General features: G+C 34.7%; 3 protein-coding genes and 3 pseudogenes across 7 annotated transcripts in view; 4 read left to right on the top strand and 2 right to left on the bottom strand.

Annotated features, from left to right (window-relative positions):
* Window positions 1–29294: 29294 nt before the first annotated feature.
* Window positions 29295–30829, top strand: LOC124838870 (early nodulin-like protein 9; annotated as a pseudogene). Its single transcript, XR_015779838.1, has 2 exons — window positions 29295–29812; window positions 30212–30829. The product of XR_015779838.1 is annotated as an early nodulin-like protein 9 (transcript).
* An 11484-nt stretch (window positions 30830–42313) lies between these two features.
* Window positions 42314–43033, top strand: LOC148198291 (uncharacterized; annotated as a pseudogene).
* A 2106-nt stretch (window positions 43034–45139) lies between these two features.
* On the top strand, window positions 45140–49403 carry LOC124846269 (G-type lectin S-receptor-like serine/threonine-protein kinase LECRK3). Its single transcript, XM_088115245.1, has 3 exons — window positions 45140–45331; window positions 45435–46113; window positions 46983–49403. The coding sequence occupies exons 1-3, from the start codon at window positions 45274–45276 to the stop codon at window positions 49291–49293; spliced, it is 3048 nt and encodes a 1015-aa protein (XP_087971371.1). The 5' UTR covers window positions 45140–45273; the 3' UTR covers window positions 49294–49403.
* A 6158-nt stretch (window positions 49404–55561) lies between these two features.
* On the bottom strand, window positions 55562–56248 carry LOC148198290 (secreted RxLR effector protein 161 pseudogene; annotated as a pseudogene).
* Window positions 56249–65332: 9084 nt separating this feature from the next.
* LOC124827987 (Phosphoribosyltransferase family protein) lies at window positions 65333–70122 on the top strand. Its single transcript, XM_047301181.2, has 7 exons — window positions 65333–65692; window positions 67785–68100; window positions 68814–68909; window positions 69038–69106; window positions 69185–69313; window positions 69563–69659; window positions 69755–70122. Exons 1-7 carry the CDS (start codon window positions 65571–65573, stop codon window positions 69886–69888), a joined length of 963 nt encoding a protein of 320 aa, XP_047157137.1. The 5' UTR covers window positions 65333–65570; the 3' UTR covers window positions 69889–70122.
* An 814-nt stretch (window positions 70123–70936) lies between these two features.
* Window positions 70937–72089, bottom strand: part of LOC124827964 (protein MEI2-like 2) — a 9623-nt gene continuing 8470 nt past the window's right edge. For all 4 annotated transcript variants that reach the window (XM_088115966.1, XM_088115968.1, XM_047301158.2 and 1 more), the window contains one exon: window positions 70937–71577. In XM_088115966.1, the coding sequence (XP_087972092.1) occupies window positions 71467–71577 (111 nt within the window). In that variant the 3' untranslated portion in view covers window positions 70937–71466. The remainder of the gene's footprint in view (window positions 71578–72089) is intronic.

The following is a 72089-nucleotide window of genomic DNA, read 5'->3' as shown; positions in this document are numbered from 1 at the left end:
GCCTTAGGTTTGATCATAGTAGGAATTGCATGTTAGAGTAGAGTAGAAAAAGCTTTTTTCAATTCGCGTTTCACCCAGCCAAGTTCGTCGCGCTCGACGAACGCGCTAATGTAGCTCCAGATTGTTTGCTTTCGTTTGAGTTCATTTCTTATCCGTTTTGTGTGTCATTTTTTTTAACAGTTTCTTCTGTATGTCTACTTAAATTTCCAGCTTTTACTTCGTTTCAATTCTTTCATTTACTATACGCAATTAATTCTTTTTCAACCAGTGTTCATCCAGTACTTACTGTTGCTAGACTTTTAATCTGTTTTGCATTGTTTGCTTGTTGTTTGATGTGTTTTGCTTGCTGAATTTCGTCTCTGGCTCGTTATACAACATCCACACACTCTAAAGGATGCTCTAGAAGACTCAAGTCTGTACATTGAAGTGATTCACGTGGCTGTCCAGAATCTTTCACACATATTCTTGCCCAAGCAACACAAATGCTCTTGGAAGTCTTCAACAAGTAGGTGTTGTCTTTCCTTTTGTTTACCTGTTCCAACTTATATTCCTTGTCTTGGTTGGATTGCATGTGTCTTTTCTTTCTTGTTAGCTTTGTTTTGAGTCATATGTTTGTTCCTCTTTAGGAGTTTTCTAGCAAACATTTCTAAAATTGCATAGCTAAGAGTATTATTACATCTCCATGCTTGTATGCTGAATTGAGTTTGATCACCATAGGATTTAAATGTGTGAACTTTGCTTATATGTTTTGTATCAGTAAAGGCATTCATCAATTCTAATTGTCCTTTTAATCAAACACACTTGCATCTTTAAATATTGCTTGGCCGAGACATAACCTTTGCATACTGCACATACAAAAAAATTTTGCAACTATCCAAGCTATTTGAATTTGTGTGACCTTTGGCCAAGACTTCCTTGTTGTTTCCAGTGTGTTTGATCATTCAATTAAAGCCTCTTTTATCATCAAAACATACAGAATATATAGGTTTGAAGTTTGCCAAATTATTTCCATCATTTCTAGATCTTACTCTTCATATATGCATAGTATGTTGAGGTGCTTTGCTTCTTAGTTGTGCCAATTTTTTTTTGCTGTTGTCTTGATCAATTGTGCCACTATTTTGACTCCTTTTTCCTTGCTGTTTTGTCTCCTATTAGTCTCTCGATTGCTACCATTTTTCTGTGCCAAGTTTATTGCTTTTATAGGTTCTGTTTTGCCACTTTTGTCTTGCAGTTTTCTTCATTTTTGGCCTCTTGAAGTGTATGTTGTCTTGGTTTGGATTGTACATCTTTCCACTTGCTTTTGTCCTTGAAGTGGTGCTCTAAAATTCTGACTTGAGAGACACCTTACTATTTTACAAGAAGAGTGCATGTGAGTGGAGTGATCTTGCCTTGTTTTACTACAAGAAACCGTGAGCTTTGAGCCAAATTCTTGCTGTTGTTTGGAGTGTTTTACTTCAATTTTTTTGCTGCTATTTAACGTGTTTCTATTGTTAGTGTTGCTACTGTTTGCTCTTTAAAAATATCTGCAGGTTCAAGACAATCTTCTTCCAATGGAGGTAGCCATCAAGGAAGTGCTTCTAGCAAGTTGGACTTCGTGAAGGCTCTTCAACAAATGCAACATCAACTTGATTCCCTTAGGAGAAGGATGGATAAGGAAGAGAAAGCAAAAGGGAAGCAACCTCATGGTTTTGGTCATACCAAGAAGAAGCAAGAAGATAGAACCGTGAACGTATACCTTCCCTTGCCCAAGTTGAACTTGCCACCCTCCAAAGGAGAAGAAGACCCTAACATTTGCTTAGATTGGATAGCTAATGTAGATAATATTTTTGCTTTATATAGCTTAGATAATTCTTGGCGTGTAAAGTTAGCTTGTTTAGCTTTAGAGGGATACACCAAACAATGGCTAAATAGGAGATACTTAACCATGGCCTCACCCGCGAGTACATAAGAACATTTTAAGGACATTATTATCCAGCACTTCATACCTCATCTCCATTTAAGGGAACTCTTGCTTAAGTTCCAACGACTTAAGCAAGGTAGACAAAGTGTGGAGGAGTATGCTCGCGAGCTCGAAGTGCTCATACATCGTACTAACACTAAAGAAAATGATCATGCAAAAATAGTTAGATTTATTAGTGGACTAAATAGAAACATCCAAGATGTTGTGAAACTCCATGATGATGAGACTTTAGATGTAGTGGTTCATAAGGCCATGAAAGTCGAGAAGAAACTCTTGCAAAAAGAAGCTTTTCACAAAAAAATTTCAAACTCTTCAAAAGATGTTTTCTACAAATCTTCATCATCAAAGGATAAAGCCAAGGATGTTTCTAAGGAGCCCACTAACAAATCTTGTCCTCGTTATCTTTCTAACCATTCCTCTTCCCAACCTACATCCCCTTCTAGACCAAGTCACATTAAATGTTTTAAATGCTTAGGACATGGTCATATAGCATTTACCTGCCCCAATAAAAAGGCAACATGCATTGAGGGGGAAGCCATTGTCACTAATGAGTCTACCTCTTCCTTACCTTCACCAACTTATAACTCTTTTTCCTTATCAAGTGATTCAAAAGAGAAGGTCATGCTTAATTGTTTAAATGAGGACCTACAAGATAGAAAAGAGGAGAGAGTAAAAGAGGAAAATGAGAGGAAAGAAAGCAATGACAGCATAAAAGAAGAATATGAGAGAAAAGAAAGAGAGGAGAGATCAAAGAAAGAAAAAGAAAAACTTGTGAGAGGAAAGGAGCAGACACAAGTTTTATACAAAGTCCTACTGAAGGCACCTTCCCCTCCCATCATTCAAATGGATCCAAGCCATGACAAGGGAGTTTTTCAATCCTTCCACTTTTCTCCAATTATTAAGCTTTCTTCTTTTCCTAAAACCTTTTGTGAAAATATTCCACCTTTCTCATGTCTTATTACCACTTCTTCACACACCATTTCCAATCCACATCTCGAGTTAATGTACTCTTTTTTTTACACTTAACTCAAGTCAAAAATAAAAGTTTTCCTAAAGAAGGATTTTTAGTTTTCCCTAAGAAAACAAATCCAATTTCAAAGACCCATTATATCAATATTTCTTTTATATATACATTGATTGGTCAACATAAATTCATTCACAAAATGTTTGATGATTTTTGCAGTTTGACATTTAATCTAGGAGGAGTTCCTTTGGTTTATACATGAAATAAGTCACTAATCTCTCTTTATAAACCCTTTAAGAATGGAAGATTTAAGAGATGTGGGACTAAGATTCCTTGGAGACGCTGCTAAAGCACTATAAGTCCCACATCCCTTAAAACTTGCCACTTAATCCATCATAGAGGTTGTATAAGAAGCCTAGGGGTCCCCTTTTGTACACACCTTTGATTGAATGAATATAAGGGTGATTTGCTCATTTGCTTATCTTCTTTGAGATAGAATTTTGTCTCTAAGTCATCTTTTGGGTCTTATCTTGTGAGAAGCAAGTGGCGATCCAACCTTGGCACTTATCTTGGATCATTTCAAGTGGCGTGTCCTCAAGTTCATAAGTTCTCTCTTCCTTATCTCTTCCATTTTAAATCTTTTCAATTTCCATTTCTTAATTGTCATTTGAACATTTCTCTCTAAGCATGCTATTCCATATCATTTCCATTAAACTTAGATGGATTATGACGTAGGTAGTCATTCATACTAGCACGGTACCTAGGAACATGTCCTGCCTGCTGTCCCTCTAGTGTGTGCATCATTTGCTCGAGAGCGTGAGCAATATCCTCAGCGGTATTGATAGGGGATTATGGTCTGAGACCTCTTCTTACACACACAACAATAACATTTATTCAATTACTTCATTTCAACAGTGATACACATACACATGCAATTCACACATATATACACATATGCATGTAATTCTCACAAACATACACATGCAATTCAAACAGTTAAACCTGAAATTCACACAGTCACACAAAAAAGCTAGACGAGCTCACTCCCCAAAAGCCCCAAATTGTTTTTCGAAACCAGGCTCTAATAGGAAAATGTATCGGCCCAAATTTCAGGGTGCCACGGGTTATTATAAAATCCAGTAATTTTCATAACTTTCTTATAGCGTGGAAACGTTTTTTCAAAATCCTCAACATTTAAACTTGCATCACATATTAGTTTCAAAGTACTTTGGAGTCCAATCCTCACACAGGTTAATTTCAAGATCCAACATTTAGATAAACATCCTGCTCAGTATCATAATCACCAGTTAACATCATGCATCTATTTCACAATATTTGTGAGCAACCACCTGTATATCAGTATCTCATACATCATCTCAACATCAATCAATATAATAAAGCATCATAAATCAATACTCATCACACACAACATATCATCATCAAACCATTGCATCACAGATAAGTTTTAAGCCAAGTACATCATAACCTATTCTACATAACATAAAGACGAACATAAATTAAAAGCATAAGTTTAGAAAGATGGGTTGCCTCCTAATAAGCGCTTCTTTAACGTCATTAGCTTGACCCAATAAAGCTCAAGTTTGATTTTCAATGTTGATGTGCTTCTTCCTTTCATGACACCAACATAATCTCAGCATCTTTCTTGTCACCAACTTGACTCTCCTAGAGTAAGGAGCCTCAATCTCAAGAACTCCATTTGCCTTTATATCCTTGATAACCCAAAACTTGTTCTTGAATTTCAATGGTTTGCCAAGGTAGGGTTCATTATTTTCCATCACAGAGTCAAGGTGAACGAGTTTTTCTTCCTTATCTCCATCATCTTCCTTCAGCCTTGGAAAGCAACAACTATGATTCCTCTTGACCGTCTTGGCAACTTTATCAGGTAGACTAGTCAATGATAGAACTTCGTCTTTAGCTTTAGGACTAGTCTTTGTTACTTGTATTGGCTGCCCAGCTTCAAAGACATTAAAAGTCACCTCTTCATCTTGATCTTTCAACGTTATAACTCCATCATCCACATGAATGACAACCTTAGCTGTCTTCATGAATGGCCTTCCAAGGATGAGCGGTATCTCTACATTTTCCTCCATCTCCATGACTACAAAGTCCACCAGAAATTTGAGTTTATCAATTTTCACCACCACATCTTCTACCATACCATAAGGATGCTTAATGGACCTGTTTGCCATTTGCAAGATTGCATTTTTAGGTTTGTGATGAAAATTTATGAACATCGAAAAACGACACCAAAAACTTGTTTATCCCTAGGCAAGTGTGACCGAATCGTATCAAGTAATAAACTCGGTAAGACCAAGTATCGTTCTCCCAAAGGACTCACGGCCTAGTTAGTTATATGATTTCTTGATTATTTAAGACTTGAGAACAAATTGTTATAAGTTTCAAATGCAAAAGACAAAAAGTAAACATGTATGCATGTGATGATCAATGGGAAAGAAGAACACAAACACTGAACGAATTATATGGATGAGTATGTTGTTGGGGTAATCAATTTCATCTTATCCACTTTCATATATTTTAGGAATTCATCATTCTTTTCATCAATGTTAATGCCACTCTCTAAATTACCTTAAACCCGATGTCTCGGCGAAGAAAGCCTATCCTTAATTATGAGTTCATACAATTCCTAGCATCCCTAATAATTAATTTGAAGCACAGAAGCTTAAAGGCAACCAACCCTCATATTCCAATGTCTAGGTTTATACTACTGTTGGGAGAGTTTCCCCGGATCTAGATTTCCCCGTATGTGTCCATATCGACAAAACCAATAATCATGACATCGAATGAGTTAAACAATGCATGCTTTGAGCAAATGAAAAACCCTAACTAATGATGAAAGAAAGCATGTATCATAAATATGATGTTTAAACCAAAAATTCCATATATGAGAGCTTCAAAAGATTACATTGATTCCCCAACAATAAGAAGAGTTTAGTTCACCATATTCATGATGAAACTAGATGAAATACAATGAAAGAGTGAAAGATAGAACCCTAGAAAGTTGAGTAGGTAGCCTTAGCATCCAAGATCTTCCTCCAAGGGGTGGAAAGGTGTGTGTTTGCTTCGTACTCTGCCAAAGATACAAACCCTAGGAAGTCCTAAAGCTTATATACTATTATAAAAATTACAAAAAAGTAGGCCCAAGCCCAAAATAATGGCGCTTAGCGGTAAACTACCGCTCAGCGGTAAGTGCGTGTGTTGAATTCTTCCCCTCAGCTGCACTGTCACCCCTCAACGGAGCCAACGGGTGTTCATTAGTGTCGCTCAGCGGTAAAATGGCGCTGAGCGGTACTTTAGCTTCTCTTCTTTTGCACTTTTTGAGTTCTTTTCTGATTCCATCTCTATCCTTCTTCACTTCTTTCATCAAATTCACCTTAAAACCTGCATAAAAACACTGAAATCAAGCATAAACCTGTCCAACTCTCTTATTTCCAAAAATATAAACAAAAGCATGATTCCAAGCTAGTTTCTAAGTGTTAAAGGTTGCTTTTAATATCAATTTTAAGCATGAAAATAACAAATTTTCAACTGTTATCAGTTTGACCTCTAGACCACCAATCTTCTTAAGCATAAATAAGGGCGTTAGATTTATACTAGCTCCTAAGTCAAGTAGATCCTTCCCTATATCATGATTCCCAATGGTGCAAGGGATGGTGAAACTCCCTGGATCTTTGAATTTGGGAGGTAGCGTCTTCTGCAATATGGCACTACAATTACCCTACACTTCAACTGTTTCCTCATATAGATATTTCTTCTTTTTGAGGAATTGCTTCATGTGCTTCTCATAAGCAGGGATTTGCTGCAGTGCTTCGGTCAAGGGCATAATAATCTCCAATTGCTTGAAGATCTCCATGAAACGCCCATATTGCTTCTTTTTTCAATCTTTGAACAACTTTTTGGATAAGAAAGGGTCTTCTCAATGTTTTTTTCTTTTTTTCTCTCTTTTCTCTCTTTTTCTTTTTCCTTCCCCTCATCTTTCTCTTTTCTTGCCCTTTCCTTTCTTTCTTCATTCTCTTCTTCTACTTCACTCAACTTAGCTTTTTCTTTTCTCTCAACTTTTCTCATCTAACATCTTGCCACTTCTAGTCATAATGGCATTGCACTCCTCCTTAGGATTAATTGCAATATTAGCCCCAAAACTCCTGTCAAACATTTCCTCCAACTTTTTACCCACTTGACCAACTTGTATCTCAGAGTTTCTAATGACAGTTTCAGTGGTCTTCTAAGTAGAGACAGACACTTGGATGAATTGTTGAAGGGTGTCTTCCAGTTTTGTCATCCTTTCAGATAAAGAGGATTGTGGTTGTCATTGCTGCTGTGATTGTCTATTAAATTGCTCAGCTTGCCCTTGACCCATGCTTGGGTAAGGTTTCCACCCTTGGTTGAAATTACTTGGTTGGTCCTGATTACCCATATAATTTAATTTTTCTTGGGTATTAGCTTGCATGGCACATTGTCCATTCACATTATCTCCACCACATAGCTCACAAAGTTGATGTTGAGCTTGAGAGACACGCTACAACTCCTTTGGTAGTTGAGACATTTTCCTTATCAAGGTCTCTAATTGTTGAGTCATCATCTTGTTTTGAGCCAACAGAGCATCTTGAGATTGTAATTGAAGAACTCCTTTCTGTTGAAATTAAGCTCTTTCGTTCTGCATCTCATTATCATTAGTAGCCATGTTTTCAATCAACTCATACGCTTCCTTTGGAGTCTTGCATATAATATTACCTCCAGTTGAGGCATCTAGCATCAATTTAGTATATGAGCTAAGTCCTCCAAGGAATAGAATCACTAATGTGGTTTCATCAAAGCACGGTGTGACCGTCTTTCTCAGCAAGCTTTTGTATCTATCCCACGCTTGACCTAATGTCTTCTCCGTGCCCTGTTGAAAAGAAGGTATTTATTGTTTACCTTTATTTACCTTTGACTGAGGGAAGTACTTATTCAGGAACTTTGCTACCACATCTTCCCACATAGTGAAACTATTTTCAGGGAATGAATTTAGTCACATCTTACCATTTCCTCCCAAAGAGAAGGGGAACAAGCTAAGTTTAATAGCTTCCTCTGGTACATCCTGAATCTTCATTGTATTAGATATCTCGTCGACTGTGGTCAGATGCTCATATGGATTTTCATGTGTTAATCCATTGAATTGATTGCTCTACGCCAAGTGAATAAGAGGAGGCTTCATCTCCATGTTGGTAGCATTTACCCTTGGCTTGGCAATACTGTTAAAATTCAAAGGACCGGTGACTGTTTCGTAATCCTCCAGAATTTGTCTCATTGGACCCATATTCCGATTGCAAGACATGTCTTCTATTTCCTGATATGTAAAGAGAGGTTAAAATTTTTCCTTACTTCTAGTGCGAATTGTATCCTGCATGCACAAGAAAACAAACCATAGAAAACAATTGTTAGCACAACACTAAAACAAAAACAAAATAAAAATCAAAATTAAAATAAGAAAAATCAAGTCAAAGCTATTCAATAATCACACAAATAGAATAGTTAAACTACGAGTCACCGGCAACGGCGCCAAAAACTTGTTAAGACTCCGGCAAGTGCACCGAATCGTATCAAGTAATAAACATGGTAAGACCAAGTATCATTTCCCTATAGACTCAACCTAAACAATTATGTGATTTCTTGATTAATTAAGACTTGAAAGCAAACTCTTTTGGTTTAGAATGCAAATACTGAAAAGTAAATATGCATGCAATTTGATCAATTGGACAAAAGTGCAAAGATGAACGGATATGATATTATGGGATGAATATGTTGTTGGGGTTAGATTTCACCTAGTTTGCTCTCATGTATATACGAATTCTAGTTCTTCATTAATGTCAATGTCACTATCTAAAATACTTAAAACCCGATTCCTCGACAAAGAAAGGATATCCTTAATTATTAGTTCATACGATTCCTAGCATTCCTAATAATTAATTATGAAAATCAGAAGCTTAAGACAACCAGAACTCATACCCCCATTGCTGAGCAATAATGCATATGGGAATAATTCTTCAGAACCTGAATTGTAAGATAGCTTCCGATACTCACAAAAATCATAGATCATGCTAATGAATGAGTTAAACAAAGCAAGCAATAAGCGAAGACGAATTACCCTAACAATTAATGAAAGAAGCATATATAATCAAGAATCAATTCCATACATGAGAGTTTACAAAGGTTTACATCACTCCCCAACAACAAATAGAGTTTAGTTCACCATTGACATGGTGAAACTAGATGAATAATGGAAAAAGAATGAAAGATAAAACCCTATAAATTGAAGATAGGAGCTTCCGCATCCAAATCAGCCTCCGAGGGATAAAAAGTATGTTTCTATGCCTATTTCGTCCAAAGATCCAATCCCTAGGACGTCTAAGTCCTTAAATAGAACATAAAAATAATAGAAAACAGGTCAAAGCCCATAAAACTAGCGCTCAAATAGAACATTCGTGCCGCTCAGCGGTAAACTGGCGCTGAGCGGTACTTGCGGCTTCTCTTCTTTTGCCCTTTTTGAGTTCTTTTCTGATTCCATCTCTATCCTTCTTCACTTCTTTCATCAAATTCATCTTAAAACCTGCATAAAACACTGACATCAAGAATAAACCTGTCCAACTCTCTTATTTCCAAAAATATGAACAAAAGCATATTCCAAGCTAGTTTCTGAGTGTTAAAGGTTGCTTTTAGTATCAATTGTAAGCATGAAAATAACAGTTTTTCAACTGTTATCAGGGGGTGAATTGGTGAAGTATAAAATTTAAAACTTTCAAAATCTTGTTCACCAAAAGAGATACCTTTATACTTTTCTTGAAACGCAAGTTAAAAGATTTTCAATGCAGCGGAAATTTAATCGAATGCGTGTAAAGTATAATTTATTGAATGTAACAGAGTAAGGATAGGAAAGATCAAGTGCTGAGTTTTTATATTGGTTCGTCCAAGCCTACAACCAATGTCCGTCCAATCCATAGGAAGTCAATGCACTATAATGATTAAGGTTTTTACAACAAGGTTTTTATAGAGACCTCACGTCAAAAATATAAAACACTTCTCTAACCCTCTAATCAAAATATAGGCAGTATACAAACAAACTAGAAGCAAGAATCCCCTCTCCTGCAGTCCAACCCCTTTGAGGCACCTTCAAAGTAAAGAATGCAACACGTCCTTCTTCCTCTAATCACAACAGGGAACTCAACCCAATCTTGAGCAGATTGTAGAACTTGATCTTGCAGTAGACACCCAAATGTGTAGATGGATCAGACTTTGAAAACTCAGCAATTCTTGCTCTTCAAGAAATCACAATTAGTTGATCACCACGGTCAAACTAGTTTCTTGAAGCTTTCATTCTTTCTATAAACTTTTCATTTTTCTGCAAAAGAATATGAAAATGTTAGAATCACAAAAGTCTTTTTCAAAACTCAATTTTGCGTCAATATATAGATGAACTCGTATCAGACGCAACATAATCGACTTTGCTACTAATGCAGTCGAATACACCAATTAAGTTGTAACATATAGTAGCAGTTAAAACACTTAATTGAATTCACAATTAATACAGTCGAATAGCGTTTAATGCTTGGTGAACACATTTAAAAATATAGTCGTTGTAACAGTTATATTAAGCAAAAAAATTTTCAAAACAATAACAAACTTAATCGAATACATATCGCATGCAATCGATTATGCAATAGTATTATGCAAAGTTTTGAAAACTTTTCTCTTTGAAAAGCTCTCACAGCATACTTGAAAACGTTTGTGCAAATACACGAGTTTTAATCGATTCACCCCATAATGTAATCGATTTCAAACTGTTGTTTTGCCACACATTTAAAGTTCAACATTAGTGCTTGTCATTTTTCCATCCAAAAACATGTGTAATGCATTCATGTATAAAATCACAAATATAACACAGTGAAATGCAATTAACAACACAGCAACAACACAATCATTTTCTCATATACGCATATAACATGCAAGCGTAGAACATGTAACACATAAAACACATGTGTTATTAATTATGTGTTGTCATCATCAAAAACTCAGATATTACAGAGATTGTGGGTTCAGCTAAACTAGTGCTCCCTCTATCAACAATCTCAGCAATGTCCCCCTTTTTTGATGATGCACAACCAGGATTAATAATCATCCTTGACTGTCTTTTCACATTTCAAAGCTTCTTTAAGATCTTTCTCAAGCTTTTCATTATCCTGTACTAGATTATCAATTCTGTATTCATAGTCTCTTCTCTTAGAGGATAATCAATTCACCTTGTTCTGGATGAGTATGTTGTTGGGGTTATCAATTTCATCTTGTTCACTCTCATATACTTTAGGAATTCATCATTCTTTTCATCAATTGCTAATGCCACTCTCTAAATCACCTTGCAAGAAGGCCTATCCTTAATTACGAGTTCATACAATTCCTAGCATTCCTAGTAATTAGTTCTGAAGTGCAGGAGCTTAAAGGCAACCAATATGCTATTGGGAGAAATTCCCTGGATCTAGATTTCCCCGTACGTTTCCATATCGACAAAATCAATAATCATGGTAATGAACGAGTTAAACAAAGCAAGCATTAAGCAAAGAGGAAAATCCCTAACTAAAGATGAAAGAAAGCATGTATCTTAATATAAGATGTTAAAACAAATTCCATATATGAGAGTTTCACAAGACTACATTGATTCCCCAACAACAATACAAGGTTTAGTTCACCATATTCATGGTGAAACTAGATGAACAATAATGAAAGAATGAAAGATAGAACCCTAGAAAGAGGAGAAGGTAGCCTGAGCATCCAAGATCTTCCTTCAAGGGGTGGAAAAGTGAGTGTTTGCTTCGTCTCAGCCAAAGATACAAACCCTAGGAACACCTAAAGCTTATATACTATTCGTAATATTACAGAAAATTAGGCCCAAGCCCAAAATAGTGCTGCTCAGCGGTAAACTATCGCTCAGCGGTAAGTGCATGAGTTGATTCTTCCCCCTCAGCGACATTTTCACCCCTCAGCGGATCCAACGTGAGTTCCTGAGTGCCGCTCAGCGGTAAACTGCCGCTCAGCGGTAGTTGCGACTTCTCCTTTTGCACTTTTTTATGTCTTTTCTGATTCCATCTCTATTCTTCTTCACTTCTTTCACCAAATTCACCTTAAAACCTGCATAAAACACTTAAATCAAGCATAAACCTATCCAACTCTCTTATTTCACAAAACATGAACAAAAGTATGATTCCAAGCTAGTTTCTAAGTATTAAAGGTTGCTTTTAGTATCAATTTTAAGCATGAAAATAACAGTTTTTCAATTGTTATCACTGTCACAGCACACTTGAAAAAGTTTGTGCAAATACACGAGTTTTAATCGATTCACCCCATAATGTAATCGATTTCAAACTGTTGTTTTGCCACACATTTAAAGTTCAACATTAATGCTTGTGGTTTTTTCATCGAAAAACATGTGTCATGCATTCATGTATAAAATCACATATATAACACAATGAAATGCAATGAACAACACAACAACAACACAATCATGTTCTCATATACGCATATAACATGTAAGCATAGAACATGTAACACATAAAACACATGTGTTATTAATTATGTGTTGTCATCATCAAAAACTCAGATATTACTGAGATTGTGGGTTCAACTAAACTAGTGCTTCCCCTATCAATAATGTCAACAATCTTAAATCATTCATTCATTCTTGTTTTTGCCTGAATTGATTAATTTTACATTCAAGTTTTTATGTTTACTTTTACTGCAATTCAATTTCATTCAATGGAATCGTTCTTTAGTCTTAATTAGTTAAGTGATTATACGATTGTTTAATAACACGAGTCTCTTGGGAAACGATACTTGGTCTTACCAGTTTATAATACTTGATACGATTTGGTACACCTGCCAATGAGTTAACAAGTTTTTGGCACTATTCCCGGGGACTCATGGTCATACTATACTTTTGTTTGATTCTTAACTTGTTTAGACTTTTTATGTTTTTAATTTTTGTTTATTTTTTTTATTTTTTTTAATTTTTGTTTATTTTTTTAATTTTTGTTTGGGCTAATCTGGTGCTCTAGTGCAGTGTTCATTAGTGTATGCAGGACAAGATTCGCACTAGGAGCACAAAATTATCTGAGCCTCTCTTTACAGGTCTAGAGTATAGTAGACGAAGAAGGCAGGAAAGGGTTTCCAGAGAACTTTTTCCCTCTCCTGAGACTCTTGAACAACCCTTCACTTCAGTCTCTGATCAGGAAATAGAAGACATGGCTAGCAATCAGAATATGGGACCAGTTAGACGTACTCTGGAGAATTATGCAACAGTCACTGCCCTCTTCAATTTAATAGTATTGCCAGGCCGAGGGTCAATGCAACTAACATGGAGATGAAGCCTACTCTCATTCACTCGGTGCAGAGTAAGCAATTCAACCAAAGCTTAGCATTGCCTCCCAATGAGAAAGGAAACAAGCTAAGTTTGATAGCTTCGTCTGGCACCCCATTAATTTTGACTGTGTTGCAAATCTCATTGAAGGTAGTGAGGTGCTCATATGGGCTTTCATGAGATAACCCATTAAATTGGTTGCTTTTCACCAGTTGAACCAGTGCTGGTTTGACCTCCATATTAGCTGCATTGACTCTAGGTCTAGCTATATTGTTAAAGTGCTGAGGTCCAGCTATATTGGTGTAGTCAGCAAGAGTTCTTCTAACATTGTTGTTCTCCATATTTTCTGTGCTATGAACAGAACCTTGTGGTGATGATTGTAAGAGAGTTTCTGGAGAAGGGAAAAGTTCTCTAGATGTTCGGATTCTTCTCCTCCGTCTACTCTCGTCTAGACCTTCAAGCAGAGGTTCTGTTGTTTTCTTGCTCCTTGTTCTAATTGCTTCCTGCATGCACAAGAAAACAAAACCCTAGAAAAGATTTGTTAGCACAAAAAGATATAGGAGAAGATATAGATTCAGAAGATAAAAGATTCAGAGGATAAGATAAAATAATATAAAATAAAATAAAATAAAATCTAATCTAATCAAATAAAATAAAATAAAATAAAATCTAATCTAATCAAATCAAATCAAATCTAATCTAATAAAATAAAATAAAATAAAATCAAATCAAATAAGATAAAATAAAATAAAATAAAATCAAATAAAATAAAATAAAATCAAATCAAATCAAATAAAATCAAATAAAATAAAACCAAATCAAATAAAAACCGAAAAAATAAAAACAGAAAATAAAAACAGAAATTCAAAATTAAAGTCAAAGATAATCAATAATCACACAAATTAACCAGTTAAACCAGAGTCCCCGGCAACGGCGCCAAAAACTTGATGGACAAATTTATGATCACCAAAATATGATGTCACAAACTTGTTTAACAATCGGCAAGTATGACCGAATCGTTTCAAGTAATAAACTCGGTAAGACCAAGTATCGTTCTCCCAAAGGACTCACGGCCTAGTTTAGTTATGTGATTTGTTGATTAGCTAAGACTTAAGAACAAAATAAGTGGAGTTTAATATGCAAAAGACGAAAATAAACATGTATGCATGAGGTTGATCAATGGCTAAAACAAAAGACAGACACTTTCAATGAAATATATTAATGAATATGTTGTTGGGGGTCAATTTCATCTTATCCACTCTCATATATTTTAGGAATTCAACATTCAAGTCATCATTGTTAATGCCACTCTCTAAATTACCTTTCAAGAAGGCTTCTCCCTAATTACGAGTTCATACTATTCCTAGCATTCCTAATAATTAGTTTTTTTAGCACAGGAGCTTAAGGCAACCAATATACTATTGGGAGAAATTCCCCGGATCTAGACCTCCCCTACGTTCCCGTATCGACAAAACCAATAATCATGCATTGAATGAGTTAAACAAAGCAAGCATTGAGCAAAGAGGAAAAACCCTAACTAATGATGAAAGAAAGCATAAGTCTTAGATTAAGATGCAAGCACAAATTCCATATATGAGAGCTTCAAAAGATTACATTGATTCCCCAACAAACATACAAGGTTTAGTTCACCATATTCATGGTGAACCTAGGTGAACAATAATGAAAGAATGAAAGAGATAGAAAAACCCGAGAAAGAGAATAGGAGAGCTGTCACCAACTCCCAATCTACCCCAAGGGGTGGAAGAGAGAGTATTTGCTTCGTTTCTGCCAAAGATACCAACCCTAAGACATCTAGGTCTTTAAATAGGACATAAAAATAATAGAAAACGGGTCCAGGCCCAAACAGATCATAAAATCGCATAAAACTGGCCCAAAACTCGTCTGGTTGACTTTTTTCGTATTCTGGTTGACTGGTTGACTTTTTGGTTGACTGGTTGACTTTTCTGGTTGACTGGTTGACTTTTCTGGTTTCTTTTTGACTTTTCTAATTCCATCTCTCTCCTTCTTCACTTCTTTCACTAAATTCACCTTAAAACCTGCACAAAAACACTGAAATCAAGCATAAACCTGTCCAGCTCTCTTATTTCTGAAAATATGGATAAAAGCATGATTTCAAGCTAGTTTCTAAGTGTAAAGGTTGCTTTTTGTGTCAATTTTAAGCATGAAAATAACTGTTTTTCAACTGTTATCAGTGGGCAATGCTAAGATGTGGCTAAATTCATTTCCAAAAAATAGTTTCAATGAGTGGAAAGATATGGTGGCCAAGTTTTTGAACAAGTACTTCCCTCAGTCCAAGATCAACAAAGGGAAGTAGGAAATCTCTTCTTTTCAGCAAGGCATGGATGAAACTTTAGGCCAAGCATGGGATAGATTCGAAGGCCCTATTGAGGAAGACTCCTACTCACGGATTTGATGAACCTACAGTGGTCATTCTTTTTCTTGGAGGACTTAAATCTCAGACTAAACTGATGTTGGATGCCTCAGATGGAGGTAACATTAGATGGAAGACTCCCAATGAAGCCTATGAGTTGATAGAGAATATGGCTGCAAATGACAATGAGACACATAATGAAAGAGCTCAACTTCAACAAACAGGAGTTCTCCAATAGCAATCTCAAGATGCCTTATTAGCTTAGAATAAGATAATGACTCAACAACTTGAGGCCTTAATGAAGAAACTTTCTCAACTTCCTAAAGAGCTTCAAAATGTCTCTCAACCTCAACATCAACTTTGGGAGCTATGTGGTGAAGATCATATCAATGAACAGTGTGTTATGCAAGCCAATACCCAAGAAGAAGTCAGTTTTATGGGTAATCAGGGCCACCAAGGTAACTACAATCCAGGGTGGAAACCTCACCCAAGCATGGGTCAAGGGAAAGCTGGACTATTAATAGACCACCACAACAGCAATGGCAACCACAACCCTCCTTATCTGACAGGACTGCAAAGCTAGAGGACACACTTCAACAGTTCATGCAAGTGTCCATCTCCAATCATAAAAGCACAGAAGCTGTTGATAATGGTTGAATATACTGTTATCTGTGATGCAATTTTGATACTAAATCAACTCTTTTTGACTTAAAAGCTTGATTGAACTCTTGTTTTTAGTTTAGTTTTGTAAATAAGTGAATCGAGGTTATTGCTAACTCATTGGCAAGTGTACAAAATCATATCCAGTAATATAAAATGGTAAGACCAATTATCGTTTCCCAAGAGACTCGTGTTACTTAACAGTTGTGTAATACCTTAATTAATTAAGACTTAAAAACTATTTTGTTGGTGTTTAAATGCAAATGCAACAAAATTAAATATAAATGCAAATTGATCAACTGAGGCTTGACACAAGAATTAATGAATGAAGTTGATAATATGAGATGATGATGTTGTTGGGGTTAGATTTCACCTACTTCACTTTCATGCATATTAGAATTCATCTTCTTCATTGGAATGTTGATGTAACTTATAAAATTACTTAGAACCCGATCCCTCAGTGTAAAAAGCCTAGTCTTAATTATTAGACCTCAATTCCTTGAATCCCTAATAATCAATTTTGCATTAAGAAAAGAAGCTTAAGACAACCAAACGTCCTATCGCTATTCCTAGCAATAATCCCTTTGAGGCAAATCCTCTAGATCATGATTCATAAGATATTTCCCAATACTCAAATAAATCAAACATCAAGTCATGAATGGCCAAAACATAACAAGCATTACGAATAGGAGAAAATCACTAACATTCAATGAAAGAAGCATAAAATGTTTAAATCATATTCAAATACATGAAAGTTTAGAGGTTACATCATCTCCAACAACAAATGAGTTTAGTTATCCATTGTCATGGAGAACCTTGGCTTACGATGGAAGAATAAATGAATAGAAACCCTAGAAAGTGAGAAGGAAACCTCCCGCATGCTATTAACAACATTTTTTATCCCCGGCAACGACACCAAAAACATGTTGATGGATCGGCAAGTGTACCGAATCGCACAAGTAATATAAAATGGTAAGACCAAGTATCGTATCCCTGAAGACTCTCGGCACTAAACAGTTGTGAGATAACTCAATTACTTAAAACTTAAATAAAACGAGATTGTTGATTTCAAATGCAAAGACATAAAATTAAATATGAATGCAAATTGATCAATAGTAGAGTAACACAGAGATGAACAGAGGTTGTTTATAAAATGAGATGATTATGTTGTTAGGGTTTGATTTCACCAAGTTTACTCTCTTGTATATAAGAATTCTTCTTTTTACATTAATATTAACGTCACTCACTAAATTACTTAGAACTCGATCCCTCGGCGCAATAAGCCTGCCTTAATTCCTAGTTCGTGCAATTCCTAGCGTTCCTAGAAAATTAAGTCTGAAGATCAAAAGCTTAAGACGACCAAGTACTCATACCCTCATCCCTGAGAAATATTACCCTTGGGAGAATTCAACAAGAACCTGAATTGTAAGGAACCTTTCGGCACTCATGCAATTCATAAATCATGCTACTAAATGAGTTAAATAGAGCAAGCATTGAAACAGATGAATTCCCTAATAATTAATGAAAAAGCATATAAATTAAGAATCAATTCAAATACATGAGAGTTCACAACGTTACATCATTCCCCAACAACAAATAGAGTTTAGTTCCCCATAGACATGGAGAAACTATATGAATAATGGAAAAGCATGAGATAGTGAAACCCTAAGAGTAGAAGAGGAAGTTCCCACCTCCAGCTCCATCCAGAGATACAAAACCTAGAGCGCCTGGGTCCTTTAAATAAAGTTGGAAAAGAGTAGAAACAGGGCTTGGTCTAAAAGAGTCGAAACAGAGAAAAAATTGGGCCGGTTCTGCGACGCGCGACGCTCGGGCGCCCCACTTAGGGCGCTCGGGCGGTGGACAATCCTCATGTAGGGCCTGAGCATTCAAATGGACGTCCAGGCTTCGGGGGCCGACGCCCGGGCGGCCTAGGAGGGCGCCCGGGCGGTGGACGTCGATTTTTCGAGGCTCAAGCCTCGGACAAGGCACCCAAGCTTTGTGCGGTTCCTCCTTTAGGTGCTTTTCCAGGCCTTTCTGAGCTCTAATTCCTTAGCACTTCATCTCTGCTTTCCACATTCTCTCATTACCTATCAAAACAGAGGAAATTAGTCATAAAATCATCAAATTCAACCTCAACTCTTTTATTCACACAATTAAATGAAAATGCATGAGTCCAAACAAGTTTCTAAGTGAAAAAAAGTGTATTTAATATCAAAATTACATCACAAATAACGGTATTTTCAACCGTTAACATCATCCCACCTTTCTTTGGTACCACCTACACTGGCTTACCCATGCACTATCAGAAATAGGATATATAATACCAGCCTCCAGAAGCTTCAACACTTTTTTTCTAACTTCCTCCTTCATCATAGGGTTTAGTCTTCTCTGTGGTTGAGCAACTGCTTTAAAGTCATCTTCCATGAATATCTTGTGCATGCAATAAGTAGGGCTTACGCCTTTAAGATCATAAATTGACCATCCAAGTTAGTCAAGCATTCATCAATTAATTTCTCTTCCTCGTCATTTAAGGCTTCACAAGCATCAATGAGGGTTTTGTCTAAAGGGGAAGCAACACGTACAAACTTCTCTTGAATCATACATACTTCATCAAGTGTGTCAAAATGAAAACATGCCTTATCATCATTTGGGTGAGACATAGCTTCAAACACATCAAAGTTCACCTCTTCATCTTGTACTCTTACCTTTAGTTTTCCATTCTCCACATCAATTAAAACTCTGGCAGTCTTCATAAATGGTATCCCAAGAATGAGAGGCACATCCACATCCTCCTCCATCTCCATGATAACAAAATCCACAAAAAATAGAAATTTATCCACTTTAACAAGCACATCTTCAACCACCCCATGAGGATATTTAAGGGATCTATCTGCTAATTGGAGAGTCATACGAGTAGGCATAAGCTCCAAGCCTTAAATTTTTTTGAACGTGGAGAGAGGCCAAATTCAATCAATGTCCTTCCAACAACCAACTTTCCTATGGTGCACGGGATGGTGAAACTACCCAGATCTTTAAACTTAGGAGGTAAAAGCTTTTGTATGATAGCACTGCAAATTCCCTGTACTTCAATAGTTTCCTCTTCAATGTATTTCCTCTTTTTCGTTAGGAGTTCCTTCAAAAATTTTGCATATGAAGGAATTTGTTGAAGTGCTTCAGAGAATGGTATGTTAATCTCCAATTTCTTGAAAATTTCCATGAAACGCTCAAATTGCTTTTTCCTTCCTTTCTTTAATAACTTTTAGGATAAGGAATGGGCTTCTCAATAGCTTTTCCTTTTTCTCTCTCTTCTCTCTCTTTTTCTTTTACCACAACCTCTCCATTCTTTTTTTCTTTCTCTTTCTCATCCTCTTATTTTCTCTCTCCGCTCATCTCTTCTTTCTCACTCAACTCATCTTTCTCTTTTTTCTCAATTTTTCTCTCCTCTAACATCTTACCACTTCTAGCCATAATGGCATTACATTCCCTTTAGGGTTAACATCAGTATTAGCCCCAAAATTATTCTCAAGTTTCTCCTCCAACTTCTTAACTAGTTGACCAACCTATATCTCTAAATTTCTAATGGCAGATTCAGTGCTTTTATGATTGGAGATAGACACTTGCATAAATTGTTGAAGTTTCTCCTCTAACTTTGTAGTCCTATCAGATAAAGAGGGTTATGGTTGTCATTCCTGTTGTGGTGGTGTATCGAATTGTACAACTTGCCCTTGACCCATGCTTGGGTGAGGTTTCCACCCTTGATTATAGATACCTTGGCGGCCTTGATTACCCATATAATACAATTCTTCTTGGGCATTGGCTTGCATAGCACATTGTCCATTAATATGATCTCCACCACATAGCTCACAAAGTTGATGTTGAGCTTGAGAAACATTTCGAAGCTCTTTAGGAAGTTGAGAGAGATTCTTCGTCAAGGCCTCAAGTTGCTGAGTCATTATCTTCTTTTGAGCCAATAGAGCATCTTGAGATTGCAGTTGGAGAACTCCTTTTTTGTTGGAATTCACCTCTTTCATTATGTGTGATTGTCATTGCTAACGATTGTTAAGACTCCGGAAAGTGTACCGAATCGTATCAAGTAATAAACATGGTAAGACCAAGTATCGTTTCCCTAGAGACTCACGGCCTAAACAGTTATGTCATTTCTTGATTAAATAAGACTTGAAAACAAACTCTTTTGGGTTTAGAATGAAAATACCGAAATGTAAATATGCATGCAATTTGATCAATTGGACAAAAGTGCAAAGATGAATGGGTTTGATATTATGGAATGAATATGTTGTTGGGGTTAGATTTCACCTAGTTTACTCTCATGTATATACGAACTCTACTATTTCATCAATGTCAATGTCACTATCTAAACTACTTAAAACCCAATTCCTCAGCGAAGAAAGCTTGTCCTTAATTATTAGTTCATATGATTACTAGCATTCCTAATAATTAATTTTGAAGAACAGAAGCTTAAGACAACCAGAACTCATACTCCCATTCCTGAGCAATACTCCTTCTAGGAATAATTTTCCAGATCATGAATTGTAAGATTCCTTCCAGTACTCATGCAAATCATACATCATGCTAAAGAATGAGTTAAACAAAGCAAGCATTACGCGAAGAAGAATTATCCTAACAATTAATGACAGAAGCATATATAATCAAGAATCAATTCAATGCATGAGAGTTTACAAAGGTTACATCATTCTCCAACAACAAATAGAGTTTAGTTCACCATTGACATGGTGAAACTAGATGAACAATAGAAAAAGAATGAAAGATAAAACCCTAGAAATTGAAGATAGGAGCTTCCGCATCCAAATCTGCCTCCAAGGGATCAAAGAGTGTGTTTCTGTGCCTATTATGTCCAAAGATGTGAGCCCGAGGACGTCCAAGTCCTTAAATAGAACATAAAAATAACAGAAAAAGGGTCCAAGCCCCCAATACTAGTGCTCAGCGCCCCACTTAGGGCACCCAGGTGGTGTGTGGGTCAGAATTGACGCTCAGGGTCAACTCAGAGGGAAAGAAGGCGTGGTACGACTCAAGGAAAATGGCAGCCAAGCGTGAAATAATGTACTTTGGCGCTTAGGGTGCCTAAAGTGGTGCTCAGCGCTGCTGCGATCTTCCTTTCTGATGCTTTTTCAGTTCTTCTTGAGTTCCAACTCCTTACTACTTCAACTCTTCTTCCAAGTCATCTCAATTCCTGTTGAAATCTAGCACAAAACCATTAAATTCACCTTCAACTCTCTTATTGATTAAAACGATGATTCCAAGTTAGCTTCTAAGTCAAAAAGGGTGTTTTTAGTATCAAAATTAAGTATCAAATAACGGTAACTTCAACCGTTATCACAACCCCAAACTTAGAACTTTGCTTGTCCTCAAGCAAACAAAATGTAACTTAGATTTCAACTAATCAATACAATGGTTCCACACATTTCAAAACTTTTTCTTTCAAGATAAGTAATTGCTCATATCAGCTTATTATAGAGCATATCAGTCAAGATGAATAAATGCCTTGATTCAATTAAGCTCATTGTGGTGCTCACCTAATCACAGAATATTCAACAAATGTTATTCTCATGAATGATCAACGAAGAAAAGATGTAATCATACATACATGGAACTACTCCTCACTAAGAAAAAGTGTTTCTCTCAAACACACAGGTGTATATAGAGGTGACTCATTCACTCTACTATCACAATGTCACATAAATCAACTTTGCTTTTCATTTAACCACAATCAATCAAACTCACAAGCAAGTATCATCACAAGGGCTTTTCTATGGCTTGTAATGTGGTTGGGCTAAGAAGAAAATTGGTTTTTCCATATCACAAAATCCTTGAGTTAAGAGAGTCATTCATAATTTCATCATTTAAACACAATCTCTCTTTTCAATCAACCATTCTCACTTCTTCCCAACTTTCCCTTGCATTGAGCTTTTCTTTTTCTTTCTTATCTTTTCTTTTTATTTTTCTTTTTCTTTTTCATTTGCTCAACACTTAGCTCAATGCTCATTCTCTTTTTCCCCTTTTAGATTTCCCAACAACCCCAAACTTGAACCTTTATCAATACCACACAAATATTCTCAACTTAACTCAAGGTAAAGATTTTCAAAAAGGGTTTTCTTTCATGATTTAAAGCTAAAGGTTCAAAGGATAGAACAAATTATGCTCTCTTTTATTGCGTTAAAATCATGCATTGGATAAAAAGGGGTAACAATAGATAGCCTTGATCATATGACACATGCAAGCAAGTGATTCAATCATAGAAACATGGGCAAAGTCATTCATCCTTTCAAAGTAATAGCAATCATTCACAAAAACTCTGGAGTCCAATCCTCACACAGGTTAATTTCAAGTTCCAACATTTAGATAAACATCCTGCTTAGTATCATAATCACCAGTTAACATCATGCATCTGTTTCACAATATTTGTGAGCAACCACCTGTATATCAGCATCTCAAACATCATCTCAACATCAATCAATATATCAAAGCATCATAAATCAATACTCATCACACACAACATATCATCATCAAACCATTGCATCAGAGATAAGTTTTAAGCCAAGTACATCATAACCTATTGTAAATAACATAAAGATGAACATAAATTAAAAAGATAAGTTTAGAAAGCTGGGTTGCCTTCCAGTAAGCGCTTCTTTAACGTCACTAGCTTGACCCAATAAAGCTCAAGTTTGATTTTCAATGTTGATGTGCTTCTTCCTTTCATGACACCAACATAATCTCAGCATCTTTCTAGTCATCAACTTGACTCTCCTAGAGTAAGGATCCTCAATCTCAAGAACTCCATTTGCCTTTATATCCTTGATAACCCATAACCTATTCTTGAATTTCACTGGTTTGCCAAGGTAGGGAATTATTTTCCATTATAGAGTCATGGTGAACGAGTTTTTCTTCCTTATCTCCATCATCTTCCTTCAGCCTTGGAAAGCAATAACTATGATTCCTCTTGACCGTCTTGGCAGCTTTATCAGGTAGACTAGTCACTGATAGAACTTCTTCTTTAGCTTTAAGACTAGTCTTTGTTACTTGTATTAGCTTCCCCGCTTCAAAGATGTTGAAGGTTACCTCTTCATCTTGGTCTTTCAACGTTATAACTCCATCATCCACCTGAATGACAACTTTAGCTTTCTTCATGAATGGCCTTCCAAGGATGAGCGGTACCTCTACATTTTCCTTCATCTCCATCACTACAAAGTCCACTAGAAATTTGAGTTTATCAATTTTCACCACCACGTCTTCTACTACACCATAAGGATGCTTAATGGACTTGTCTGCCATTTGCAAGATGTCTTTTGTAGGTTTGACCTACAGACCACCAATCTTCTTGAGCATAAATAAAGGCATTAGATTGATACTAGCTCCTAAGTCAACTAGAGCCTTCCCTATATCATGATTCCTAATGGTGCAAGGGATGGTGAAACTCCCTAGATCTTTGAATTTTGGAGGTAGCGTCTTCTGCAATATGGCGATGCAATTACCCTACACATCAATGGTTTCCTCATCTATATATCTCTTCTTTTTGAGGAATCTCTTCAGATATTGTGCATACACAGGAACTTGTTGCAATGCTTCAGCCAAAGGAATTTTAATCTCCAATTTCTTGAAGATTTCTTTAAAACACCCTAATTGCTTCTCCTTTTCTTTTCTACTACTCTCAATAGGGTAAGAAAGAATCTTTTCAACTTTTTCAATTTTTTTTCTCTCCCCTCTTCTTTTCTTTCCTTTTTCTCTCAACCTCACCTATTTTCTCTTCTTCTTCTTCTTCTAACTCAACTCTTTCTTTTTTATCCTTTTCTCTCTCATCACTTATGATCACAATAGATTTACATTCTTACTTAGGGTTAACCTCAGTATTATCCCAAATTGCCTCTCAAATTTATCCTCCAACTTCTTGGCCAATTGGTCCACCTGCATCTCCAAATTTCTTATAGCAGCTTCAGTGCTCTTGTGGTTGGAGATAGTTACCTGCATAAATTGTTGAAAAGTTTCTTCAAGCTTTGAAGTTTTGTTAGGTAATGCAGATATTTGTTGCCATTGTGATTGTTATTGCGGTGGTCTATTAAATTGTCCTGCTTCCCAGATTGCCCAAATTGACCTTGACCCATACTTGGGTGAGGTTTCCACCCTTGGTTGAAATTACCTTGGCGGAATTGATTACCCATATAGTTGACATCTTCTTCGGCCTCCACTGGAAAAGCACATTGACCATTGGTATGATCACCACCACATAGTTCACAGAGTTTCTGTGAAACTTGTGAAACATTCTGCAGCTCCTTTGGCAATTGAGAGAGTTTCTTCATCAAATTCTCCAATTGTTGAGTGATAATCTTATTCTATGCAAGCAGAGCATCTTGAGATTGTAATTGTAGGACTCCCTTCTACTGAGGTGGAGCTCCTTTTTCATTATGCATCTCATTGTCATTAGTAGCCATGTTGTCAATTAATTCATAGGCTTCCTTTAGAGTCTTGCACTTGATATTACCTCCAGCTGAGGCATCTAGCATCAATTTGGTTTGTGAACCAAGACCTCCAAGGAAAAGAATGACTATTGTGGCTTCATCAAAGCCATGCATGGGCGTCTTTCTCAACAAGTTCTTATATCTATCCCATGCTTCACCTAAAGTCTCTTCCATGCCCTGCTTGAAAGAAGAAATTTCCTGCTTACCTTTGTTGATTTTCGACTGTGGGAAGTATTTGTTCAAGAACTTTGCAAACACATCTTCCCATTCAGTAAAGCTATCTTTTGGGAAAGAATTCAACCACAACTTAGCATTGTCTCCCAATGAGAAAGGAAACAAACTAAGTCTTATAGCGTCATCTGGCACTCCATTGATCTTCATAGTGTTGCAAATCTCATTGAAAGTGGTCAAATGCTCATATGGACTTTCATGAGACAGTCCATTAAATTGGTTGTTCTTCACCAATTGTATCAATGCAGGCTTTACCTCCATGTTTGCAACATTGACCCTCAGCCTTGCAATGCTATTAAAATGATGAAGGCCAACAACTGTTGTGTAATCTGCCAGAGTGTGTCTGCCATTATTTTCTCCAGCCATTTCTTCAGTGCTTGGTCAGATCTTTGTGGTGAAGGTTGTAAAAGTGTCTCTGGAAAAGGGAACAATTCCCTAGATGTTCAAGTTCTCCTCCTCCTTCTACTCTCGTCCAATCTTTCAAGAAGAGGTTCTAAGGTTTTCTTGTTTCTAGTATGAATTGTATCCTGCATACACAAGAAAACAAAATCCTAGAAAACACTATTAGAACAAAACAAAACTAAACTAAAATAAATAAAAAATCAAGTCAAAGCTAATCAATAATCACACAAATAGAATACTTAAACCATGAGTCCATGGCAACGGCGCCAAAAACTTGTTAAGACTCCAATAAGTGTACCGAATCGTATCAAGTAATAAACATGGTAAGACCAAGTATCTTTTCCCTAGAGACTCACGGCCTAAACAATTATGTGATTTCTTGATTAAATAAAACTTGAAAATAAACTCTTTTGGGTTTACAATGCAAATATCGAAAAGTAAATATGCATGCAATTTGATCAATTGGACAAAAGTGCAAAGATGAACGAATTTGATATTGTGGAATGAATATGTTGTTGTGGTTAGATTTCCCCTAGTTTACTCTCATGTATATACGAATTCTACTTCTTCATTAATGTCAATGTCACTATCTAAACTACTTAAAACCCGATTCCTCGGCAAAGAATGCCTATCCTTAATCATTAGTTCATACGATTCCTAGCATTCCTAATAATTAATTTTGAAGAACAAAAGCTTAAGACAACCATAACTCGTACCCTCATTCCTGAGAAATACTGCTTCTGGGAATAATGCTCCAGATCATGAATTGTAAGATATCTTCCGGTACTCATGCAAATCATACATCATGCTAAAGAATGAGTTAAACAAAGCAACCATTACGCGAAGAAGAATTACCCTAACAATTAATGAAAGAAGCATATATAATCAAGAATCAATTCAATACATGAGAGTTTACAAAGGTTACATCATTCCCCAACAACAAATAGAGTTTAGTTCACCGTTGACATGGTGAAACTAGATGAACAATGGAAAAAGAATGAAAGATAAAACCCTAGAAATTGAAGATAAGAGCTTCTACATCCAAATCTGCCTCCAAGGGATCAAAGAGTGTGTTTTTGTGCCTATTACGTCCAAAGATGTGAACCCTAGGACGTCTAAGTCCTTAAATAGAACATAAAAATAACAAAAAATGAGTCCAAGTCCACAAGACTGGTGCTCAACGCCCCACTTAGGGCACCCAGGCAGTGTGCGGGTCAGAACTGACGCTCAAGGTCAGCTCAAAGGGCAAGCAGGCATGGTGCGACTCGAGGAAGTTGCGCTCAACGCCCCTGAAAAGGGCACCCAGTTGCAAGCCAGGGGTATCCTGCGCTAAGGGCTCTAGAAAATGGCAGCCAAGCGTGAAACAATGTACTCTGGCGCTTAAGGCCCCTAAAGTGGCGCTCAACGCTGTTGCGATCCTCCTTTCTGATGCTTTTTCAGTTCTTCCTGAGTTCCAACTCCTTACTACTTCAACTCTTCTTCCACATCATCTCAATTCCTGTTGAAATCTAGCACAAAACCATTAAATTCACCTTCAACTCTCTTATTCATCGTAATGATCGTTCCAATCTAGTTTCTAAGTCAAAAAGGGTGTTTTTAGTGTCAAAATTAAGTATTACCTAACGGTAAATTCAACTGTTATCAGTCGTATTCTCAATCAACTCATAAGCTTCATCTCGAGTCTTGTTCTTGATGTTACCTCCAACTCAGGCATCCAACATCAATTTAGTCTGTGATTTTAATCGTTCAAGAAAAAGAATGACTATTATAAGTTCATCAAATCCATGAGTAGGAGTTTTCCACAATAGGCCTTTGAATCTATCCTATGCTTGACCTAGGGTTTCGTCCATGCCCTGCTAGAAAGAAGAGATTTCTTGCTTCCCTTTCTTTATCTTGGATTGAGGGAAGTACTTGTTCAGAAACTTAGCCACCACATCTTCCTACTTAGTGAAGTTATTCTCTATGAATGAATTTAGCCACATCTTAGCATTTCCTCCCAAAGAGAAAGGAAACAAGTTAAGTTTGATAGCTTTATCTGGCACACCATTAATCTTCACTGTATTGCATATTTCATTGAAAGATGTCAGATGTTCATATGGATTTTCATGAGCTAAGCCATTAAACTGATGACTTTGTACCAAGTGAATGAGAGCAGACTTCATCTCCATGCTTGCGGCATTAACCCTTGGCCTTGCAATGCTATTAAAATGAAGAGGACCTATGACTGTTGCATAATCTGTCAGGGTACGTCTATGATTCTGATTGTCAGCCATATCTTCTGTCTCCTGATCTGATAATGTGAAAGGTCGTTGAAGAGTCTTAGGAGAAGGAAAAAGTTCTCTAGAAATCCTTTTCCTCCTTCTTCTTCTACTATTTTCCAAACTTGTAAGAAGAGGTTCAGGTAGTTTTGTGCTCCTAACACTAAAGAATACTACACTAGGCACAAGATTAGCCCAAACAAAAATAAAAAATAAAATAAAAAATAAAGAAAAAGTCTAAACAAATTAAGAATCACACAAAAGTATAGTATGACCACAAGTCCCCGGCAACGGCGCCAAAAACTTGTTAACTCATTGGCAAGTGTACCAAATCGTATCAAGTAATATAAATTGGTAAGACCATCATGAATGTTTATCTGGTTTAATATTCTGGATAGTTTGTTATATCTGATAAACACTTATTTCATTCAATATTATCCTTTAGCACATATCATCGTTAGACGTTATATCTTATGATAATATTTTGTTGAGTATTGTTTGTTAAACTTCAAAAACTCGAGTTGTAAGACAATCCAGTCTGTCTAGACGATCTTGTCTTAACAATTCATGTCATACCATCATGAATTTCATCACAAAACCTTAATAACACATATAAACTCTTTCTATGCATTCAACATATCAACAAGTAGTTCAAAATCTCGTTGTCGCAACATATTAAACACCACATCAAAACAAACAATAACCAATGTTAGCTTCCCTTACTTTTCAAACTTAAGTTCTCACAAGATAAAGAATGTAACACCCCTTTCAAGATCTCATTTGTAATTTGTAAAACATCCACTAACTTAAAGAAATATAACCTCTAATATCATCACTAAATAGTGACAAAAAAAACTTTTATTTATTGAACATAATTCAAATGATAACCAATCCAAAACCATAATAAAACTTTCAACTATTACAACTTAAAAAAACATTATTCTAAACTTAAATAAATAAAAAAATCCCAAAAATATTCAACACCTCTTAATATATGTATGTGTATAATTGGTTATAGATCTTACTAACTAATGTTGTAATAAGTGTTGTAATACCAATTCTTTATTATATATATATATATATATATATATATATATATATATATATATATATATTCAATGTTTTGATTGAGAAAAAGGTTTTTACAGGGACTTACATCTTATCTTTTTTTTGGACTCTTTGCAGCTATTGAATGGATGAAGGGAAAATAAATGGGGAAAGCAAATGGAGGAAGGAGAAAGTTTTGTCAATAAAAACTCCTGATGACTTGTAGCTTTCAAAAGGTGAAAAAGTCTTGATGTCTAAAAGTTCCACGTTAGTATCATTAATTAAGTTCCACGTTATTTCTAAAAGTTTTGTCAATAATATATATTTTAACAATATATATATATATATATTAATTAAGTTCCACGTTACTATCATTAACTAAACTTTAATTTTTATTTATTTAGAGGCTAACATGATGCTTCACTTAATAATATAATATTAAAAGTAATGTTTGAATATTTATGTGTACTCTATGTACTGCTATACTTATGCCTGGTATAATATGCATTATTTTTTTTATAGATATTACTACACGAAAAGGACTCGAGTGCCAAAGATGTAGATGGGAATGTTATGCCCCTATTGTTATATTTGGCTCATGAGAAGAGACCTCAAGTTGCACATAACTTCAAAGCTGGAGCCATGAATTCATTGGTATTGTATATACCTTTCATGCGTTAACATTTATGGTAAGGTTTGTGCATGATGCTGTGAAATTAATCATTGGTTGTATTATGTGTTCTTGGTCCTAAATGCATATAAGAGTGTCATCAATGATTAGCAACGGGGAAATTATCCTTAATGTAGATTGTGACATGTGCATGCCTTTGTTGGATGGCTTTGTCTTCTGCTGATGGTTCAAAAGAGTGCTTCCTATGATTTTGTAGTTGGTGGCCAAAAGGGTTGGAGTGTTCCCAATGATCCCAGTTTCAATCCTTTCAATCAATGGGCAGAAAAGAGCCGTTTTCAAGTTGGAGACTCCCTTGGTGAGCTTTCTTCATTCAATCTATGCTTCCTATTTACACAGTTTAACCAGTTTAACGTTTCACTTTAGATCATCTAATTGATATACTTCTACTTTGACTTTGGTTAACGATTCTTATATTCTTTTGTCTCAAATCAACCTTTTCAATATATATATATATATATATATATATATATATATATATATATATATATATATATATATATAACTTTCATAATCTGATATACATTGCCAAAATCAGTTTACAAAACCAGTATTGCTTTTCACACATTCACACAAGTATTGTTCTCACAACTTGAAAGATTTAAAGCCCTGAGTATAATTATATATTTCTATCTTTCTGAGCAAAATCTCATCATCAACACTAGTTATTAAACTTTTAAATATATGGCTATTGTAGTGTTCAACTACCAATCTGGCCAAGACTCAGTGTTGTATGTAAGAGTGAAGACTATGTGAGCTGCAACACCGATTCACCTTATGCAAAATTCTCTTATGGCTACACAGTCTTTAAGCTAGATAAATCAGGGCCTCACTTTTTCATAAGTGGAAGCAAAGACAACTGCCTGAAAAATGAGAAGTTAACAGTGATTGTGCTTGCTGAAAGGAACAAAAACAACAACCAAAGCACCAATGCTTCTCCACTTTCATCACAATCATCATCTTCATCGCCACCACCTAGTACCGGGCAAGAGGGTCAATCTCCAACTTCAGACACAAACCAAACACCAAGCCCTGTCAGTGAACCTCCACCTCCCAATATTATTGCTTCAGCCTGTCTCTTTTGCTGGCTCTGTGATCATGCTTTTATCTTTCTAAGAATTTATGAGTGGTTGAGTAATGATTTTGTTTTTTTTATTCTTTTCCATACAATTCTTTTATATTTTTTTTTTCATTTTTCTGTTCTTTGTTTCCTATGCTTTGAGTTAACTACTGAACTTGATGGCCTTTGGTTCAAAGTGGGATGATGTTTGATATTTATTTGTGAAGATTGAATAATAATAATAATCTTTTTTGAAAACTATTTTAACAAACGTCCCTCTTATATAAAATCCATTATGTAGGACAATGTAATATTCAAATAATGTATTAAATATTATTTTATTTTCTTTAAATATAAATGTATTATTATTTTTTTAAAAAAATTATTTTCCGGCGGTTTTGGAAAACCCTGATAATTATCGGCGGTTTTGGAAAACCCCTGGTAATTACCGGCGGTTTCGGAAAACCCCTGGTAATTACCGGCGGTTTCGGAAAACCCCTGGTAATTACCTGCGGTTTCCGAAAACCCCTGGTAATTACCGGCGGTTTTGAAAACCCCCAAAAATTGCAGCGGTTTTCATAAAACCGCCGGTCATTGTGACGTTGTTTTTCCAGTGGTTTTAGGAACCGCGGGAAATATATTTAGCAGGGTTTAAAACCCCTGGTAACGTGAAAAAAAAACCCTAGTAAAATTAGAAATTTTGTAGTGTAAGAATAATTAATTAATATAGAATTTTGAATTTTAACCTCAATGAATGTTATATCGAACGATGTTGTACCGTTTCTCTTTATTATTAACCATTTGACTTTCATTTCATATTATTAAAAATTAAAATATAATTAAGTATATAAAAAAGCTTGAATTAAAATAGAAAATAAAGAAAAAAAAAGAATATTTTATGTTTAGAAAACAATTGTAGGCATAAAAGACAGAGAAAAATATTTTTGTCTCTATAAAATCTGTTATATGAATTTATATTATTTTAATTATTCAATATTTCAATACAAATGTAGTGAAATCAATTATCATTAGTTATATCTTAAAGAGTTCCCTTCGGACACTTATTAGCATTCTCAACTACTTATTTAAGAAAATATAATAAAAAATTAAATTAATATAACTACTCATTAATTATATCTAAGAGAAATAATAACAATAAATTGTAGATTTTTATTAAATTGAGTACAAATTAGAGATAATTCTTCGTTCAATAAAAGTTTAAAGAAATGAGAAGAGACAAGAGGTTTGAGGTAGGGATGACAAATAAACTCTCTCAAAGGTATTTTTTAAACTCTTTTTTGTTTTGATGGGAAATTCTCACATTGTTTAAGTATGAGTATTAATATGTTTAATATTCTACTTTTTCAATTTGGTATAGGGATGAGGACGAGGACGAGGACGAGGACGAGGACGAGGACGAGGACGAGGATGAGGATGAGGATGAGGATGTACATATTGGTCCCGTCATAATACACATTTCTGTCTTATTTTTGTTTCCGTTTAAATTATTAAAATACCTATTGTTCTGTATGAAATATATAGTGGCCATTTATGGGCAGTTATCAGGTATTGATGGGTTAGGTTGCCGCCTTACAATATGGTATTAATAATTGATTATTGGGAGACCTCTTTATGAAACATATCTTATTTGAGCGTTGGAGTGTCTTCTGCAGGTGAAAAACCCATCAGAGTATATTGCATTCTCGGAGAGAATTGGACGATCGAAAGAGAGTAGAGCAAGGAAGGATAACCAACCTTCGAACCAATTCAATTGGCGCCCACCATGGGGCTGAGCGGCATCCCCACGAAACCACAAAGAACCAGACGCACGCTCGGTCTCGAAATCGCTATTCTTGGTCAATGCGAGGTTTTGCATCAGTATCAAAAAATTCCATAATAATTTCTAAAGGCATGTCTTTTGTTTTGAGAAAGTTCAGACCTACGCTCAACCTTTTCAAGTTCCAATGACTTTCCATTATAATTTATAAATTATAATATTTTGAAACATTTACTTCATTTTTTTTAATTCATATTTTTGTGAGTAAAAATATCTTACACCGAAACGTTCAGACCTACGTTCAACCTTTTGAGGGTTCCAATAACTTTTCATTATAATTTATAAATTATAATATATTAAAGCGTTTACTTCATTTTGTTTAACTCATATTTTTGTGAGTAAATATATCCTACATAGGAAGGTTCAGACATACGCTCACCCTTGTCAGGTTCCAATGATTTTTCATTATAATTTATAAATTATAATATATTGAAGTTTTTACTTCATCTTGTTTAACTCATATTTTTGTGAGTAAAAATATTCTACACAGGAAGGTTCAGACCTACGTTCAACCTTGTTAGATTCTAATGACTTTTCGTTATAATTTATAAATTATAATATATTGAAGTGTTTACTTCATTTTGTTTAACTCATATTTTTGTGAGTAAAACTATCATGCACAGGAAAGTTAAGACCTACGTTCAACCTTGTCAGGTTTCAATGACTTTTCATTATAATTTATAAATGATAATATATTGAAGCTGTTGAATATAGTGAAAAACTATATTTGGATTAATCTCCCTTGTGTTAAATACACACATAGGGTTCTCTATTTATAATAGAAGAAATATGGGCTAAGCCCAAAATACAAATGAGAAATAATAACAAACTAACTAAAAGATAAAAGATATAATATATCTAACACTCCCCCTCAAGCTAGAGCATAAAAATTGTATGAACTAAGCTTGAAATAGATGAACTCAGTGTTGAACTAGATGATTTGTCTTCAAGAGTGCAAGGCAAAGATGGACTAACAACAGCTTGTGAAACTTCAACTTCAAAAGTGGATGAAGGAAAGCAGTGATGGACAATGACAATCTGCAAGGACTGATTCCCAATCAATGATGGATGAGTGACGGGATCAACAGTGGTAGCTGAAAGCTAAGAGCTACAAAACTGCAGGGACTACACTAAATACTCATCAATGATGGATGGGTGACGGGATCAACAGTAGTAGCTGAAATCTACAAAACTGTAGGGACTACACCCATATTTATGTGACTTGCAGTGTCTTGGAAACGTACTCCCCCTTAGTGTGAAGGGCGGAAATGTGAAATATCATAGTTGCTGGACCACTAAAACAAAACCAAATATTAAGCTACAATGCTGAAACAAAGGCATCAAAGATCCAAAGATATGTTGGAGGTCCAAAATTCTTTGTTGGACAACTCCCAAGTGGTGATACTTAGCAGTGTATCACAAGAAGATCGGGCTAAACTCTAGCCCAAGAAGAACTGATGCAGTTGCGTCTGTCTGAGGCGATAGTGACTACAGCGGCGATTGACTGCTATAAAACTGTAGGGACTAAATTGCCATCACTGACTGATGGGGCCTGTAGTGGCTGGAAGCGACAAAACTACAGGGACTGCCATCACTAACTGACGAGGTGATGGGGCCTACAGTGGTTGGAAGCATACGACGCTTGAACAGAGGCAAACAATGCCTGAACAGCAGCAAACGGCGCCTGATTAGCGAAGCGCCTGAACAGCGGCGAACGGTGGGTGCCTAGACAGCGACAAACGATGCCTCGACATCAAATTTTGAGTCGATCTTGCTCAAGATCACATTCTCAAACCTAGACTTTTCATCTCTAGCCAAATCTTTCTCCGAAGCACCCACTGCTAGAATCAACATCCTTAGCAGTGAAACAGATTTCTAGTAGAAGAAGCCATTTTAAACTTAGAGAAGAAAAGGGACTTAGGGTTCCAAAAACGTGAGGGAGAAAACCCTAGGTATGAGCCCAAGCCAACAAAACGGAGAAACAAGAACCAAAACACACTCAAGAAGCTCCGGCGAGACGATCTGCAGGGACGCGGTGAAACTGCGACACCGGGAAGGCGGCGCGTGCAGAACACGTGGCCGAGAGTGGCCGAGAAGAAGCGGCGCGTGGAGGCGCGTGGTGAGGAGTCTGGTCATCACTCCGGTGGGGTTGGCCGTCGTTCGAGGAGACGCTTAAGATCCGCTGGTCACCGGTCGAAATTGTGACGGCGGCCGGTGATGGCCAGCGATGGCGGAGTGACCTGAAAGAAGCGCTGCGTAGCGGCGCGTGACTGAGCAGCGGCTCTCGAAACCGACGTGGTTGGCCGTCGCTCGAAGAGACGGTCCAGATCCGCAGGTCACCCGTCGAAACTGTGACGGTGACCGGCGGTGGCGGCGACGGCAGCGGAAAGTGGCGGCGACAGCAGTGGCACACTGGGTCTGGACTGGTGCTGACTGTGGCAGAGATTTAAGAAGAAAAAATGGACTGCCTACTGAGATTCTAGGGGCTGCCGGCGACCATGGCGGCCGGCCGCCGGCAGACAGCATAGTCCCTGGAAGAAGATCAGAGAACCTGCTCTGATACCATGTTGAATATAGTGAAAAACTATATTTGGATTAATCTCCCTTGTCTTAAATACACACATAGGGTTCTCTATTTATAATAGAAGAAATATGGGCTAAGCCCAAAATACAAATGAGAAATAATAACAAACTAACTAAAAGATAAAAGATATAATATATTTAACAGAAGCGTTTACTCATTTTGTTTAACGCAAAATTTTTGTGAGTAAAAATATCCTGCACAGGAAAGTTCAATCTCTTACCGCTTGGTTAGTTGGACCACCAACGTTCAACCTTATCAGGTTCTAATGGCTTCTCATTATAAAAATAAAATATTGAATATTTTATTTAAGGCATATTTTTATGAGTAAAAATATCATGTAGAGGAAGGTTCAGTCCCTTACCGTTTGGTCAGTTGGACCACCAACATTCAACCTTTTCAGGTTCTAATGGCTTCCCATTATAAAAGTAAAATATTGAATATTTTATTTTTATAATGAGAAGCAATTAGAACCTGACAAAATTAAATGTTGGTGGTCCAACTGACCAAGCGGTAAGGGATTGAACCTTCTTGTTCATGATATTTTTACTCACAAAAATATGCATTAAACAAAATGAAGTAAATGCTTCAATATATTATAATTTATAAATTATAATGAAAATTCATTGCAACTTGACAAAGTTGAACATAGGTGTGAACTTTCCTGTGCAGGATATTTTTACTCACAAAAATATGAGTTAAACAAACTCAAGCAAACACTTCAATACATTATAATTTATAAATTATAACGAAAATTTATTGGAACCGGACAAGGTTGAGCACAGGTCTAAACCTTCCTGTGTAGGATACTTTTACTGACAAAAATATAAGTTAAACAAAATGAAGTAAACAGTTCAATATATTATAATTTATAAATTATATAATGAAAAATTATTAGAACCTGACAAGGTTGAGCGTAGGTCTGAACCTTCCTGTGTACGATATTTTTACTCACAAAAATATGAGTTAAACAAAATGAACTAAACACTTCAATATATTATAATTTATAAATTATAATGAAAACTCATTGGAGATATTTTTACTCACAAAAATATGAGTTAAACAAAATGAAGTAAACGTTTCAATATATTGTAATTTATCAATTATAATGAAAAGTCATTGAAACCTGACAAGGTTGAGCATAGGTCTGAACTAAATATACTTTTAGGATTGAAAATTTCTTACACAGGAAAAAGTTCCAAGAAGAACTTCTAGAGTCTGCCACTCGATGGTTCCACAGAAGAACACACCTCGACTAAGAGCGGAAGTAACTTCCAAAAGAGAACTCCTTGAGTCCGTCGCTCGGTGGTTCCATAGAAGAAAAAACCTCGACTAAGAGCGGAAGGAACTTCCAAAGAGAACTCCTAGAGTTAATGGCCATATATGGGCAGTTAGTAGGTATTAATGGGTCAGGTTTCCTTACGCCTTACAAACATATGATATTAATAATTGATTATTGGCTTTGATTGCCTAAAAATATATTGTGTTAATGGTTAATCAATGTGTTTGGCTTCCACAAGCCCTATAAATATACGATTGATGTGCAAGTAAAATGACCTGAATCTATTCTAATAAAAGAGAGACCTCTTTATGAAACATATCTGACTTAAGCGACGAATGTCTTCTGCAGGTCAACAACCCATCAGAGTGGATTGCATTCTCGGAAAGGATTGGACGATCGAAAGAGAGCAGAGCAAGGAAGGACGACCGGCCCTCGAACCAATTCAATCGAAACACCTATAGTCTACTAATTAAGCTTATATATATATATATATATATATATATATATATATATATATATATATATGCATACTTTTCTTTTCTAATGGTTTGGCTTATCATGAAATTCATTCTCATCTCCATGATATTTTTTCTCTTATCACAACCTTTGTGTATTAATGTTCAAATGATGTATGTCAATTGAATATTTTTTTAGTCCAACATTTGAATTTTTCTACTCTTTTTTAATATTTTTATCTATTGTATATTTTCTTTTCACTTGAGAATGATTAACACTCTAAATTTAAGTGTTCAATAATAAAAATATTTCCTTTACTAGGTAATATAAAAAATATCTTCTTTATTATTCTCTTATTATTAAATTTTTGTTTTATTTGAATAATTCATGTTTCACTAAAACAATTTTCGTTATCTTTCAACCGTTTGACTAAGTTGATATTTGAACAAAAGATTTATTATATCTCTAAGGTATTTTTCATCTTACCATACCATTAATTATACATTTGTTTTTCTTTATGAGATTTCAATTAACGGTTTATCAAATTATTTCTAAGGCACATTTGATAATTATTTTTTAATATTTTTTTTGTTGTTTGTTTTTATATTGTTATGATATTTTTATATAATTATTTGGGTTAAATATGTTTTTAGTCCCTAAACTATTGGCCGTTTCTGGTTTTCGTCCCTTTTTCAAAGTAGGGTACAATTTGGTCCTCATTCTTTTCGAAACGTTTGTTTTAGTCCTCGAAAACTAAACACTGTTTAAAAATTTGGTCCTCAGTTAGCAACAAATGAGGACTAAAACCAAAATTCCGAGGACTAAAACGAACGTTTCGAAAAAAATGAGGACCAAATTGTACCTTACTTTGAAAGAGGGACGAAAACCAGAAACGACCAATAGTTTAGGGACTAAAAACATATTTAACCCTAATTATTTTTATTTTCTTACTCATTGTCATACCTATAATTTATCACTATAATTGTGTAAATAAATTTTATTTACTATAATATAATAGTTTAATATAATTGTCATGAATTGTTTTAGAGTGTTTCTTCCTGCACCTCACCAGTTTCATCATACACCTCCCTATTTTTCTATTATTCCAACTGTGCCCCTGTTAGAACCACAAAGAATCTTTTGACTACTTTTACCCATTTAACACTTAAAAGCAAGTACCCACCCCTTACTTCTCCGCCGCATTTCATGTTCTGAAATCCTACACCCCTTTCTTCTCTTTTCTTGCACGTAGTGCTCCTCTCATCCTCCCCTCCTCCCTCACTTTACTTGTTATCGTGCACAAACCTCTCCTCGGTGGTCGTCGTGGTGGTATCGTGGTGAGCGCTTGCAGTGGTGGTTCTTCTTAGCCTGGGCATCCAAGTTAGTTGTTCTTTCCTTAAGCTTTGTATGTTAGAAAGATTGTATGTGATGATATTCATTTGTATGTGTTGCTTTTATGGATTGTTTGTATGGAGTATTTGTATGTGTTGTTTGTATGTGTTGGGATGCATTTATGGACTGGATGAGACAAAGGTCGATGCCTTAACCACACTGGTTGAGAGCATGTCAGCGTTGAAAGAGGGGTTGTAGAGCTTTTCGTACTTGGAAGTGTGGTTGAGAGCTCGTCGCAAGTTGAAATGCACTCTAATCGTAGTTGGCAATGCGGTTCATACCGCGTTGCAGTTGTAAATACGGTTGTCGCACTTGGAAGTGCGATTTTACTATTGTCGCAACTTGAACTACGGTCAAGTGCATTGATTTTCCTTCTTTTGATTTGCTTTATTATATTTAATTTTTTTTATATTTTTTATTAGTTTATTTAAATATTAAATATTAAATATTTTGCGATTAATATTTTGTAATTTGAATTTTATTTTTATATTTGATATTTATTTAAATTTTATTTTTAATGTAATTAATTTTTCTTAATTTCGAAATTTAAATTTGTTTGTTAATTTTTTTAATCTATAGTTATTTATTGATATTTTATTTCTCAATATGAATTATTATTTAATTATTTGTTGTATATTTTTTTATTTTTGATTCATTTATTAATTTAAATTTAATTTGTTGTGTTTTGTGGTTTTGTTTAACTTTTTTATTGATTTGTTAACATTTTTTTAATTTTTATTATAGTACAATAGTACATGATTAAGGGTTGTTGGTGGTTAAAAAATTATTAAACTATCATTATACTTTTTTAAATTTTATTGAATGAAGAAACATAACGGTCAATTGGGAGGTGTAGGGTGAAAAAGTGAGATGTAAAGAGCATCACTCATTTTTTATCATCATCTAACGTATGTTAAAGTTCAAAAAATAAAAGATATATATTAAATTTCAATCATTATTAGTTTAATCTTTTTTCTTTATTTGATTTTAATCAAGTGATGCATTATAAATTTTTGTTAGTGTATAAGAAAATAAATTTCATTATAATTTAAAAAATTGAAGTAAACATACATTTATTAAATTCTTATTAATTTGTTTGAATATTCTTTTCCTTTTATATTTTTTAAACATACTTTTAAATTTTATCAACTAAGTTTTATTAACATTTGCAAATTTAATAAATGTTTTGGTTTCGTAAAATTTTATTTGGTATCTGTATATAATTATAATTTATTTTTAAATATTTGATATTGATGAAACAAAAATATCATATTTAATATTGAATATTTTTATAATATTATATTTCTTTTACCATAATTTTTTATCATTTTATAAAAATTAATTAATTGATGTTTAAATAATAAGAAAATATGTATGGTTACCTGGTGGGGATGTGGACGAAAAAAAATTGATGTTAGGCCTTGATATGAGGATGTGAATGAATTATTTCTCTAGAGACGAGTATGAGATAGTGAAATTGTTCATGTCTCGTCCGTTGACATCCTGTCTACGAAAAATAGAGAAAAGAGTAAAGAGGGTTTCTCCCTACACCTCACTCACTTCACCCTGCACCACCCATTATTTTGATATTTCCAATTCCAACCCTGTCAGGAATATTTTAATTTTTAAAAAAGCTGACCCATCCATTGAATAATAAAAAGAAGCAAACCCTACTCTTTTCTCCACTCTAATGCCGCATTTCACATTTGAAAACCTTACTCCCATTTTTCCTCCCTTCTTCTTATGTGTCGAATTTCATATCTCACCCTATACCCCTTTGTTTCTCCTCTCTTCTAGCAGTCCTCCCCTCCTCTCTTTCACTTTGACCATTTATTTTGAATCTCGTCCTCCCTCCTATCTGGTTTCTGGTTTGGTGGCTGTGTTGTGTTGTTGTTGGTGGTTGTGCGGTGTTGTTGTGGTGGCGAGGTGTAGCATAGCAATGGTTGTTTTTCTTCAAGCTTAGCTTTGGCGTCCAAGTTAGTTGTGTGATTTCCTTAAGCTGCTCGTATATAATGCATGATGATTGTTTGGTTCTGTTATCTATTGTTATTATGTTACGCTTGCTGGTTGGGATGCTAGATCTAGTGTTGGGGTTACTTGATCTAGGTTAGGATGTTCGATCTGGGTTGGGGAAAGATGATATGAGAGGGACGCCTTAACCGCACTTGTAACTGCGGTTAAGGCACCGCTACATATGAAAGTGCATTTTAGAGTCGTGTCACAATTGGAGTTGCGCTTAGTGTTCGCGTAGAGCCGCACTTGGAGGTGCGGCAGGTGCTGTTGGCCAAAGTTCGTGAAGTGCAGCTGAGGAACGCCGCAGTTGGAGGTGCACTGGTGCTTTGCAGAATTGGAGTTGCTGTTGGATGAAGTTGGAGCTGTAGTGAAGCCTTTTTATGGGTTTTCTTTCTTTTGTTTTCTTATGAAAATTTATGTTAATATATTAAAGTAATTTTTTTTCATATTTTATATATATATTTTTTTGTTAATATGTTTTCGTAGTATGTTTTGCTTTTTTTTATTTTGTTTGTTAATTTTTTTTAAATTTGTTGTTTTTTTATAATTTTAATTTTTGTATATATTATTTATTATTTATACTTTTTTGTTTAATTTTATTTAATTTGTTTCTGAATTTGTTTTTAATATGTAATTTTTATGAAATTATTTATTTCATCAAATAATAATTATTTTGCCTAAATTTTTTAGTTTTGACTTATTATTTTGTTTCTTAATTTATTTTTTATTTTTAATGTTTTTGTTATAATTTGTAATTATTTAAGTATTATTTATTAAGTAATTATTTAAGTTATTAATTTTTTCTTCATTATTTTATTATTAATTTTAATTTTATGATTCTTTATTATTTGTTTCAATATTTATTATTATGTAATTATTTTTTTGTATATAATTGGTTAATGATATAATTCGTTAATAATATAATTGGTTAATAGAAATGGTTAGAACTAGAGGTGAATCATCTTCTTGTGATGAGGTTTCATCTTCTCATGGTGAGCCTTCATCTTCATCACATAATGAAAGGAGACGACCTACGACATCTGCTCGTAAAAGACGCGTAGAAGAATATCGTGTGGATGTTATTCATGAGGATGAGTATGAGGAGCAGGACAAAATTATATAATAGGGATATGGTGAGGACGACTATGTTGAGTAGGAGGATGTTCAACAACATGAGGACTATAGTGAGGAAGAAGATGAAAATGAAGATGAAGCTGAAGATGAAGTTGAAGATGAAGTTGAAGATGGTGGATTTCCAGGAGGTCCATGTGACACCTCCTTGCTTACACATTATACCCAGCATGTTGCATTTGTCATATGGCAAGGCCGAGTTAGTCATCAACCTAAATGTTAATTGTTCATTGTTTATTTATTTTTGTTATATAATTTTGTGTTTTTATGTAGGATCGAGGGGAGATCAAAGTGATATCCCATGGTAAAAAATTAAAACATTTTGGAATGTACCATGAGGCTATTGAGCCTTATATCTCCATCTCGGGGTTAGCTTCCTTAGTCAGCCTATCATATGAGTATGCCAATCATGGATTGATCGTTTCCCTTGCGGAGAGGTGGCACCTAGAGACGAATACTTTTCACCTCTCGGTAGGAGAGATGAGCATCACACTAGATGACGTTCACAATCTCCTCCATCTACCTATCATGGGACAATTTTGTGAGGTGGAGGAGTTAGAGTATGATGAGGCTCGATCTCATCTTATGGACTTGCTTGGCGTCGACCGCGCCTAAGCTTCAGCCTAGATGAAACAGTCATGTGGTCCAAAAGTTAGGCTTAGTTGGCTCCGCGAGGTCTACCAAGAGTGCATTGAGTAGGAGCTTTAGGAGTGCGCTGCTCGGGCCTACTTGTTGCATCTGCTTGGATGCACAATTTTTACGAATGTTTACGAATAAGAGTGGGACATTGATTCTGGTCTTGTACCTCCTTATGTTGCGAGACTTGAATGGTTGTGCGAGATATTCTTGGGGAGCAGCTGCACTGGCACATACTTATGAGCAGCTAGGAGATGCTAGCTTCACTGTTATCAAGCAGAAAACTGGATATTCCACTCTTCTATAGGTACATTTTAGTTTTACAAAAAAAAATTAATATATTTTAGGAATGTATAAAACAAATTTAAGTAATGTTTTTTGTAGAGTTGGATATATGAGCACCTTCCTGGCATGGGAAGGAGGCGAGTGTCGGATAGGTACAAGAACCTCGATCCACAGGCTTCATGATATATAGCTCCAAGGCAAGGTTGGAGTCTGACGTGGGGGCGAACATATTTTGATGGGCTCACTTATGATTCGGTCATCTAGCATCCATACATTTCACATAGACGTATACCTGTCCTTTCATGGCCATATGTATGTTTTCAGGATGCCTTCCGATGCTAGACATTCCTACAATTGATCTAAATTGGTTGAGGTATGTAGAGCATGCCATTACTGGTGTCGCTGAAGCTCATGAGCCCTCTATGTGTGTTGATGGATACCTAGTGTGTTTTAGACGGGTGTCCCACCCATACATCACTCCAGCTGACGATGATGACCGATCCAGTTTTGCACCGTGCATGAGGCGACACCTTCCGGATGACATCTCGGTGCCCCCAGTTCGTCGTAGATGGACGCCTGAATATGGATTTTGGTATGTAATGAAACTAAGTGCGATTTTTTATTATATCAATTTTTGTTTACATAGTTAATTTATTTATTTTTTTATATTCATTTCAGTGTGGTATGAGGTATGTGATCAGGATGCTGCAGAGCATGTTAACCTGCCGAGACGTTACAGAGGGCATTGTACCTTATCAGCGTACTTCTAAGACACTACAAGTTGCTCGTAGATCCGTTGAGGAGTATGAGGCTAGTACTACTAGAGGTGCTCGTCATGTGCGTTGACGAGCATCATTTTATTGAAAGGACATTATTATATATGTTTTTTTAATGCTTATTTACGTAACGCTTAATTATACTTTGAGTATTTATAATGCATATTTATGTATGGTTTTCATACTATGACTAATTATAATTTGTTGAACACGTTAATATGAATAATTATATAATGAGACATAATTCAAATAAAGGACAATTAATACGACAATCAATTCAAAACAATGAACTAGTACAAAACATATTTACAATTGAAAAAATAAATTACTACAAAACAAACTTAATTTCAGTCTTCTACAAGATCTACATAAGTTTTAATAATTCCATAAATGATATCATCCTATGTGTATAAAATGAGGACCATGATCGTGCCTTTGGGTAACAATGGTTTGAGGAAATGATGTCCACCATGGGTAATGGACAACCATCTTGTAATTGAACCTGAAAACTTAATATTAGTAAATGAATCATAATGGGTAATGGTAATGGTATAATAGAAATGGAAGTTTACTTGTACGAAATGAAATCCATTATTGCTCTAAACTTATTGTCAATCTAACATTCACATGATGTAAATCAAACTGGATCCCATACATACTCAAACATACTATAAGCCATAATATGACAATAAACGAACAATGAGACATGATTCAGATTGCAATGTGCAAATAAAGATCAGAAGCAAGCATAAGCCATAATATCACAATAAACAAACAACAAAAATGAGAGATGATTCAGAATGCAATGTGCTAATAAATATCAAATGATCATAAGTAAGCATATGAAATTGTAGGCTCGGTCAAAAAAAAAAGTCTACATAGTGAAACCACACTTGGAAGTGCGGCACCCCTAAATTGAAGTTCGAAGTGCGGTTGGGGTAAGCCGAAATTCGAATTTCGGCGTGGTGTAATCGGTTTTCGAACTGCGCCATCGTTAAACGCATCTCCAACGGCGGTTAACGTGTTTACTTCAAATAATATACTAACCTCGTGAGCTCTCGCTGCCTTCTTCCTCCTCCACTGTCTACAGCACCACCAACACTCTTCCTCCTCTAGTGTCCATAGCACCACCAGCACAAGCACAACCACTACTGTATAACTTTACAACTCTGAACTTAGAAAACAATATAACAGTACAAGTGAAGAAGTGAAGAAATGAAGAAGTGAAGAAGTGAAGGATGAAAGTGAAAAAATAAGCAGAGGAAAGTGGGTGCATGTAGGGCAACAAATGATATTTAGGATTTATACCATTTAGGGTTGTTGGTGGTGGTTAACTCATCATTAACTCATCATTAATTTTCATTTGACTTTAATAAATGAAGGACAAATGTGTAAAATGAAAGGTGTAGAGAGAAACAGGTGAGGTGCAGGGAGTATTACTAACTAAGAAGGAAGTTCATGTTAGTTTAAATATAAAAAATAAAGGTAAGAGAAGTCTTTTATGGAGTTTATTCTTTTTATAAGAAAATTTTTCTATTATATGTAGTTTACTATTTTTATTATAATTGTTTTATATTATCATTTAAATTAGAGAGATATACTTGAGAATCTTATAAGAAGAAAAGTATTTTCAGATAATTGATATGAGTATTATAAAATTGGTAGAAAATATAAGGAAAGATTTATTACCAATGTTGTGATTATGGTTATAAATTAGAAGAAAAAAATATTGTTATTGTTTTTATCGAGAAAAGGTACTTTGAGAACACATGATAGTTGAAACATTGATATGAAGTATACGTAGGATGATACTGTATGGGTGTAATTAAGTAAATATGATTATGTTATGAAAAACTAAAATCAAATTATAATTATTAAAACTAAAGAAAATAAGAGTCATAAGTTATCTAAATCTCTATCTATAAACACACTTATCATTTCAGTTTCTTTTCTTTGTTTTCATCAGAAGATAAAATGCAAAATGAACTAAAAATACTTTGAAAGACTAAGAATATCAAAACTGCTGTTGATTATAAGATTTGCTTGTATAAGTTTCATAAATACAACAGTGTCTGGCATGTGCTACTAGACCAAAAAGGACGTTCAGGAGCACAAAGTCTCTATTCCAGAGATGCAAGGCTACAATCAACTTTATGATATCCAAGGTCAACAAGCGTCTCTTTCCAGAGATGCAAAGCCATGACGTACACGTTATGAATTCAAAGAAAGCTACACTCTTTACATAACTGGCCCTTAATTTTCGCTTCATCATCATAATCTCCATTTTTTTTTTCCTTTTTCATTCTCAACATGGTTCAGTCAACATGGTTCTTCTCACTGTTGGTATCATTAACGCTTCATTTATCAGGTTCGACCTAAGTTTTCTAAAAATTACAGTTAATTTTAATGTCAGCATAACCTTGAAATCTTGAAGGTGTCATCCAATTCTGATAACATTACCTAATTAACAGGGATCAATTCCGCTAAACTGACTTTGATCAACCAATGCAACTACACGGTGTGGCCAGCTCTGACTGGTAACGTCAGTCTTTCAACCACGGGGTTCGTTTTGCCAAGCGGCGAAAATTCCAGTGTCAATGTACCCGTGAATTGGCTGGGTCGAATCTGGGGCCGTACACTCTGCACCACCGACTTAATAACCGGAAAGTTCTCTTGTGCTACCGGCGACTGCAGTTCTGGCAAGATAGCATGTAATGGAAGTGGAGGCTCTCCACCGAACACGCTGGTGGAGTTCAGTTTAGACGGCTTCAACGATATTGACTTTTATGACGTGAGCTTGGTGGACGGGTTCAACCTGCCCCTGATTGTTGTTCCCATAAGTGGTTCCGGCAGCAACTGTAAGAGCACGGGGTGCGTGGTGGATTTGAACGCAGTGTGTCCGGCGGAGCTAAAGGCAACCAGAAATGAAGAAGTGGTGGCATGTCAGAACCCTTGCAGTGCGTTCCAAGAGGACTATTTTTGTTGCGTCGGGAACCGTTCCTCGTGCGAACCAAGTGTGTACTCCAAAATATTCAAGACGGCATGTCCGCAAGCCTACAGCTACCCACAGGACGACCAAACCAGCACCTTCACCTGTCCCAATCCTGTAGACTACAACATTGTCTTCTGTCCTACATCTACCAATGCCAGGTTAGATTACTGGCTAACTAACTAATCAATTATACAATAAACCTAATAAATAATAAATAATAAATATGCTACAATAATTCTCAGTAATATAAACTCTAATAAATGTCTTTGATCCCTCCCTCCCCTCCCCCATACTAGGACTTTCCACTGGAATTCTGCTATCATGTAATTCCTTGCAAACCATTATATGTATCAGGATTCCCAACCATATACAAACTATTTGTAATTAGTTCAATGTCTTGTTCACTATCTACACCAAAAATATGTGATCTTGTGCCACAAATATACCATTTAGCTTTCCTCATACTCTACATTTTTTGTTATTGATCTTTATTCCATTTTTTCCCGCAAAACCAACAAAGACGCTTGGCAATTCTTTCACTCACTTATTTACGAGTTAAAGGAGATTGTTGATCTAAAGTAGTAATAGGATAATTCCTGTTGGTCGAGAAAGATGACCCGAATATGTCATTTTGTTCATTGTAATCAGAAATAAAAAATTTCCATGATAAACTTTTTTAGCCATAGTTGTAACATTTCATCTTGAAGTCTTGACCGTCTTAGGACTATGAAAACAAACTACTCTTTCTAACTCTCTTGTTAATCCAACGCAAAAAGATAAATTCTCTTTTTGTAAGCCAGAATTACCAAACAACTGCAGAATACAAACTAACCGAATATAAATTCTGTTTAAAACTTATTACACAAACCTTACTTTCCAAAGCTTTATTCAACAAAACAAAAAAACAAAATTATAATTTTATTTTTTTTACAAATATGTTTGTACATTAGCAATTAGCATTGATTTGCACACTTGTTTAGTTTCTCAAAGATCCTTACTAATGTTTCTTGCTTGTAATAAACTGCAGTCGAAGGGTTGGTGACTCACTCATTGCTGGTAATGAGACATCTACTTGGCTTTCTCCTTCAGGTGATTTTGCATTTGGCTTCTACCAACTTCCTAATGAGCTTTTCTTACTGGCTATATGGTATAACAAGATACAAAATAGGACCATCATTTGGTATGCAAATGGAGACAACCTTGCTCCAATAGGATCAAAGTTAGAACTCAACGACTCTCGGGGACTAGTACTAAAAAATCCGGAAGGTTTAGAGTTATGGAGATCAAATTTTACCTCAAATGCAGTTTTTACTGGTCAAATGAATGATGATGGAAATTTCCAACTATTAGATCAAAATTTTGTGTCATTATGGGAGAGTTTCACTCATCCAACTGACACATTGGTTCCAACTCAAGTAATGGAGTTAGGTGGAGAACTCTCTTCTCGACAAGGACAGCTCAACTTCTCAACTGGAAGGTTCAAACTTTATCTACAACACGATGGGAATCTTGTGCTTAAGCTTATAAATTTGCTTAGCAACTATAGTAATGCTGTTTACTTTAATACTGGCACTGCTGATTTAAACAACGAAACAAATGTTGGCAAGAGATTTGTATTTGATAAATCAGGCTTCTTGTATGTAATGAAGAAAAGTGGGGAAAAGTTTAATGTCAGCACATCAAACGATACCATCTCTTCTAATGATGTCTACTACAAAGCAACACTCAATTTTGATGGAGTTTTGACTGTATCATATTATCCCAAAGATCCAAACAAAGAACAAAAGTGGGTCACTTTAAAGACAATACCAGAAAATATTTGTCTAGATTCTACTTTCACAGATGGTGGAGGAGTTTGTGGATTTAATAGCATATGCAACCTGAAAGATGACCAGAGACCCATGTGTAACTGCCCAGAGAAATATTCTCTAATTGATTCAAATAACATGTATGGTGGTTGCATACCAAATTTCCAAGTAATTTGTCAAGGAGGTGGTCAGATGGGTTCACTAGATGATTACATGATGAAAGAGTTGCAAAACACTGACTGGCCAAAATCGGATTATGAAACAGTAAGTCCTTGTACTCTAGAACAGTGTACAAAATCTTGTTCGCAAGATTGCTTATGTGTGCTGGTTACTTTCAGTGGAAATTCTTGCTGGAAGAAGAAGCTACCACTCACAAATGGGAGAAGAGGTAAAGAAGTAAATGCAACTTCTATCATGAAATTGATGAAAAATGATGAGCTCTTGACTCCTTTACCAAACAAAAAGATGAAAGAAGATCATGATACCTTGATCATCGTGATATCAGTTCTTTTGGGCTTCTCTGTGTTGGTCATTTTAATGTTGGTTGGTACAATGTATTTTGGTTTCTCCTACAACCGGAAGAAGATCAAAAGTGGTGGAACCAACGATGGTGTTGTTGGGAAAAACTTGCGTAACTTCACCTTCAAGGAACTTGTAGAAGCAACAAGAAACTTTAGTGAAGAACTGGGAAGGGGATCTTTCAGCATTGTGTACAAAGGAAGAATAGACATGACAAGTGTGGCTGTTAAGAAATTAGACAAATTGTTTCAAGACAATGATAAGGAATTTCAAACTGAAGTGAATGTAATAGGTCAAACTCATCATAGGAATCTGGTTCGTCTACTTGGATATTGCAATGAAGGACAACACAGAATTTTGGTGTACGAGTTTATGAGCAATGGCACTTTAGCAAGCTTCCTTTTCACCCCTTTGAAAGCAAATTGGAGACAACGATTTGACATTGCCTCTGGGATTGCAAGAGGTCTTGTTTACTTGCATGAGGAATGTTGTACCCAAATCATCCACTGTGACATAAAGCCACAGAATATACTTCTAGATGATCAATGTAATGCCAGAATTTCAGATTTTGGATTAGCAAAGTTGTTACTGATCAATCAAAGCCACACTGAAACTGGAATCAGAGGAACCAAAGGGTATGTTGCACCAGATTGGTTTAGAAGTTCACCAATCACTACTAAGGTTGACACTTATAGTTTCGGAGTGTTGTTATTAGAGATAATTTGTTGCAGGAGGAATGTGGAAAAGGAGCTTGCTGATGAAGAAAAAGGGATATTGACAGATTGGGCATATGATTGCTACAAGAGTAGAAGACTAGACATTCTTCTAGAAAATGATGATGAAGCTATTAATAACATTAATAGTTTTGAAAAATTTGTCATGGTTGCTCTTTGGTGTATTCATGAAGATCCCTCTCTTAGGCCAACAATGAAGAACGTTTTGCTGATGCTGGAAGGAATTATTGAAGTTTCAAAACCCCCAAATCCCTACCTTTACAGTTCTGCCAGTTAAAGTTAAGCATTATGTGTTTGGATGTGGTTTTGACATCTTTTCTTTTATGTTGGATACTTGTTTATTTAGGTGTTCTTCAAGTCCTTAAATTTCACTATTGTTCTTTTGCATATTCACCGTAACTATGATTTACAAGGAAAAAATATACAAACATCTAAAAATTCATTCAAGGAATCGCATAAACTCACATTTAAAAATGAAAACAAATATTTATTTAGCAGAATGAATAACATAACAGTTTCACGTAAGAGTGAAAAAGTGGATCATAGCTCACACTATTGCCAACCATTTTTTTTACCTGTTTAGTCAGTCAAATTGACAAATCAAATACAAAGGTGGGGGAGAGGTTGACCCAATAGCTTTTGTTTTCTTTAATTAAAAATAAAAATAAATAATAATTTAAAAGATTAACTTTTTATGTTATATTTTTTTTAAAAAAAAGTAAATATATAATAATATTATAACTTAAATTTTTAACATGTTAACATTTATAAATTAAATTTTAATTATTAGTTAAAAAGGTAATTTAACTTGTAAATATAATAATTATTTTAATTTATTAATTTCAAAATATTAATTATTCAATTAAAAAATTAAAAAATATTTATTTAACTAAATATGTTTTTAATATTTATCTATATAAAATTAAATAATTTAAAAAAAATACAAAATAATTAAAAAATTAAGAAAAATGGAGAGACAAGTTAATACCTAACATATTTTTATGAATCACAGACTAAGCCAAAACACTAATTTGTTTTACCACCTCTACTTCTACATCATAGTATTATTGGAAATCCAGTGAAAAATAATTAGTCCATTTTTTAAAATATCACTTTTCTGTTAATAAACTCATATAACTCTCATTGAAGATTTTATATAAAATATGTGACGAACTAGAAGATAAGAATAAAACATAATTTTGAAAGGAAAAAAATTGAAGTGAGTTTGTAATCTTAGATATAAAGATTTTTTAAACGTGTACTAATTTTATTTATATTTGCTATATTATTTTATACTTAGTATTAATAACATTAATATCAATCACTAGTGCAGAATTGGCTTTTAACGTCCTCCTATAGACGTCTGTCCACAAAAGCCCCAACGTAAATAATTGACCGGTGACATATTCGTAAATAAGTGAAACTCTAGACGTCCGTTGTGGGGGGGACGGACGTGTATAATGTTATAGACGTTCGTGGGATGGGGACGGACGTCTGAGAGGCTGAACAAATGAACGTTTCAACTCCCCATGTCAGCCCCTTAAACGTCCGTCCTAGGAGGGGCCAGACGTCTATAATATTATAGACGTCCGTCCCCTCCAAACGGATGTTTAGGGTGCTGACAGGGTGTTGAAGAATTAATTGTCTTCAGCCCCTTAAACGTCCGTCCTGGGAGGGGCCAGACGCCTATAATATTATAGACGTTCGTCCCCCTCAACGGACGTTTAGGGTGCTGACAGGGTGGTTGAAGAATTAATTGTCTTCAGCCCCTTAAACGTCCGTCCTTGGGGGGCCGGACGTCTATAATACAAGAACAAAAAGAAATACAAAGAGCGCTTGAAGAAAAGCTGCATTCCATGACGCAAGGCAACATGGGGGCCGATGAAACTCCCACACCACCTCGTGTCAGCACTAGAGGATCATGCTCTGCTGTAGACCCCACTCAGTATAGCGGTCAATATGAGCTGTTGGTTGATGGGGATCCCCCACGCATTGTGGCTGTCGGACGAGTGCCTAAGGGAGGACAGACTATTCATGGTGTTGCCATATTACCCCAGCACGTGGGTGTGACCATTGACGAGGTTCGAGATCCCCAGGCTCAGGTGCCTGTACCCACTCCAGAAATTAACTTTGTGGGGGAGGCCATTGGATCATTTATTGCCTAGCCTAGAGCATTGATCATGTCCCACATCGCTACTCCACAGGTATAATGTCTTTTTCCTTAGTATTTCTATGTTTATTCTTCAAATAATTGTTGATAACGCTTTGACGTAAATTCTTATCTTCAGTTTACACGTCCTCAGAAGCAGCCAATTCATGATACAGTCATACATGAAGATGATGAGATGGCTGAAGCAGAGGATGATCCTCTATCAAAGTTAATGACAAAATTACCCAGATTAAAGAAAGCATCATTAGAACTATACTGGGATTTGAGAGTATTTGGTCTTCCCCCACATGTGCCAGTTTATATCACATTCTTTGATGCATTGGAGGTGATTGGGGGAGATAGGATGTTGAATATTTCCATCATTCAGTTGTGGTGCATGTAAGATAGTCAATTTGGTCTTTCATATTACTTTTATTTACATTGTTATAATTTCTAACAACTTAACTTTGTTGTTTTAGGTACATGGACACAATCGTTGTAGACCAAGGTCGGTCTTCCATGTACGGATTTGTTGAACCTCAGACCATTCAACCGTCTGGTAACACACTTCAAAAGAGACAACATTATTTGCAAACATGGATGGATGAGTCAAAAAGAGACGTATACCTTGTGCCATATATTGAGGGGTAGGTGTTGTTATATGTGGTCAGTTCATTATTATAGTTTCCTTAATTAGTTGAATAACTATTTGTCCTTCGTGATAGGTCGCATTGGCAGCTGATGGTCATCATTCCCAAACAATGTAAAATTATATGGTTTTGTTCGTTGCACAGGAGGATGAAAAATGACTTGAGAACCATGCTTCCAGGGTAAGTGTTTCTCCAAAAATGACTTTGAATTTGATGTTCACCTTCAACTTTTATGATAAATATAATCATATTAATTATACTGTGTTTTCAATTTGTACAGAGTTATTGGTAAATCTCGTGGTCAACTGGTTCAAATTTTGTATCCAAAGGTTGTAAGTCATTTATAGTTTCTAATTCATTTTCTATGTTATTGAATGATCTAAATTCTTAACTATTTAGTTTGTCATTTTAGTGTAACTAGCAGCTAGATTCATGGGAATGTGGCTTCTATGTGATGTGTTGGATTAAGACCATCATTCGAGCTGTCATTACAGATGACTGGAATGAGGTAATGATGTATACCTTCAATACATTACAAATCAAATTCATCTTCAAACACATATGAAACCATAATGAATCTTTCTTGAATTTTGCAGCGCTTCAAGAGTACATCGCCTATTCCAGAGGACACAATTAAACAGATAAGGCAGGAGTGGACCGCTTATCTTCTGCAAAGATGGAGTTAGGAATAGTTTTATTTCTTGTTGAACATTGCTTAGTTTTAGTTTAAGTTTTATGTTGATAGTTTTGGTAATGGATTATAGTTTACATTAAGTAGAACTTTGTTTATATGAAACGCATATTTATATTATTGCAAAATTGTTCTGGGACAATTTTTTGCTTTTCAGGTGTGGTTTTATTGCAAAAATAAATCAATTTTTAAAAAAAAACGCCCAGTAGACGTCGGTTAGTGCACTGTCGGACGTCTATAGACGTCAGGCAGTGCACAAATGGACGTCCAACCCCAGCCCCTACCACAAAACAATTTAGGCAGGTAAACGTCGGGGGAGGGAGGAGTCGGACGTCTATATGGACGTCCAAGGGTGTACACCGGACGTCTATATACACGTCCGGCCTGACACACCAGACGTCTGTATAGACGTCCGGCCTGACACACCGGACGTCTATATAGATGTCCGGTGTGAACCCCCGACGTCTGAGTAACGTCACCCACAAAGACGTCGGGGGAACGTCGGACGTCAAAAGGCCAAAAGAACGGACGTCTAAAGCCCTTTCTGCACTAGTGAATGTGCGGTGCTGGAAACTTAATACAATATTATCATAAATGGATATACAAGGTAAATAACTGAAAAGGGCATAGAAACATATCATGTCATGAATGATTTATATTTCCAAACATTTGTTTATATTCTTTTCGAAAGAATATATTCTCTGTCATCAAGGTTAGAAAATTATGATCTTCTTATTCCAAAACACTACTAGCTCATGCTTACTTCTAGACTTGGTTTTTGAATAATATGTTGAAATTACTGTATTTCAAACATGATTGAGCTCCTGGATCTCGCAAAATCATGAATCTTTTCAAATTATTTTATTTTAAATGATATACATGAAACAAATTTATATTGAAGATTTAATAAATCTAAATATGTCAAACAAGCACATACGTTTAAGCATATTTAGATTATAAGAAAAAAAGCGGAAGCAGAAAGACCAACCTCCAGTCATTGTTGTATGCTTGCTTAACTTCTAAATTCTGAACCATTTCTCTTAAAACACGATGGTGATGTATATGAAGTAAAGAGTAGGCTTAGTGACCTGATTATAAAATTTCTGTAGAACTCCAAAAACCATCACAGAGTATTTTAACGTTAGAAGAGTTTGTTGCGGGAATCACGGCACATCCACACACGTTTAAAATAACGATTTTAAAATGGACCACTTTCAGGATATTAACTAAAAAAGAAATAAAAATAAATAGGAGAGGATATAATCTCAAAATGTAACCTCAAGGCTAACATTCTCCCACTTGGTCCGTTTTATTCAACCATCAAACGTAATAAGAGACCAAATATATGAATCATGGTGACAATTCCTCTAATAATAAGTATTATCTCCCATGTATTACGATGTATTTATGATGGACAAATTTATGAACACCAAAATATGATGTCACAAACTTGTTTTTCAATCGGCAAGTATGACCGAATCGTTCAAGTAATAAACTTGGTAAGACCAAGTATCGTTCTTCCCAAAGGACTCACGGCCTAGTTTAGTTGTGTGGTTTATTGATTAGCTAAGACTTAAAGACGAAATATTTGGATTTTTATATGCAAAAGACGAAAATTAAATATGTATGCATGAAGTTTTGATCAATGGCAAAAGTAAAAGATAAACACTTTCAATGAAATATATGTATGAATATGTTGTTGGGGGTCAATTTCATCTTATCCACTCTCATATATTTTAGGAATTCAACATTCAAATCATCATTGTTAATGCCACTCTCTAAAGTACCTTTCAAGAAGGCTTCTCCCTAATTACGAGTTCATACAATTCCTAGCATTCCTAATAATTAGTTCATAAGTGCAGGAGCTTAACGACAACCAATATAATATTGGGAGAAATTCCCCGGATCTAGACTTCCCCGTACGTGCCCGTATCGACAAAACCAATAATCATGCATCGAATGAGTTAAACAACACAAGCATTAAGCAAAGAGGAAAAACCCTAACTAATGATGAAAGAAAGCATAGATCTTAAATAAAAGATGTAAAAACAAATTCCATATATGAGAGCTTCAAAAGATTACATTGATTCCCCAACAAACATACAGAGTTTAATTCACCATATTCATGGTGAAACTAGATGAACAATAATGGAAGAATGGAAGAGATAGAAAAACCCGAGAAAGAGAAGAGGAGAGTTGTCACCATCTCCCAATCTACCCCCAAGGGGTGAAAAGTGTGTTTCTGCTTCCTCCCAGCCAAAGATACAAACCCTAGGACGTGCAAGTCCTTAAATAGGGCATAAAAATAACATAAAACAAGTCCAAGCCCATAAAAACAAAAGAAAACCGGTCCAAGCCCACTTAGAATGGCGCTCAGCGGTATTTTACCGTTGAGCGATACTAGCGCATGATCCATTTTGCCCCCCAGCTGTTGTTTTGCCCCTCAGCGGTGATTTCGGCACCCGAAAAGTGCCGCTCAACGGTATGTTTCCGCTCAGCGCCACTCGGTTAGACTTTTTCTGCGTTCTGGTTGGTTTTTCAGCATTCTGGTTGACTGGTTGACTTTTCTGGTTGACTGGTTGACTTTTCTGGTTGACTGGTTGACTTTTCTGGTTGACTGGTTGACTTTTCTGGTTGATTGGTTGACTTTTCTGGTTTCTGGTTGACTTTTCAGCACTCCAATCATTCGATATTTCAATTCTTCTTTCAAATCATTCAATTAGCCTACAAAATCAAGGGAATCTTGCACAAAACCATTAAATTCACTTTCAACTCTCTTATTCTCAAAACTAAAGCAAAAATATGAGTTCAAGCTAGTTTCTAAGTCTTAAAGGTTGCTTTTGGTATCAAATTTAAGCATAAAAATAACGGTTTTTCAACCGTTATCAATTTAGTCTCACATAACAAGCTCTTAACTCTAATGAATAAACCATATGTCTATTCTAAGTCACAATTAAATGAGTTTTCTCAAAATAATTAATTATGTGCACAAATAATTGACAAAACATTAAACTGAATAAGAGTTTTATCAAAATGAAAGTACTTACAATGATTGTCATATCATGGAACCAAGTCTCATTCGCATTACATGATCCTTAAAATTCGTTGGTAGCATGCCTTTAGTTAAAGGATCAGCAATCATCAACTCAGTGCTAACGTGCTCAATGACCACTTTCTTTTCTTTAACACGTTCTCTTATGGCTAGATATTTAATATCGATGCGCTTACTTCGACTTCCACTTTTATTATTCTTAGCCATAAAAACAGCAGCAGAGTTATCACAATACAACTTCAATGGCCTAGCAATTGAGTCCACAACTCTAAGCCCAGATATAAAACTCTTCAACCATACACCATGTGAAGTAGCCTCAAAACAAGAAACGAACTTAGCCTCCATAGTAGAAGTAGCAGTCAAGGTCTGCTTTTTGCTACTCCAAGATACAGCTCTACAAGCTAGCATAAAAACATAGCCAGATGTAGATTTTCTGGTATCAACACAACCAGCAAAGTCTGAATCAGAGTAACCTATCACTTCCAAATTATCAGTTCGTTTATACATGAGCATGAAATATTTTGTTCCTTGAAGATATCTCATTACTTTCTTTGCAGCTTTCCAATGGTCAACACCTGGATTACTCTGATATCTTCCTAAAACTCCAACTGCAAATGCAATGTCAGGTCTAGTACAAACTTGAGCGTACATAAGACTTCCGACAGCTGAAGCATATGGAGTATTTTTCATTTGTTCCGCTCAAGATCATTTTTCGGGCATTGACTTAATTCAAGTTTGTCACCCTTTACAATGGGAGTTACACTTGGTGAACAATCTTTCATGTTAAATCTCGCTAGAACTTTATTGATATAGGTTTCTTGAGACGAACCCAAAATACCTCGAGATCTTTCTCTATGGATCTTAATGCTTATGACATAAGATGCTACATCCATATCCTTCATATCAAAGTTCTTTGAGAGAAATTGTTTCACCCCATATAACATACCATTGTCATTGGTTGCAAGCAAAATGTCATCCACATATAAAACAAGAAAACAAATTTTGCTCCCACTAACCTTCTGGTATATACATTGATCCATGATGTTTTCTTCAAAACCAAAAGAAGAGATAACTTCATGAAATTTTAAATACCATTGGTGTGAAGCTTGTTTTAATCCATAGATGGACTTATTAAGCTTACATACCAAGTGCTTACTATTTCTAGAGAAAAATCCTTCAGGTTGTTTCATGTAAACTTCTTCCTCTAGATCACCATTAAGGAATGTTGTTTTCACATCCATTTGATGTAACTCAAAGTCAAAATGAGCGACTAATGTCATGATTATTCGTAAAGAATCCTTCTTAGATACAGGAGAAAAAGTCTCTTTATAATCAATTCCTTCTCTTTGAGTGAATCCTTTGGCAATAAGTCTCGCTTTATATCTTTCAATGTTACCTTGAGAGTCCTTCTTAGTTATGAAGACCCATCTACATCCAATGGGTTTTAGACCATTAGGCAACTCAACAAGATCCTAGACTTGATTAGATGACATAGAATCCATCTCATCTTTCATAGCATTATGCCACAAATTTGATTCCTTAAAACTCATGGCTTGTGAAAACGTTTCAGGATCATTTTCGGCTCCAATGTTGTAATCTGATTCTTGTAAATACACTTTATAATCACTAGTAACTGCTGGTCTTTTGATTATAGTAGATCTTCTTAATATTGTCTCAACATCTTGATGAGAAGCTTGTTGTTCAACTGGTTGTTCAACTGGTTGTTCAACGTTTACTTATTGCTCCTCGTCAACAACTTGATCTACATTATCATTCTCAGTAATTTGTGGAACTTCAACTATTGGTTGTCTAATACGCTTTTGAACTGGAGGAGCGTGAATGACTACCAATCTATCATTTGATTGCGAGGTTTGAGCTTCATAGTGATCTTTTTCAAGATCAACATCTTGATTTAAATCACTTCCACTAATCAAGTCATTTTCAAGAAACTTTGCATTTCTTGATTCCACCATCTTAGTGTTATGAGTTGGACAATAGAATCTATACCCTTTGGACTTTTCAGCATATCTAATGAAATACCCACTAATAGTCCTTGGATCTAGTTTCTTCTCTTATGGATTATAAATTCTTACTTCAGACGGACATATCCAAACGCGTACATGTCGTAAACTAGGTTTCCAACCTTTGAATAACTCAAAAGGTGTTTTTAAAACAGCCTTAGTTGGGGCCTGATTTACTATATACACAGCCGTCTTAAGTGCTTCAATCCACAAGAATTGAGGAAGTTTTGAATGACTCCTCATACTTCTCACCATATCCATCAAGGTTCGATTTCTTCTTTCTGCTACACCATTCTGATCTGGAGAGCCAGGCATGGTATATTGGGCAACAATCCCATGTTCTTGAAGAAATCTAGCAAACGGACCAGGTGCTTGTCCATTCTCCGTGTATCTACCATAGTACTCTCCACCTTTGTCTGATCTCACAATCTTAATTTTCTTTCCACATTGTAACTCTACTTCAACCTTAAAAACTTTAAAGGCATCGAAGGCTTCATCCTTAGAACGAAGTAAGTATAGATACATGTATCGTGAGAAATCATCTATAAAGGTGATAAAGTATTTTGGACTACTTGCATCCATATCCGGACAACAAATATTTGTATGAATAATTTCTAGTAAACTTGAACTCCTCTTAGCACCTCTTTTGGACTTGTTAGTTTGTTTTCCCTTAATGCAATCCACACAAGTCCCAAAATCAGCAAAATCTAAAGTACAAAGTACTCCATCATTTACTAATCGCTTAATTCTCTCAATGGAGATATGTCCTAATCTACGGTGCCATAAAACAGAAGAATCCTCATTCATAACACATCTTTTTAACCCAATGGAAACATGCATAGAACTATAAGTAGCATTGTTTTACAATTTAATAAAGTAAAGACCATCACATAATTCCCCAAAACCAATAACTTTGGATTTATTCAATAAAGTAAAACCAGAATCCATAAAATTAAACGAAAAACCCAAAGGTGCAAGTTGTGAAATAGAAATCAAGTTCTTGCTAAAACTAGGAACATAAAAAGTCTTTTCTAAACATAAAACAAAACCAGTGCTTAAAACTAAATTGCACGTCCCAATGGCTTCTACATGTGAACTCATCTTGCTTCCTGAATAGATGCATTGCTCACTTCCCATCGGTTTCCTTAGGTTTTCCATACCCTGCAAGGTATTAGAAACATGGATTGTAGAACCAGAATCAATCCACCATGTGTTATGATTAAAACTAGTCAAATTAGATTCATAACAGACAAAAGCAAATGGAGTACCTTTCTTATCAAGCCAATTCTTAAATTTTAAGCAATCTTTCTTCATGTGTCCTTTCTTTTTACAAAAGAAACATCTGGACTCCTTCTTAATAACTGGCTTAGCAGAAATCTTTCCCTTCTTATTAACTTGGTTCTTCTTATTCTCAAAAGAAGTAGTCAAGTTCACCTTCTCCCCTTCTTCTATCAATAGCCTTTCTTCTTCTTAAACACACATGGTCAATAATTCATTAATAGACCGCTTATCCTTATGTGTGTTGTAAGAGATTTTAAAGGGGGCATAATGGTGAGGCAAAGTGCAGAAAATATAGTGTACCAGGAAAGAACTAGACATGGTAACTTCCAAAGCTTTTAATTGAGCCACAATGTCCCTAATGTGCATGATGTGATCACGTACTCCCTTAATTCCAGTGAGCTTTAAGGATGAAAACTGCATTATAAGGGTGCTGGTAAGAGATTTATTAGATGTCGTAAATTGCTCATCAATAGCCCTCAGTAAATCCTTGACATTCTCATATTGATCAACCGAACCCCGGATTCCAGCGAAAATGTTGGTTTTTATGAACGTTACGGAAAGACGATTTGACCTCTCCCATTTTTCATAAAGATCAATGGCATATGAAGTGCTAGTCTCACTAATACCTGGTGGTTCTAGTTTTCTAATAGCATAATCAATGTCCATCTAGCCTAAATGAAGAAGAACTCTCTCCTTCCAAACCTTATAATTATCTCCTTTCAACTTGGGAATACCACACTTGATATCAGAAATATTCACAGATTGAGAAACTGCAAATTCAAAATCATGTTCATTATCATAATTTGAGATTAAAATAAATGTCATGTTTTACCAATGCAAAACATGTCTTTACTAATGAGTCTATTAACATAAAACTTGCTTGTGGCTAAAGTCTTACTCAATTAAACTCATTTAACCTTATGATAAAACTATTAAATTATATCACATTCCTAATTCCTATGGGAAAATTAAGAATTATAATAAATATTTTATCCTAATTAATCATACAAATGTAAGAAAAATCTTATGGGTATATTTCATCACATTATATATAATTAATTACAATTAATGTTTCAATGAAGCGATCTTTATAATATAATTTAATTAATTAAAGATGTTGTGGTTACTCTCTAATTATTAAAAATTATATTTATCACTAAACATTAATTCTCTATAGGTCTTATATTTAATCTAAATAAAATATAAGAATCATATTATAAATATATAATATTCAAATTTATTATACTAACATTAAATATTAGTATAAATTCCACACGCACTTTAATTTTAATTGCGTGTATAACAGTGCCTATCATAACACCATAACATATATGTATATATATATATATATATATATTTACACGCATATAAGTATCAGGAAAAAGCATCCAAAAAGCAAACAATAAACAACATATATATTTATATATGTATGAAAAACAATTAATGTGCGCAGAATGAAAAGACAACTTTGGATTAAAACCAGAAGCAAAGCAGCGTACAGTCTTAATCAAAACCAGAAGCGAAGCAGCGTACCTTTCAATCTCTAGTGCGCATATGTATGCAACATGTAAAGAAGAAAATAAAATTGAAATATATGTTTCTGGTAGATGCTCACAGTGAAACGCAAAAACAAAAGCGTTTCAATCACCTTCAACCTTTCACATGGTTCCAAACAAAACATATACCAGACGCAAATCCAATAATGTAAGGGTTTTAGCATCAAAATATTTCATAACAAAAAACTTTCTTCTTTCTATCCAGTTTCAAAACAATTGATAAAACGAAAACACAATACGCAGAGGAGTAAACCAAACAAGGCAGAGGAGTAAACCAAACAAGGAAGATGATAAACCTGGCTCTGATACCAAATGAAATAAATTTATACTAAAGATTTAATAAATCTAAATATGTCAAACAAGCACATACTTTTAATCATATTCAGATTATAAGAAAGAAAGCGGAAGCAGAAAGACCAACCTCCAACCATTGTTGTATGCTTGCTTAACTTCTAGTTTCTGAACCCTTGCTCTTAAAACACGATTTATAAAATTTCTGTAGAACTCCAAAAACCATCATAGAGTATTTTTAACGTTAGAAGAGTTTGTTGCGGGAATCACGGCACATCCACGCACGTTTAAAAAAACGGTTTTAAAATGGACCACTTTTAGGATATTAACTATAAAAAAAATAAATAAGAGAGGATATAATCTCAAAATGTAACCTCTCTTCTGTATAAAGGCTAACAATACATGCAGAAAATGCCATGGATACAAAAGTTGTACGAGAGATACTGAGTAAGCTTTTAACACCTCGACTTGTCGAACGTTGTCCTGTCCCTGAGTCAGTTGTTTCTACCTCATTTAGAGAAACTATTACTAGGAAGTGGGGTGCTAAGTCTGGCAAGGTAAATAACTACTCACTCAGGTCAATTTCTTTAGGAAGTTAGTTTGGATTTAGTGAGGAAGGCCAACTGTACTTCACAAGTCTTGATTCAGATCTACTTCACTTGTACATTTATGAGTTTTATCCAATACCTAAATTTGTAAACATGATACATGCAAATTCAGAGAAGAATGGAAGAAATGGCATCTGTAGGTCTGGACACTACTTTACTTGATGACGATGCTTTCAATTTGGAAGCAGCGCAGGATAAATGTATACTGAGGCTTATAGCATCATGCTGCAACAGTGAGTTCATCAAAATCTGTTTTTCATTTCACTTTGTATGGCCCTTATGGATGTTTCAGGCAATAAGCTTGTGTGAGCTACTGAACTTTATGGAAAGTTAAAGATTGTGGTTGATTTGCTTCTTGTCTCTTCTTGTGGTTTATGCTGATGCAAACAAAAACTTTTGGTGCATTTGGAATGAGGTATTAAAAAAATTACTAAATACTTATCTAATTGTTCATTACAATATTGTTTTAACTCTATTATTTTATTTGTAGATTTTTAATGATTTATCCTGAATGGAAGGTCCATACATGGAAGACATTAAAACCAAATGAGTTTCTTTTATTTTAAGTGTTAGTAAATTGTAGAAACTTTAACTACAATTTAGTATTATATGTAGGATAATGTAATATTTGGATTGAATATATAGTTTTATGTACAAATAATGTATTAAATAATATTACACAATTTAATGTATGAAATGAATTTCATTTTGTTTGTTCAATTGAATTTGTTCATTAACAGGGTATATTGATTATAAATTGATTGGATGAAATTATAATATAGAAAAAAATGATTGTAAATTGATTGAATGTTAATGTAAATATTTAATTTTATTTTTTTTAAATGATTTTTCGGCGATTTTGGAAACCTCTGGTAATTACTGATAGTTTTCTAGAAACCCCTAGTAATTACCTGCGGTTTTCTAGAAACCCTAAAAATAGGGGCGGTTCCACAGAACCCCGGTTAATTTCGGTGTTCCAGAAACCCTTGGAAATAGGGACGATTTTGCAAAAAACCACCAATAATTTTGTGACGCTAGTTTTTCAAGTGATTTTTGTAATCGTTGGAAACGTATTTTTCGGAGATTAAAACCGTGAAAGATAACTCCACTAAAAGTTATAGATTTTTGTAATGTTTGTATCCTTTTTCTTATCACTTATATAATTATAAAACAATAGTATATTTTTTTCTCATACTAAGTGTAATTTATGTGTCATTCAACATGTGGTGTAAAACAATAGAAAACATAAGGAGCATTAAAAGATGTGTGGTTCAGTATTTGAGTGTTCCACATTATTTATCATTATTTTATTTTGTTTGTTTGTATGATGTATGGTTGAGCTAACTTTTTAAAATTTCCTATAAAACTTGTTTGAGATATTAATTTTATGAAGTTATGCTTTGATTACTATTACTTTAGGTTTACGTTTTAAATTTTTATTTATATTTAATTCTAGAGTGTATTTGGTGGGAGTATATGGTTGGATTGTAATTTATTTGAGTTTACAATTTTATAGAGTAATTTTCAAATTTTTATTTAAAAAAATAAAATAATTTTATGTTATATTTTATTATTATATTACAAATTATATAATGTTAATAAAATATTTTAACACATTTTCATTATGTTTAAAATTTATTGAAAAATGAAATTATTATATTACATTATCTAAATGAAGAGTGATCTATTTGTTTTATGAATAAGGCCTCAAAAGAAAGTTAGAAAATCAAGGCATGAAAACATGAAAATGTAGTTCTTTTTTTTGAAAACCTTTTCCGTAATTTTGCTGAAGAAAGTGGTTAAATTCAAAAATAGTTTATTAGTAGTGTAATATTATAAAAATTAAAGGGTTAAATATATTTTTTATTTTTAATTTTAAGTGAAAATTAGAATTAGTCTTTCTTTAAAATTTTAATTTAATTCTTCAACTTTATAAATATGTGGATTTAGTCTTTTTAATTTTATTTTGTTAAGTTTATTTGATATTTTAAACGCATTTCATAGTAACATTTGAGTTGTTTACATTGTTTAACACATTTTTCCTTTAATATTAGTTAAGAAATGTGTTTAAAATCTAAAATAAACTTAAATTTGGTTAAAATGACTAAATTCACACGGTTCTAAAGATGAGAGACTAAATTAGTCAAAGTTTCGAAAATGAACTAATTGTAATTTTCATTAAAAGTTAAGAGATCAAAAACATATTTAACTCAAAATTAAATTTTCAACTACATTAAGTTCATGTTAAGTGTAGTTGTCATTACATGAAGATTTTTTTTAAAAAAAGTAAAAAAAAAATGGAAGGACCACACCAAACTTATAACAAAATTACATTGCAAGACACAGTTAACAAAAATACATATTATGAAAAAAAAATCTATGATTTGCTTCATAAATATCATTTGAAATCTATGATTTGCTTCATAAATATCATTTGAACTCCATATATTAGGAAAAAGACAAATTCTTTCACATAAAAAATTTAACATTAGCAAATTCTCTCACATTCCAAAATATGCTTTTAACTTTTAAAGGTTTTTCTTCTGGATTTTTTTATAGTTTAAATTGGTTCATCGTCTCCTTCAACATTATAATTTCTTCTCTCATCACACATATTAGGCAATTTAGAATCTACTTTTCAATTATTCTAAAAAAACAAGTATCCTCATATATCAAAAGATTACTATGAGTTAAATATCAACCAACACTTGCACACTACTATCTAGATTCTTAACAAGAGAATATATATTCATAACATAAATATTATCATGATTACCCACCATTGGCTTAAATTGTGACTGAGCAACAGGTTACACCTCCACCACAGGTGTTGTCACAAGCTCCACCATAAGTTTCATCATAGGCTTCACCATAGATTCTAGCACTTGAGTTAAAGAGTCTTTAGTCGCATCATGTGCACTAACCACCTTTGGATGATAATGTTATATTTTTCATCCATTATTTTCTCCCCACTAGAAATAACTTTTATATCCTATTATATTCGTTTCCAATTAGATAAATCATGACCAATTATTAACAAATTGAACAAAATAGAGACAAATCAAACTTTTATCAATCTTTCTTATTTTTGGAGAAAATATAGAAATCGAAGAAGAAAGAATGATAATTTAACATTGAAACAAAATTACAAAAAATAGTTAAAATTAATTAGTTGGAATAAGTTATTACGTCAATATTATTTTATTTCTAATATCAATGTAATAAATTAAAATCAACTTTAAAATAACAATATTTTAAAATTTATCAATAATAATTATTATCATTCTATTTATTTATTAAATTTATTATGACTCTAAATTTGTTAGTAATATTTTAATTGATATTTCATATTTATAAATTTTATATTAATCCAAATTTAAATTAATGATATTAATTAATAATGATTTTTAGGCATCAAGCGTGGTGATGATGAGATAAAAAAACATTATTTTTTGCACGTTTCTCCTGTACATATGTGATGTTGAAAAAGTGTAAAAATGTAGTGTATTTGAATTCACAAAGCTAGGTTTTATTCCTGATTTCGAAAATTTGAGAAGGTTTTGAAAAAAATAATGAATAATGATACTTTGATATTTTTGATAATATTTTAACATTGTTATTATTTTATGATTGATTTATGTTGATGTTTATAATTATTATTGTTGATTGTAAAATAATTTTATATTAACAAATACATGAATGATTAACAATACATAAATAATGTTAAAATGTTATAAAAAAGACATTATAAAAGTATGATTATCTAAAAATAAAATAACTATCTAACTTCTCTTAACACTCACACCTAAATTGGACTGTTTTATACTGACATACATCCCGCTGACGAAGGAACCAGCAAAGGAACCGAAGAGCGAAATCGAAATTCAAAAAGACCCCAAATCGCAAGTTACCAATTTCCCCTCCTATGTTCCATCCCTGAACATTTAAAAAATTAATATATATGCCACGTGTATCGGTGTCAAACGGACGTATTTCCATTAACGGCGTCAACGTATCTTTCCCTTAATATTGAGAAGCAAATTTGACCAGTGTTGACGACCAAACGCTACGCAGCCACTGGGTTCTTTTCCTTCCTTCCGTGTTCTTGGCGGCCTCACCACCCCACACTCCAAAATCCCTTTTCTTCTATTCACCCTCCTTTTTCTTACCTTTTTATTCTCTTTTTTGCTTGATTTCTACGCTTTTGCATTTCCTTTTGTTGGAGAGAGAGAGAGAGAAAGAAAGAGAGAGAGAAATGGCGTTGGTGAAGTGCCCAAAGAAACAGGTGAACCTCTTCTACTCCCTTGACTGTGAAGAACTTGCCCACAAGGTTGCTCTTTTATCTCCCCACGTCATTCTCCAAAACATCAAATGGAGGTGTCTTTCTCACGCACACTTTTGCTCTCTCTTTCTACTCACGATCATTTTCCGTTCTTGATTTCAGTTGCTTGCGTTGTGTTGTGTTTTAGCTTGTTCTTTGCTAATTATGGGTTTCTTTTAAGATTATGTTGTGTTTTATTGTTGTATGTTGTTCAAAGCTTAGACTTTTTTACGAGAAGTTTGATGGAAACGAATGAAAGATTGTTTCTTTGGAAGGGTCTTATCCGGTCTTTTGCATTTGTCAACTTGGGTACATTGGTTAACATGTTAACTCCGCGTTTCGACTGGCTTTCAGCCAAAATTCTGCTAGTGGAGAGATAAAAGATAATAATGTAGACTTTCGGCACTTAAGCTAAATTAAGCCGGGATATTTAAGTTGAGTGAAAAAAGTGTCATTTTGTTCCACGTAGCTTCATTTATTCTTCAGGGCTGGCATTGGATAACAAGTTTGTTTTGATTGAAGGAGGACAGGGTTTAGGAGAAACCCGTGTCTGGATTTTGGGTAATAATTAAATATGGTTCCAAATACAGAACTTTTTAGTTTTAGTTAGTCTTTAAATATTCATGAAGATAAAGCTGAACAATATGGTGAATGGTATACCCCTTTTGAGTATACACCCTTGGCAAAGATTTTGAGTGCTATGTGTATGTTGGGATGAAAATATAGCAAAAATCTGTGGATGGTAATTTTGTGGAAAATAATATGAAAGGAGGAAATGAGAAGCCTAAGAAACAGAGAGAAAATACTAAATGCAACTTATCTAATGATGAAATTCTCATATATTCTTTTCAAAAATCGAAACTTGAAGTTAAGATCTATTCCTGGAGATATATATTAAGGAATGTCAGCCTCGATGCATTCTTCCTGTGCTAATGGGTCATAATTGTGACCTCTTTACTAATTAGGATGGCTTTAAAGAAATGTATTTTCTTGATTTGAGATCAATGGACCTGTGCCTGATTAAGATGGAACTGAAATAGGCTTGGCATGGAGAACTTTGAAAGTTTACATTTGCTGGAACTGAATCATGGTGTGGTTGGGGAAAGAACTCAATGCGTTGCTTGACAATTATGAATATTTAATAGGAATTGCGAAGGACCTGAAATGTGTTGTATTCTCTACCTTCTGTTTGCTACTTACTAAGCTGATGTGGTGGTGCCACTGGCTGTAATGAGAATTGGACTGTGTTTTAGCATGTCAATTTATAATTTGACACTCTAGCTTACTTTGCCATGGTAGAAAAGAAATGCTAGTTTCATTTATTCTTTACTTTATCCTACAGCTTCACACCAAAAGGTGCAAGCAGCTTAGGCATAAAAAGTTACATGATCAAGTTTTAATTGAATCAAGAGCTTAAAACTTGTTGTAACATATCTTAAATACATTGTGATGTATCTGATATCCTTTGGTAATATCTCAAAATAGTGAATGATACAATGGAGAGGTGGTTCTAAATGATGCTAAGATGTTGTCTTTAGACATTTTGACTAGGGGGGGGTTTTGTTAGAGTACCTAGAACTTGAGAGATGAATACATATACCATGCAACAAGCAAAAATTTAAAAAAAGGCCGATTTCAAAAGATTCATGCTCCAAAGAAATTGATATTGAAGAGGACGAAACTGATTCATAGTAAACAGAGGAGTGAGAGCTATAGATTCAGTGATGGTGCAAATGATAACACTGCTGATGATGTCATGTATGTCAATGAAGAGTACTATATTAGATAAACTCAGGATTTTGTCAGAAGAAATTTATTGTCTTCCCTATGTTCCTCCGGTTGTGTACTTGTGTTTTGATGCTTTTTCATGACTAATTTTCTTAAACAATTTCTTTTGGAGTGATATTTCGTTATAACAATTACTTTACTTCCGTTCTACATTTATACTGTAATATCACTGTACCACAGTTACCTTAGTTTTGTCATGATGTATTTTCTTCTATTCATATCCTGGATGTGTGGGGATCTAGATTCCTCAAACCTTATTTGACCTGCATAACATTATTACAAACAAACTGCAAGTTGAATTTTGTTTTCTCGTTTTTATGACAAAAATTGAAAATGCTTAATAATTTCATGCTTATTCAGGTCATTTGCCGATGGGTTTCCAAATATATACATAAATAATGCAGAAGAACTCCGAGGTCAACATGTTGCTTTTTTGGCATCTTTCAGCTCCCCAGCACAAGTCTTTGAACAACTTTCTGTCATATATGCACTCCCTCGTCTATTTGTTGCTTCCTTCACATTGGTATTGCCTTTCTTTCCAACTGGATCCTTTGAGCGAATGGAGGAAGAAGGAGATGTAGCAACTGCCTTCACCCTTGCAAGGATGTTGTCAAACATTCCAATTTCAAGAGGAGGCCCAACCAGCTTAGTCATATATGACATTCATGCCTTGCAGGTTCGTGTGTTTGCTGCATTGGAAGGAAGTACTATGCTTTGCTTTTGTGCTGTATAGTTTGAAGTCCTTACGAATTGCTATTTAATATACTTTTGTTAATGGAGATTTTGTTGCATAATCTCTTATTGGGTTATGCTTGATGGGATATTGCACTTCTGTATTGTTGTCTGTCAAAGAACTTTTCTTCACTGAAGTAGAACTTTTGAAAAAATGAGTGAAGGCACCATTCAACAGAATATGTGGATAGACAGTCATTTCTTAAGGCAGACAAAGGATGCATGTTTCACTTTTACTTGTTTTAACATCTTATTTGGTTATTGCTCATATACTTCAATTTGCTTAAGGTATGCAACAATGTAGTAAAACTTGTGTTTTTCCCTTTTTAATGTTCTCAGTTTTTAGGATATCATTGGTTCTTGGTAGAAAGAAGAAAGTAAAGATTTTACTGAATTGAAACGAAAGAATAGAAAACATATCTCTCCTCCAAGAGAGATATCTTGACAAAGGATTTCTTCTTCTCAATGAGTAAAGCTCACTTCTGAAAAGAAACGCAAGACTAAATAAGTGATTTTCCCTTAACTAATTAACATCCTACCTGTTGTAATTAATACCCTGTAGTTTTTGCAACAACGTTCTGCTTCTTTGTGTAGTTGATGTTATAGTAGCATACTATCAAGTTTTTGTAATTTTACTTATGATTTTACATTATCCAGGAGAGGTTTTATTTTGGAGATGAAGTCCTGCCTTTGTTTGAGACGGGTATTCCTCTCTTAAGGCAGCGTCTGAGCCAGCTTCCCGATGCTGATAATGTGAGTATTCTGTGTTATTTCATTCACATTTTGTCTGTTGATCAACGTGTTATGTTAAAAGAGGGGATATTTTATATTTGTGTTTTCCTTCACATTTTTTAGCACGAATTTCTGAGTGTTATTTTCAGGTAGTTATTGCATTTCCAGATGATGGTGCATGGAAGCGATTCCACAAGCTGTTTGATAATTTTTCAGTCGTGAGTCTCCTATCTCTTTGATAAATTTTTACTTATATTTGTTTGGCTTATAGATTTGTCTGTTTCTGAATGTGGCAGGTTGTATGTACTAAGGTTCGTGAAGGTGACAAGAGGATAGTTCGGCTCAAGGAAGGCCATGTCTCTGGTCATCATGTGGTTATTGTTGATGATTTGGTCCAATCTGGAGGCACCTTGGTTGAGTGTCAGGTCAATATTTTATTTGCAAATACAAAATGAGAAAAGATATATTGTCAAAAGAAAATTGTTTGCTTGAAGCCATTCTCACATGCGACTATTTTTTGTTGTTGATTATTGATCTTTGTTATGCCAACCTAAACTAAGCAAAAGTTAATCTGTATGTGCATATACATGCATCAATCATCAATTATCAATGCTTGTGTGTGCATGTAAGTGCTACTGAACATTTCTCTTTTGTTTACTGTTTTGTTCCTCTAGAAAGTTTTGGCAGCCAATGGTGCAGCAAAGGTGAGTGCCTATGTCACCCACGGAGTGTTCCCTAAGCAATCATGGGAGCGATTCCTTCATAAAAGTGGTTAGTGCTGACTTAAATGTCACTTGCTTTCTAGTTTCTACATTTTTCTATTTGTCATATATGTGACTGTTAATACCATTTTATTTAACTTGCAGGGTCCTTGGAGAATGCATTTTCCTACTTTTGGATCACAGATTCTTGCCCTCTTACTGTCAAAGCTATTGCAAATAAAGCTCCTTTTGAAGTATTGAGTCTAGCCGGGTCTATTGCCGATGCTCTACAAATATGAGGGCAAAATTTATTCAAGAGGAAAAACATTGAACTGTTAAAAGGGATTTCAAGTACAAATTTTTATACCTGTTTAACATCCTAATAACATCCTTTCACTTGTACTGTGCATTGCTATGAGCTTTAGCACAAAGAAATCTATGAATTTAATTTCTTATGTTTTGGACTGTTCTGTGACCTGAGTTGAGTAACACTGGTACAAGACTATCAAATGCAAACCTCTTATCTTACCTTACATTATTACTATGAACATGCATCAGAATTACAGATACCATTGATGAAGTTTACTACTAAAGAATCTTTGTAGTAACAATGAAATGCTTTTTCTCTTAAAATTACACTAAGAATGACATAGACTTGTATCGTCAAAAAAGTGATATTCACTGATCACTAATTAACTTGAGAAATTGATAATAATAACATAGCTGTTTTCCTGCATTTTATATTGTTTTATCTCCACCTCTAATGAAATTTTTGAAAGATAAAATGTTTCTAAAATCTATTCTTGAATTAAATGAATAAGGTACGACATATTGAGGTGTAGAAAGTTGAATCGTCCATGGTATAAACTTCAAAGGTTCATCCGTAAAATTCTTTTTTGAGAATTTAGAGAAATACACTCAACTTTTTATTATAAGATTCCTCAGATAAAAAAGAAGAATAAAGTGACCCACACTACACTATCAAACGGTAAAATTATGCTCAAAAGCAAACCATCCATACAGATCAAAAGGAACAATAATTTGGAGCCATCAATAGATACAATCAGACAACTTTGATTTGTTCCACCTTTTTTATTTTTCAATTGTCCTACAGGAGTTTGCATCCGATAATTCCAGAGAACCTTTCCCAACTTAAAATGTATATATATATATATATATATATATATATATATATATATATATATATATATATATATTTGTGTGTGTGTATAAATTATGAGACATTAATATACGATAAAGTTTCCATTTTATATTAGAGTTTGGTTAAGCAGTGCTTTACAGAGCCTCCAATATTTCAAAAGCACAAATGTTAAGGCAAGAAACCAGTTCACAACTTCACATCTTTACAAACATTCACATTCTTTTGACTACATGAAAATTGACAAACATTCATAAATAAGATAGTTTCCTGTTCCCATTCTATACAAACTATTCCCCCATAAATTGTTTTTTTTTTCATATACACGTTACCCTTTAAGGAAATGGCGACAAGAGCCTTAACAGAGGAAGAAAAAATAAGAAATCCCAGATGGGGTCAATCCTGCACAATCTGGCATGCATGCTGCTTTAGAAACTAACCACCCAGCAATACATTCCAAGTTATTCTTTTCCACTGGTTGTAAAACAATGGTTTCTCTACACATCAACAAGCTGCTCTCTGCATCCTTTATGATTATTGACATGTTCGAAGTCTCCACCCGCTGATAACTGGGTTGCTCCCTTCATCTTTATACAACTTTTTGTCTTTTATTTTTTTTTTTATGAATCAGCTTTGTACACCTTAGGATCACCAATGCAATAGTTAGAACTCCCACACCCCATTTATTGTGGCTAGGAACAATATGTCTAACAAATGGTTAATCTTTCTCTAACTCCAAATTGCCCTTCGGGCTCTCCAACAAGTCACCTGAATAGGATCCATCTGGTTGACGAATGCATATATTCAAATTGCTGGATAGAAAATGTTCCTAAATGATAAGCAGTGAAAGAATTTGTCAGACAAACCATTGAAATCTAACGTTATAAAAGGAATAACTGATCAATTAATGTGTCAAATAAGAAAGATACAGTCAAGCAATTCAGTAGTTTATGTTTCAATTGAAAAAGTGAACCGATAGCTCAAATGTGACATCACAATCAAACAACTCTTGAAAGGTGAAATAGATACAATGTAATTTATAGTACAGATTATACATACAGAACTAGTGCAGCTAACTCTACAACACTCAGGTACGTCATTTAGTCTTTGTTTGGATTAGTGAATGGACAGTATGGGAGTAGAAAAGAAAATAAAGAGAAATAGGAAAGAAAATTAGGTTGTTTGAATTGGGTGAAAGAATTGAAAAGAGACGGTGGTTTGTTTTTTGTGTAATGACCGTATTACCCTTGTGTTCAGAATGAGTACTTAATCAATTATAATTAATAACGATGGATTATGCTACACTTAATATGTTCATATTCTACACTTTTAACCCACATA

This window comes from Vigna umbellata, chromosome 5 (assembly GCF_029865625.1).
Source record: "Vigna umbellata cultivar VRB3 chromosome 5, Vumbellata_1.0, whole genome shotgun sequence".
NCBI lineage: Eukaryota > Viridiplantae > Streptophyta > Magnoliopsida > Fabales > Fabaceae > Vigna > Vigna umbellata.
The sequence above is the reverse complement of the archived record's forward strand: the minus strand, read 5'-3'. Positions and strand labels throughout refer to the sequence as shown.

What these genes read in the sequence shown, in the direction of transcription:
- LOC124827987 (XM_047301181.2), top strand. Translation starts at nt 65,571, where the DNA reads ATGGCGTTGGTGAAGTGCCCAAAGAAACAGGTGAACCTCTTCTACTCC. An exon ending in CTCCAAAACATCAAATGGAG is followed by an intron (nt 65,693 to 67,784) that starts GTGTCTTTCTCA and finishes ATGCTTATTCAG; the next exon opens with GTCATTTGCCGATGGGTTTC. An exon ending in ATGACATTCATGCCTTGCAG is followed by an intron (nt 68,101 to 68,813) that starts GTTCGTGTGTTT and finishes TACATTATCCAG; the next exon opens with GAGAGGTTTTATTTTGGAGA.
- LOC124846269 (XM_088115245.1), top strand. Translation starts at nt 45,274, where the DNA reads ATGGTTCAGTCAACATGGTTCTTCTCACTGTTGGTATCATTAACGCTT. An exon ending in ATTAACGCTTCATTTATCAG is followed by an intron (nt 45,332 to 45,434) that starts GTTCGACCTAAG and finishes CCTAATTAACAG; the next exon opens with GGATCAATTCCGCTAAACTG. An exon ending in CCTACATCTACCAATGCCAG is followed by an intron (nt 46,114 to 46,982) that starts GTTAGATTACTG and finishes AATAAACTGCAG; the next exon opens with TCGAAGGGTTGGTGACTCAC.